Source organism: Lemur catta, chromosome 2 (assembly GCF_020740605.2).
Source record: "Lemur catta isolate mLemCat1 chromosome 2, mLemCat1.pri, whole genome shotgun sequence".
Classification (NCBI taxonomy): domain Eukaryota; kingdom Metazoa; phylum Chordata; class Mammalia; order Primates; family Lemuridae; genus Lemur; species Lemur catta.
The window spans coordinates 102,774,497-102,829,479 of record NC_059129.1 but is presented as its reverse complement, the minus strand read 5'-3'; the positions used below and the strand labels follow the sequence as shown (position 1 = coordinate 102,829,479).

General features: G+C 41.7%; 1 protein-coding gene and 1 non-coding gene across 3 annotated transcripts; both read left to right on the top strand.

Moving 5' to 3' along the window:
- The first annotated feature begins 9,670 nt into the window (after nucleotides 1-9,670).
- Nucleotides 9,671-54,587, top strand: SLC22A16 (solute carrier family 22 member 16). 2 transcript variants are annotated; one of them, XM_045542287.1, is made up of 8 exons: nucleotides 9,671-9,781; nucleotides 28,580-29,059; nucleotides 39,018-39,135; nucleotides 43,308-43,842; nucleotides 46,640-46,767; nucleotides 49,080-49,189; nucleotides 49,860-49,959; nucleotides 54,267-54,587. In XM_045542287.1, exons 1-8 carry the CDS (start codon nucleotides 9,732-9,734, stop codon nucleotides 54,477-54,479), a joined length of 1,734 nt encoding a protein of 577 aa, XP_045398243.1. In that variant the 5' UTR covers nucleotides 9,671-9,731; the 3' UTR covers nucleotides 54,480-54,587. The 2 variants fall into 2 exon arrangements, with proteins under 2 accessions (XP_045398243.1, XP_045398244.1); XM_045542288.1 differs by lacking the exon at nucleotides 49,860-49,959 and having other exon boundaries at nucleotides 54,267-54,349.
- Nucleotides 30,662-30,768, top strand: LOC123633646. Its single transcript, XR_006733674.1, has one exon. It is a non-coding gene; the product is annotated as a U6 spliceosomal RNA (small nuclear RNA).
- Nucleotides 54,588-54,983: the final 396 nt, after the last annotated feature.

The window sequence follows — 54,983 nt, the reverse complement described above, 5'->3', positions numbered from 1 at the left end:
CTCCCCAGGGCCCATTAACTAAAGCTCAGTAGTCTTGGCATATAATTCAAGACTCTATGCATTGTGGCCTCAACTTATCCTTCCTGGCCTATCTTCATAGCATTAGCTTTTTTTTTTTTTTTTAGACAGAGCCTCACTCTGTTGTTCAGGCTAGAGTGCCGTGGCGTCAGCCTAGCTCACGGCAACCTCAAACTCCTGGGCTCAAGCAATCCTTCTGCCTCAGCCTTCCAAGTAGCTGGACTACAGGCATGCGCCACCATGCCCGGCTAATTTTTTATATGTATATATTTTTTTAGTTCTCCAGCTAGTTTCTTTCTATTTTTTAGTAGAGACGGGGTCTCGCTCTTGCTCAGGCTGATCTCGAATTCCTGAGCTTAAACGATCCACCCGCCTCTGCCTCCCAGAGAGCTAGGACCACAGGCATGAGCTACCATGCCCGGCCTAGCATTAGCTTTTATCGAGCATTTATTACAAGCCAGGTACTCTATTAAAAGCTTCTAAATGTAATTTGTGCATCTAGTATCCCTTTCTGGGAAGGCGCTTCCCACCCCCCACTTCCAGTTAGGCTGTTCTTAATGAGAGCTGAACATGTGAGGCAGGCCAGCCAATCAAAGTGTTCCACGCCCCTGGCCATAGGGCAGCCAATCAGAGTATTCCATGCCCCTAGCCAATCAGAGCGTTCTGCTCGCTCCCTCCCCACTCCTACCCTCAGCTTTCGTGACTAAAGAGCGAGTTTCTCTCTTCTTCGGAGTTGGGAATCTACACGGAGAGGCCGAGAGGAGGAGATGGAGAATGAGGGAGAAAGGGAGACCTGATGACATTGTCCCTCTGGATCCCACCGCTCGAGCAGCTAACTCCATGCACCTCAGGGCTTTCCCCACAGTGAGTCAAAAACGTCCATTTCTTACTTCAGCTTGTTTGAGTTAGGTCTTTTGTTTCTTGCAGCTGAAACGATGAAGACTCATACTGTCACCATTTTGATGGGGAAGTGACACCTGAGGGATAAGCGACTTGCCCAAGGTCTCACAGTTTTTAAGTGGTGGTGATAGAATTTTCAGCCGGGCAGCCCAAGCCCCGAGGCTGCGCTCCTCACGGTGCATCCCGAGGCCGCCCAGGAAGACGTACCCGGTGCTTCCTGTGTGCCAGGCACCGGCTGAGCACCACACGCCTTCCCTCGGCTCATCTGCTGCTGCCTCTCACTGGCCCTGGGCTTTCCCACATGTGAATCTCTACCTGGAACACACTCCCTGCCCCACCTCTGTCTGGCAGTATTTACTTATTTCCGAATCTTGGATCAAATGGCAAATCCTTCTGGAAGCCTTCAATACCACATGCAGCAGCAAGTACTTCCTCCCTGGAGTTTTCAGGCCTTTGATGTGAACACCTGGCCAGGTGGCTGTCTTTGAGGGCTCACGGCACAGGCACTAGTAGGCATTTCTTAGGGACGTTGGGGGACTGTTGGTTTGAAGTCACCAGATTTAGCTTCTAGTCATTTCGTTGGCCTATTTGCAAAACACCACACTTTTTGATAACAAATAGTGCCAGTTTCACGGTTCTTAGCAATGGCTTTGAGGTAAGATGGCTGGGTTTGAATCCGGCTCTGCAACACTTGAGCTTGGGCAACATTTGGCAGATTACTCATTCTCTCTGAGTCTCATTTTTCTTGTTTGAATATGAGAATGAGAGCAGTATTGATCTTAGAGAGTTGAGAGAAGTAAATGAGATAATAAATGTTAAGGACTTATCACAGTGTCTGGTACCATATATATTATTATTATTATTATTTTAAGGTAAGGGATTATATCTTAAACTCATTAAATGAAAAACCAAATCTTACAAATATCCACTCCTTTAAACCCTCTTCTAGTGTATAACAACTGACCAATTGCAGTTGATTGAGGAAGCTAAAGAGAATTGGAAGCAGCAGGATGGAAGGGAGGGACAGGGGAGGTGAGAGTCAGAAAATAAACACCCCTTTTAAGAAAGGCTGTCACAAGAGCAGTGCAGGTATTTAGGGGAGCAGAAACCAGGATTAGCTTTGTTCCTTAGATGGCCCACACTTCATACCTTACTTTGTCTTTTGTCAGTGGTTACTAGGTGAGATGGTCAATGACATAGACTGCATTGTTCATTTAGGAATTTTTCAGCATTTCCAGCTCAATTCTCCTCCTATGTGTGGATGTGAGGCCGTGGTGGTGCTGCCATGGTGGTTGTGGCAGCAGTGGCCACTCATTCAATACATATTTATTGATAATAGTGATATCAGACTGCACATGTATGTGTGTGTATATATATATATGTTCAGGGAGAAGAAAAATAAAACAGGCAGCATGGTAAGGGACTAGAGAGTGATAAGGACTGATATTTTAGGAAGAGCAGAGAAATCTCAAAAGAGGCAACATCTGAGTAGTGACCTGACTGAATTGAGGAAAAGAACTGTGTGGCTCTCTGGGGACACATTTTCAGGCAGAGGGAATAGCAAGTGTAAACATCCAGAGACTGGGGTGTATTTGCTGTGTTTGAGGATGAGCAAGGAGGTCAGTGTGGCTAGAATGGAGAAGTAGTGGAGAAAGAGTGCTAGGGGGTGAGTCAGAGGAGCAGCCAGAGCCATAGAAGGATTTTGAATTTTATTCTAAGCATGATAGGAAGCTGCTGAGTAAGGGAGTGACTTGATCTGGATTATATTTCTACAGAGCACTTCCCTGCTGTGTGGGGTGAGGGAGGTAGCAAGGAGAGCACTTAGGAGAGTATTGCTAATCCAGTCAAGAGATGATAGTTGTTTGGGCAAGAAGGTTAGCAACGGAGGTGGGGAGAAGTATGATAGAATCAGGCTCTATTATATAGGAAAAGCAACCAGAATTTTCTGATGGAAAAAAATGTGGAGTGTGAAAGCAAGAGAGGAGTAAAAGAAGATACCAAGAGTTTTAGTGTAAGTGACTGAGTGACAGTGGTGCCATTTACTGAGACAGGAAGTGCTGTAGAGGAGCAGGAGTGAGGATAGCTGTGGTAAGAGATGGCTTTTAGACATATGATGGAGATATGGAGAAGGTGGTAGTATTAATGAGTCTATGGTGCTGGAGTGAGGTCAGGTTGGACATATAAATCTGGGAGTCATCAGGGTATGTTTTGAAAACCTTAAGACTAATCCGTAAAGAACCAGATAGTAAGTGTTTTAGGCTTTGTGGGCCATCCAGTCTGTCACAACTAGTTAACTCTGCCATTGTAGCATAAAAGCAGCCCATGGATAATATACGAACGAATGATCATCACCATATTCTAATAAAACTTTATTTACAAAAGCAGGTAGTGGGTCAAATTTGGCCCATGGGCTGTAGTTTGCCAGATCTTGGACAAGATGATGATTACCTAGGGAGAGTAAAAAGAAAAGAGAACGTAGAGTCCTGGGGCACTCCAACATTTAGAAATTGAGAGGAGGAGAAGGTCTAAGAGACTGAGATATAGCAAGCAGCAAGGGAAGAGGAAAATAAAGAGATTGGGGTGGCATGGAAGCCAAGGAAGATGTTTCAAGAAGGACAAATCAATATTATGGTGCCAGTAAACATTGTGAAAGACTTGGAAATGGACCAAAAAAAAAATTACAGAACATTATCCTTCGGGATTATATTCACCTTTCATTGTCTTTGAGCTACTTTATAACTTTGTAAGTTGTAGAAAACTGATAATAATGCAAATGATTCTCTTATGTATAGAAATGAATTGTGTTCCTTGGAATGCAATTGATTGCATTGGTGGAATTGGTAGGATGCAGTTGCCTTATGGATAAACCAATTTTGCCACTACACTCATGCATTGCTTAATAACGTGGGTATGTTCTGATAGATGCATCATTAGGTGATTTCACTGTTGTGTGGACATCATAGAGTGAATTTACACAAACGTAGACAGTATAGTCTACTACACACCTACGTTATAGTACAGTTTATTGTTCCTAGGCTACAAAGCTGTACAGCATGTTACTGTATGGAATACTTTAGGCAATTGTATCACAATGGTAAGTTTTATGTATCTAAACATATCAAAATATAGAAAAGATACAATGAAAATACAGTATGAAAGATAAAAAATGGTGCACCAAATAGGGCACTTCCCATGAATGGAGCTTATGGGACTCGAAATTGCTCTGGGTGAGTCAGTGAGTGAGGGGTGAGTGAATGTGAAGGCCTAGGACATTACTGTACATTTCTGTAGACTTTATAAACACTGCATACATAGGTTACACTAAATTTATATAAAAAACTTTCTTTCTTCAATAATAAATTAAACTTAGTTTACTGTAACTTTTCTACTTTATAAACTTAACATTTTTAAAAACTTTCTGACCCTTCTAATAGCACTTAGCTTAAACCACACATTGTACAGAATATTTTCTTTCTTTATATCCTTGTTCTGTATCCTTATGGAATATATCTTATTCTGTATCCTTACTCTATAACCTCTTTTCTGTTTTTAAAATTTTTATATATATTTTTTTACTTTTAAAACTTTCTTGTTAAAAACTAAGAAACAAACACACACATTAGCCTAGGCCTACACAGAGTCCAGACCATCAATATCACTGTCTTCCACCTCTGTTTCTTGTCCCACTGGAAGGTCTTTAGGGGCAATAAGAAACATAGAGCTGTCATCTCCTATGATGACAATGCCTTCTTCTGGAATACATTCTGAAAGGCCTGCCTGAGACTGTTTTACGGTTAACTTTTTTTTAATAAGTAGGAGGAATACACTAAAATAATGATAAAAATATAGTATGGTAAATACATAGTCCAGTAAATAGCTGTTTATTATTATTATCAAGTACTGTGCACTGTACATAATTATATGTGTTATCCATTTATATGACTGACAGTGAAGTAGGTTTATTTATACCAGTATTACCACAAACACATGAATAATGCATTGTGCTAGAATGTTAGGATAGCTATGATGTCACTAGGCAATAGGAATTTTTCAGCTCCATTATAATCTTATAAGACCACCATCATTCAGTTCATTGTTAACTAAAACGTCATTATGTGGCACATGACTATATTTGTAAATTTATAGTAGCATTCCTTATTGTTTTTATATGTGAGGTTCATTGGCTTCTTTGAACTAGTTGTAACATCTTACTGGTTCCCTCATTAGTGAGTAAAATAAAATCACTGATGTATTCATTTTATATTTGTATACAAGTCATGATTTTACCTTTTAAAATTATTATTGTTTAACAGTGGAGATTGAGTAAAATGAAGATTAAGAATAGACCATTGAATTTGACAATATGGAGATCATGGTGACTTTGATAAGAACTATTTTGGAGTGGGATGAGTGAAAAATTTATTGGAGAAAATTGTATAAAGCTATAATAATAAAGACACATGGACACAGGGATAAATAAATAGACCAATGGAACAGATTTAGAGAGACTGGAACAAACCCACACATAAATAGAAACTTTATAGATCACAGAGGTGGCAATGCAGGAAAAGGATGGAGTATTCAATAAATGGTGCTGGGAAAATTTATCATCTATATGGAGAAAAACAAAATTGGATCTCTCCTTCAAACACATCAATCTGTTGCAGTGGATTTAAGAAAAGCCAGAGTCCAAAACTTTTAGAAGAAAATATAAGAGAAATTTTGTGGCCTTATGATAAATGAAGAATTTTTAAACAAGACACAAAATCAGAAACCATAAAGGAAAATATTTATGAATTTGACATCATTAAAATTAAAAAAATCACTTCTGATTGTCAAAGGACACCAAGAGAGATTGAAAATATAATTACTCATAACACTGAACTGACGAAGGATAGGTATCCAGATTCTGCAAAGAACACATACAAATCAATGTAAATAAAAAGAGCCTAATAGAGAAGTGTGTAAAAAAGTATGAACAAGAAACTCCCAAAAGAGAAAAATGATCAATGAACATATGAAGCGATGTACTACCTCAGTACTAGTTAGTGAAATGCAAATCAAAATCCTAATGTAATACTCTTTTACATCTCTCAAACTGACTAACTTTAAGAGACTGATAATTCAAGTATTGGCAGAGGTGTGGGGAAATTAGAACTTTTATATCCTCTTGGTTAGAAGGTAAATTGGTATAATGACTTTGGGGAGCAATTTGGCAATATTAAATAAAATTGATGTGCATACCCTACCTACAATGTAGCAACTCTACTCGTAGGTATATGCCTTAGAAAAACTCCCATATATGTGCATAGGGACCGTTTATAGTAGTATTGCTGTAGAAAATTTTGGCTATAATCTACATGTCCATCAATAAGAAAATGGTTAAGTAAATTGTGGTTTATTGGAACAATGGAATACTGTATAGCAATGAAAAAGAATAGATTAGAGCTACACATATCAATATGGATAAATTTCACAAATGTTCAGGGGAAAAAGTAAGTTGTGCAATACATGTATATACCTAGTTTCCAGTGTACAGATCTTGCACATTTTTGTCATATTTATCTTCAAGTATTTACATTTTTAGTGCCATCAAAAATGGTATTTTAAAAAATTTCAATTTCCAATTATTTCTTGCCAGTATATAGAAATACAGTCAACTGTTGTATATTAATCTTGTATCCTTCAGCTTTGCTAAAATCACCTTCTCTGGTAGCTTTTTATTTGTAGACTCCATCAGTTTTCTACATATATGATCATGTCATCTGTGAATGAAGACAGTGCTATTTCTTCCTTTCCAAGCTTGATGTCTTTTTTCCTCAACCTAATGCCCTGGTTAGAACCTGAGGCAAAGCTGAATAGAAGAGTGAGAGCAGACATCCTTGTTTTGTTCCTGATCTTAGGGAGAAAACATAGTCTTTCACATTAAGCATACTGTTAGGTATGGGATTTTTGTAGATGCCCTTTATGAGATTGAGGAAATTCCCTTCTAGTACTAGTTTGTGGAGTGTTTTTATTATAAAAGGGTGTTGGATTTTGTCATGTGCTTTTTCTGCATCTATTGAGATGATCATATGTTTTTTCACGTGTTCTGTTAATATGGTGAATTGTATTGCTTGATTTTCAGATGTTAAATCACTCTTACATTCTTGTGATAAATCTTAATTTAGTCATGATGCATTGTCCTTTTTATATAAAGATGCATCTAATTTGCTAAAATTTTATTAAGAGTTATTGCATCTACATTCATGAGGTATAATGGTCTGTAGTTTTCTTATAATATTTTTGCCTGGTTTTAGTATCAGGGTAGTGTTGATAGAGTGAGTTGGGGGGTATTTCTTCCTCCTCAATTACCTTTAACAGCTTGTGGACAACTGGTATTATTTCTGCTTTAAATGTTTGGCATAGGGTTTTTTTTGTTGGAAGGTTTTAAACTGCACATTCAATTTCTTTAATAGATGGAGGGCTAATTCTGCTTATCTGTAGCCTCAAAGCCCTTCATAGGTCTTCTTGAGTGAGTATTGACAGTTTGTATCTTTCAAGGAATTTGTCCATTTTATCTATGTTGTAGCATTTCTATCTGGTGTAATCAGAATAGCAGATAAAAGTTCAATTTCTCCATATCTTTTCCAGGTAACTCTCCCTTAGGTGCTTTGAAGCAATGTAGAGTCTTGACTGGTTCCCATGGGTCCCACCTTTCCTCCTAGGGTCAGCCCTTGACAAAACTACTCTTCACCACCCCTGTTATGCATGCCCACCACTTGTATCTCCCCAGAATCCCTCACCCAAAGGACTTAGGCTTCCTTAAGTCTCTCTAGTTAGCAGGAATCTACCTAATTAAAAAAATCCACTCCAAAGCCAGGTGCAGTGGCTCATGCCTATAATCCTAGCACTCTGGGAAGTGACAGTGGGAGGATTGCTTGGGCTCAGGAGTTTGAGACCAGCCTGAGCAAGAGTGAGACCTTGTCTCTACTAAAAATAGAAAAAATTAGCCGGGCATGGTGGCGCAAGCCTGTAGTCCCAGCTATTTGGGAGGCTGAGGCAGGAGGATCGCTTGAGCCCAGGAGTTTGAGGATGCTGTGAGCTAGGCTGATGCCACAACACTCGCCCGGGCAACAGAGTGAGACTTTGTTTCAAAAAAAAAAAAAATCCACTCCAAGTCGTTTATTACTTAATGGATTAATCCTTCCAGGAGTATTTGCACTTCAAAAGAAAATGTCTAGAGAGGATTATGCATAATAAAAATAACTAAATCTTCAATGGTGTTGTTTCAGGCTCTGAGACGAGGAGGGGAGGGAAGTACTTTGGGAAATGGGCTTTCCTCTCCTTTTCAAGTCTTATTCAAGTACAAATTTGTTCTTGTCACTCTTCTGCTTAAGACTCTATGCAGGCAGTTCTCTTTGCTTTTTGATTAAAGTAAAATTCTTGACACAGCCTTGCAAGATCCTGCCACTTCTCACAGTCATCAGAATCCACTTTATGCTCTAATTGGATCCCTGTTCTGGCCCTCAAACTGTTGGAATTCTCTGAGAAAGTAGTATTTGTGCTCAGATTTTAAGGATGAGGTGGAGAAGGGCAAAGGGCTTTGAGGCTCCAGAAGTGACCAAGAGAATGCAACCCTGTCCTCTAGGAGCTCGGGGTCTAGTGGCCATATAGTGTGCACACTGACAGTGGGGCCAATGACTTCCAGGCTGACTAGAGCAGCGCTCACCAACCTTTTTTGCACCAGGGACCAACCAGTTTCATGGAAGACAATTTTTCCACGGATGGGGGTGTGTGGGGAGGTGGAGCTCAGGCGGTGATGCGAGCCATGGGGAAAGGCTGTAAATACAAATGAAGCTTCGCTTGCTCACCCGCTGCTCATCTCATGCTGTGCCCCTCCCCCTGCCCCAATTTCCTAGGAAGAAAATTTTTCCACCGATGAGGGGGGTTGCGGAGCGGAGCTCTGCGGCCTGGTCCCTAACAGAGACTGCAGGGGGTTGGGGACCGCAAGACTAGAGGAGGGCACCTCGCAGTGGGCAGAGATGGAGAATGGCTTTTCTGCTTCAGCGTTGGGGACCGGCCATTGGACCTCTCTTCACAAAAGTTCATTCACCTACTTACTGCCTTCCGTCGAAAGGTTAACCCTTGTCTGGGTTGGGTATGTGCCAAACCTTGGACCACTTCAAAGCATGGCTTGGAAAGACTTGGTCTGCTCATTAAAAATCAGATTCCTGGACTCTATTCCAGGCAGGCCGAATCGTTTAAAACCAAGTACTGCAGTAGATTCTTGGGCATGACAATTTGAGAGCCATGGTTGGAAGGTGTGTCATTCTGAAGACTGTATGTTCTTGTGACCCTAAGACCCAGTCAAGCCGCTAACTGTCGCGTGACAACCTTTCCCGAGGCGCTGGGGCTTCCCTCGAGTGTGGCAACCGCGCGGACACCGTGCCCGGGGTCAGACGGGGCAGCAGGGAGGGCGGGGTAAGCGGCGGAGGTGGGGATGAGGGCACGCGTGCGACGGCAGGCTCTGGGGACCACAGCGCGCTAGGGAACCGGCCGCGGCAGCGGGGAGAAGACAAAGATGCCTGGGGAGACAGAGGCACTGAGCATCGGAGGGAGGAGGAACAGATTCTGGCCCCGCGCTCTGCCCGAGCCCTTTGACGCGCGGGGGCGCAGGAAGCCCGGGCGGGCGGGCGGCCACCCCGGGGCGCCGGCCGGGCGGGGGGGTTCGGAGCGGCCCGGCGCCCTCTGCGCGGGGCGGGGCGGGGCGCGGCGCTCTGCCCGCTGCCCCCGGCGCTCGGCGAACTCGGCGCCTAGTGCCCCGCCGCACCATGGCGTACAACTTCGAGCTGATTTTTGACCACGTGGGGCACTTCGGCAGGTAGGGAGCTGGGGGCGGGGAGGGCGAGCAGGAGCCACGCGGATGGAGGCGCCGGTGGGATCTGTTTCTTTCCGTTGCCGTGGGGTTCTCGCGCTGGCCCCGCGATCCTGAAACTCCACTCCCTACTTCCCCAGGGAAGTCGGGAGACCCGTGTCCAGACGCCTAGCCCGGAGCTGGGCTTGTCCTCTCGGACTCTGGCGGCGGGACCTTCCCCATCGCGAGCTGAGAGGCGCTGGGGCTCGCTTGGGGCGCGGTGGGTGCGGGGCCCTCCGGGCGCGCCTGCCGCGGGGCGGGTGGGGGACCTAGGGCGCGCTCTCCCGGGGAGCCCGAATCAGGTGGCTCTGCTGGAGGGGCCCGGCCGGTCACACGAGTGCCTGTTCCTACCCACATGTTTCTCCACAGTCTCCTTTTTCACTTCTCCGCCAACCGTCTCCTCTTTCACGTCCCCGGGCGAGCGCTGCCCCGCCCCGCGATGTAGGGTCTCCTCTGCGTCTGACCGGTATTCCCCGGGACAAGCGTTAGAGTTTGTTCCAGTTTATAGAAACCTAGTATGTGCCTGGTGCACTATGCCGGGTGCTAACGCACAGTTCTTCATTTGATGTCCACAGGACTCCTGCAAAAGAGGTGTTCGAATCCTTATTTTAGTGATTGAGAAACTGCGGCTGGTAGGGCCAAGAACCCACAGCCACTGTATGGTGGAACCTAGGTTTAATCTTTGTACACCCTCTTTTCATTTGTTAAATTGATTTAAAAAATCTTTTGAAAAATTATACATTCATTCATTTAAGACTCAAACACTCCTCAGTTTTGAGAGCAGAGGCAGTTGGGTATGGGGCCATACAATATGATGGCCAGAGATTTGGAGCTACGTCTGAATCCTGGTCTGCCACTTACTTCTGAAGTGATTCTGGGGATGCTTTGTGTCTCAGTTTACTATCCATAAAATGGGAACCATAATAATTCCTGCCTTACCTCCCTCCCTGGCTTAGTGAAGAGGTGATGTGGTGCTGTTCTTAAGGCGGGGGAGAGTGGTGAATGTCGGTTGTGATTCCCAGCGTCTGCAGAAAGGAAGCACTGGGCGGAGGGCGGAGGGCAGGAGTTTCCAGTTCTCCCCTGCTTCCTCCAGCTACCTGCATTATTGAAGGCTGAGTTGTGCCTGGCTCTGTCATAAGCTCTTGGGACGTGTTATCTCCTTTAGTCTTCTCTACAGTGCTATGAGATTGATTGTATCACCCTCATTTTACAGATGAGACCAGGGCTTCTGCCTAAGTCACAAATCTAGTAACAGCAGGGCAGAATTGAATGCCACTGGATGTCCATCATCTCCATAGCCCACACTCTTAACCATGATGCTCTCCTGAGCACAGTTAGGTGACAGCCCCAGGACTTGGCCAGGCCTTTTATGTATTATCTATCTCATTTTATCCTGGAAGCAGAATAGCATGGGGATTAAAAGATCAGCTCGGAGGTTGGATGTCCTATTCTGGCTCTATCACGTATTGAGGTTAACTATATGGTCTTGAGCATTTTGTTTACTACTTTCTCATCTGTAAAATGGGGATAAAAGTTCTACAAATATTTACAAATAATAGTAGCGAAAATGTTTATATGAGGACTCCACATGCAGTTTCTCATCCTCACAGTAACTCTGAGGTAGGAGGTACCTTACCCCTATGTTTTAGAGGTTAACTTAGGTAATTATATTAGTTGGTGTTTGGCTAAGGTGCCATATCAAAGAGATCACTCAATCCAATGTTTGTCCCTCTCCAGTAACTGTCAGGGCAGGATCTGTTCCATGAGGTCATCCAGGGACCCAGGCAGGTGGGGCAGCTCTGCCATCCACAGCCTGAAACTCTGTGTTGTCTGGGGTAGCTGCTAACCCACATGGTCAGACATAGCTTACCATGGTGGAGAAAGGGGTGAATGGATTTTGGGAGACATTTCTTAGCTGGGCACACTAACGTATGCAAAAGTCTTATTATTCAGTAAGTTCTCAATAACTCATGGCTATTAATGTTACCTGAGTCCCACACTGGTGGGCAGGGTTGACTTACGAAAGCAGTCGCAGGAGGGAAAAGGCTAAATAACCAGTGCTTACAACAGAAGTTGAAAACAGTGTGACTGTAACATGGTACCCCCATTTTCGCTCCGATATTTGCTCTAATTGGTCTCTTTATTGTTTGTAAATATAAAAGGAGGTTATTGTATGTGATTATTTAGTCTTCTCTTAAGGAAACAGTGCAAGTGTTAAGTAGAGAACCCCAATTTCTTCTCATGTCTCACTGAGTCATTTTTACAGTAAGGAAGCACTATTCTAATCACTTTAAAAGGAGAAAGCAGGATACCTAAGAAGAATTAAAAAGCCATTCCAGGACTTTATAATCTTTGTAAAGGAGAGAGTGATATGGTAGAATGCTAGGTGCCTAAGGGAATAGGGCTTGGTTTTTTCAAGAGGTTATCCTTGCAACAGGGAAAAGGAAGTTTGAATTGAAGGAGTTCTTAGGACCCTTCTAGCACATAAAAACATATTGAAGTTCCATAGACTTCATAGCTTAAGCCCCATGTGAGAAGAAATTGAGGAAACTGAGATTCAGGCTTCTGTGTTGGGAGAGTATAAGAACCTGGATCTCTGAGTTAATCGTCTTCAGATAAGGGAAGAGACGGTTTAAAATTTTTGGAACGTGGACCCTGTGGCTGACCCACATCTAGTGATGTAGGTAGGTTTTTTTTTTTTCAATGTATAAAGCCTTTTTGGCTCTTCTTTTTTGACTTTAGCTTAGGAACATCATGACAGCTATCACTTATATACACCTATTATGCACCATAGTGCTTTCCATGTATTAACTCACTTCATTCGCACAACAGCCCATTGATCAGATGAGGAAACTGAGGCACAGAAAGAGTAAGGATCTTGCCTATGGTCCCAGGTGGTAAGTGATAGAGCCAAGATCTGGGCCATGGCAGTCTGGCTCCAGAGTTCATGCTCTTAACCACGGTGAGCTCCACTAATTATTCAGCTTTATAGAGGATGATATAAATCTAGGACTGAAGGCAGTCTTCTTAACCTGTCACCCAGACTGCATGGGCCCATTTCCTGGGCGTTCTGGTCATCTTTGCTTTTCTTCACCTCTGGGGTTTTTTTTTTTTGCTATTCTGTCTGTGTGATTCTTTTTCCATTAATGTGGACATAAGAGTGTGCTGTGTCTATAAGTCTGTTGTCCTGGAGGGGCCCTCGTGGGTACAGGGATGATGCCTCTGAGTAACAACAATATTTATAAAGGAGAGAGTGATATGTTAGAATGCTAGGTGCCTAAGGAAATAGGGTTTTGTTTTATCAAGAGGTTATCCTTGCAACAGGGAAGGGGAAGTTTCAACTGAAGGAGTGCTTAGGACGTTTCTAGCACATAGAAAGCATATTTATGTGAATTAGCATGGCTTATTTGGGTGCCACTTAGTGGTTTATTATTTCTGTGGTATAAAGTATGAGGGTGAGAGAGGGGGAGGCAGGAGGTAAGCTTATGATCATCCCGAGTACTTTTGTATGTCATGCTATAGAGTTTGGGCCTTAGGAAGATCACTTTGCAGAGCAGAGGGTGCATTGGAGGGGCAGGAGGTGGGGCAGAAAGCCTATGAAGACCTAGGTAAGAGCTTAGGAGAGAGGTGATGGGGGTCTGGACCAAGGAAGTGGTAGTGTGGGCTGGGAAGACTGGCTAGCATTAACAAGGAGCATTGATGGGACTGCCTGGCCCTAAGGCATGAAGGAGAAGTGAGAGGGGCCACATGCTCCTCCCCCACCCCATGCCGTGTCCCAAGCCCCAGATTCTGGTTTGTGTGGGTGATGGTGTCCTAAACTCAGAAAATTACATTCCAGGTGGGGCAGGCTTGGAGCTTAGATACTGAGTTCAGTTTGAAACTCATTTAACTTGAATTCTTTGTGGGAATTGCAGGTCAAGACATCCGAGAGGTAATTGGATAAATAACTGTTGCTCAGGAAAGGTGCCTCCTTATCAATATGGATCAGTGGCCATCCAGGGCTGAAATCTGACTGGCAGGCACCTTATGGACAGATTTGGCTTGCCTTGGCACCTGTTCCAACCGCGTCTCAGCAGGGACGTTGGTGAATACCTTTCCCTCTCCCTGGGCCTTGCAGATAGAAAGCTTTTAAGTTGATATATTACATATATACAGAGAATTGTGCACCATAACTTGCAAAGTGATGAATCATCATAAAGTGAACACACCCGTGTTACCACCACCTAGATCATCTCTTCTCAAGCCTCTTCCCTTCCCCGCTCCCAAACTCACTACTGTCCTTATATCTAACCACCTGTTAGTTTTGCCTGATTCTAAGCTTTATATAAATGGAGTAAAAAAGCATGTACTCTTTGTCTGGCTTCTTTTGTTTGACATTGTGTTTGTGAGATTCACTCATATTGTATGTCATAGTAATTTGTTGATTTTTTTATTGTGTGGTATATCATGGCATGAATATTCTGCAGTTTATTCATTTACTGTCAACAGACATTTAGACTGCCCCCAGGTTGGGCTTATTATGAATTGTCTTTCTCGCATATGCCTTTTGAGGTACAGTTATGCATTGCTTAATGACAGGGATATTTCTGAGAAATGCTTTTTAGGCAGTTTTGTTGTGTGAACATCATAGAGTATATTTGCACAAACCTAGATGGCATAGCCCACTACACACCTATAGGCTATGTGGTACAGCCTATTGCTCCTGGGCTACAAACCTGTACAGCATGCTACTGTACTCAATACTGTAGACAACAGGAACATAATGATACGTATGTGTATCTAAACATAGAAAATGTGCAGTAAAATACAGTATTACAATTTTTTTTTTTTTTTGAGACAGGATCTTGCTCTGTCACCCAGGCTGGAGTGCAGTGGTATCATCATAGTTCACTGCAGCCCCTAGCCCCTGGATTCAAGTGAGCCTCTTGACTCAGCCTTTCTGAGTGTCTGGGACTACAGGCATGTACTACCACATCCAGCTAATTTTTAAATTTTTTGTAGAGACAGAGTCTCACTATGCTGCTCAGGCTGGTGTGGAACTTATGGCCTCAAGTGATCCTCCCATCTCAGCTTCCCAAAGTGCTAGGATTACAGGTGTGAGCCACCGCACCTGGCCCAGTATTATAATCTTATGGGACCACCATTGTATGTTGGGTCTGCTGTTGCCCTAAATGTCGTTAATGCATTTTATTGGGTATATACCTAGGAGATGTTGTCCCAGGGTGTGCACATGGTCAGCTACCAGGCAGTTTTGCAAAGGAGTTATAACAAGGCCGGGTGCGGTGGCTCACGCCTGTAATCCTAGCACTCTGGGAGGCTGAGGCGGGTGGACTGTTTGAGCTCAGGAGTTGGAGACCAGCCTGAGCAAGAGCAAGACCCCGTCTCTACTAAAAATAGAAAGAAATTATATGGACAACTAAAAATATATATAGAAAAAATTAGCCGGGCATGGTGGCACATGCCTGTAGTCCCAGCTACTCGGGAGGCTGAGGCAGGAGGGTTGCTTGAGCCCAGGGGTTTGAGGTTGCTGTGAGCTAGGCTGACGCCACAGCATCCTAGCCCAAACAACAGAGTGAGACCCTGTCTCAAAAAAAAAAAAAAAAAAAGGAGTTGTAACAAATGACACCCTCACAAGCTGTTAATGAGAGATCCAGTTGCTCCATGACAATTATTAAATATTTTGAATGTCAAAGCTTATATCGGTATATAGTTTAATGAGAGAACTAGATTTCCTGGGGCAATGTTTCCATTCATACCAGGGTCTCCTAGGAAGCTTTTTAGATTTGTAGAGTCTTAGACCCCACTTAGACTTCCTGAATCACAACCACTATGGGTGAGCCAGAAAAGACAAATCCGAGCTTCAGAGGCCTGCCAGGCTGGGTGCTGTGTTGGGGTGTGTGTGTGTCTGTGTGTGTGTGTGCACATGTGAGAGAGAATAGTTCTAGTGATAACTGTGGGGATCAGCTGGCTGGGGAAGGAACTGAGGCCAGGAAGGCAGCAATAAACTAGAGAAGCTAGTAGGATCCAAAGATTGGACACCTGGATGGTGCCGGCAATGGGGTCAGTGGGAAGGATATGGGAAGTAAGAGGGTGGAAGGTCATGGTCGGAATACAGAATGTGAACTTTTCAGTGCTGGGGCTGCTCCAGGTGATGAGAATAGTTAGGCAACAAACTCAAATGCTCCAGGTCAACTTTACACAAGCAAAACACATCTGCTGTTTGCAGGGCCTGTGTGGTAGTTTGCTGAGTTGAACTTTGGGGTTTGGAGTCAAAGAATTATAAATATATGTGTCATATATTTATGTTACCTTTCCAGTCCTATTCATATGGGATTGTTATTACAGAATGCCGCTTAAGCCCCCACACAGGATTTGGTTTCAAGAGGACCTGACACCCAAGGCCTTTATTGCCACAGTGTCTAGTTCACCACAAACCACACTGCAATGATCTGGACAGGGCGATTCTCAATCTGTTTTAGACCACAAGGATTCTCTTTTAGTGAAAAACTCCATGCTGCTCTTTCCCGCAGGCATCTCCTAGGCAGTATTTATACTTTTACCGTAATTTCTTTCACCAATCTCCTGCTGATGGACATTTAAGTTTTTTGTGTTTTGTAGTTATAGACAGTGCTGCAAATTAAATTTATAAATTGACTTTGGGAGAGTTGATATCTTTATGGAGTTGACTACTGGTTACTTTTAGGGAACTCAAGTTTTATTATTATTGAGGGCAGATAGCAATGCTCATTAGTCTAATATCTTACAGCAAAGTATAGACAGGTAGGTGCTTGATTTTACAAAAAATTGGTAAATATGAACAGTTTTCTTAAGGAAGATTAGCTTTCCACTTTACTTATATCAGTGATTTGCTAAGTAAAGATTTTTTTGGTCAGTAAAGTTCAGCTAGCCCACAAACTTTGAAGTATGTTGAATCGATTAAATGGGATAATGAGAGTGAAAGTGTTTTAACTTTAAAGTACGGTCAAACACAAGGTATTAGTATAATAGGAACAGTGACCCAGACAGTACTGAATAAGCTGTTACATACAGCACAGGCAGCAGGTGTAAATGGAGTGGGAAAGGGGAGAAATGACCTCCACTGTATAAGACAAGGCCCATCTAAAGTCTGCAAGATAGAAGCAGAATTGTTTGGATGGAATTGTGGGGTCGAGGAATCTCTATCAGAGATTCTTGCTAGCGATTATTCCTCCAGGCTGGAAAATACTCCTTGAACAAATGCCAGGAAAGGAAGAAACACCTCCTGAATGGGCAAGCCTGTTGCCTGGGGGCAGGTGACCCAACCAGCCATGCCAGGTGCTCACCCCGTGAGACCCCACCAGCACAGAGACCCAGAGCCTCCACAGTGACATGGCAGCTGGTGTGCGTGGCTCTGACCTGCAGGCATGAGGTGTCAGCACCACTCTTTCAACCCCTGGGGTCTTTGAGCCACAGCAACACAGGCCTGCCTTCTCAGTCTGCTGTCCTGCCTAGCCCCTCTGTATGGATGGACTGAGGCTGATTTCTGATCATTTTTCTTCTGGCAGGGGCACCTTTTCTGGAAAAACAGAGCTAGCTGCCATTAGCCCCAAGGACTCAAGCATCAAGGCTCCAAGCTCTTCTCTTGGCTGCTCATCACAAACAGACTCAGAATAGTAATTTGTGTGTTGTCCCTCTTGTAGTGTAGTTAGAAGGAAGCTATTTACTTTCTGCCTGAGCGTTTTTCTTCTCTGGACTAGCAACCAGGGGGAGTGCCAGATATAGAGTTCAACTTTGAAATTATGGCCAACATGAGCAGCCTGCGATGTCCTGATAGACACCACTCTTGAAATTGCTTCCATTTTACTTATTATTTCTCTGTGTGAAGTTCTACAAGAAGTGAGGAATGGTGGCCACATACTAGCCTGGCAGTTATCTGTATGGACCTGGGGAGTTGACTAGGTTGATAACTTTACAGCACCACTTCTGTGACTTTGCCTAGCATTGTCACTTGAGATAATCTCCAAAGTGGGGTGTGTTCCCCCAGTGGAGGGCAAAGATGATCCTTTCGAGTGCCATAAAAAATACCCATTTTAGGCCAGGCGCGGTGGCTCACGCCTGTAATCCTAGCACTCTGGGAGGCCGAGGCGGGTAGATCGCTCGAGGTCAGGAGTTCGAGACCAGCCTGAGCAAGAGCGAGACCCCGTCTCTACTAAAAAATAGAAAGAAATTATCTGGCCAACTAAAAATATATATATAGAAAAAAATTAGCCGGGCATGGTGGCACATGCCTGTAGTCCCAGCTACTCGGGAGGCTGAGGCAGTAGGATCGCTTGAGCCCAGGAGTTTGAGGTTGCTGTGAGCTAGGCTGACACCACGGCACTCTAGCCCGGGCAACAGAGTGAGACTCTGTCTCAAAAAACAGAAACAAAAACAAAAACCACCCATTTTATGTATAAATGCATGTGTAGAAGTAAATATATACATCTAGAAGTTTATATTTCAGTATGCATAATATGTGAATTTAGCATTATGTGCCGTGTGTGTGTGTGTGTGTGTGTGTGTGTATACGTATACACACACGTTCTACATCCGCTGGTGTTGCAGGAGATGCTAACGTGACTGAACCACAGTTGCTACTGTTAGGGCAGGTGTAGGTGGGCAGCATTAACCACAGGAAAAGAGGAGGGGGGCAAAAAGGAGGAGAACAATGAGCATTTAGAACCTAACCCGCAATGGCAGGAATTTGCAGTTAGGGACTTTTCCTGGCCAGCAGCATGCCCAAAACCTAGGAGCTCATGTCCAAAGGTGACCTCTTCCTCATTAACATACATAAACATGGTAAAAATCACACCCGCTAGCACCATGACAGTTTACAATACCATGACAATCCCTGGAAGTTACCCTATAAGGATAAAGTTGGGGAGTGCCCTTAGTTCTAAGAACTCTTCACCCTTTTCCCAGGAAAGTAATGAATATTCCACCCACCATTTAGCATATCATAAAGTGTAGACATAAAAGTAGAAGTGTGTTAAGACCCCAGTATCTTCTCCACTTATGGAGATAGACCCGTTTCCCTCAGGAAACGTATTTTGCTTTCTATTCTATGCTGACAAGCCTGCAATAAAAGCTGCTTGTGTGGAAGTGCTGGTGTCTGTCACCACTCCGTCACACTGGCTGGATTTGTAATTCCTTCAGGCCAGGAGCCAAAGAACTGGGGCAGCATCTTTAAAAAAATCAGCCATGACACTACCTTGATGGGACTTGAAGCCAACGTTTTTGGGAGACTTTTTTGTTATTGTTGGTTTGGTAGAGAAATAGAAAACATTCACCTGGTGTTCTTTTAAAAAAAAAATCAACATAAATAACAGAATGGAACTTCAGTTGCATCTTGTGGTCATAGAGGAGAAGGAAAATGGGGAGAGAAAATGTGTAAATGAGTGAGAATGGGAAAGGGGAAGCAAGTAGAAAAGATGGGACTGAGAGCCGCAGGCCTTGAAGGATAGAGGGGCCGAGAGGAGGCATTTGGTGGAGGGAAAAGGAGTGGAGAGGGAGGAGTAAGGAGCAGGCTGGACGGCAGGTCTCTGGGGTCCGCAAGGCCGAAACTATTTTGCTAGTACTGTCAATACTAAGATATTAGCTGTTTTTTTTTTTACTCTCATTCTCTCATGAAAGGACAGTGGGGTTTCCCGAGGCTAGATAACATGTAGTAATGCATCAGATTGAATATGGACACAGATGTGAGAAACCAGCAGCCTTCTATTAATCCAGACAGTACATGGGAAACAGTGCCATTCTTCTCACTAATTTTGTTTCATTTTGGTTTGAAAACTATAGGTGTATGTTATTTAATGTTAACATGCAGTGGGTTTATTATTGTTGTATTTAAATAGTGGATTTCTCAATATTTTTAACTTTCTCCATTTTAATTTCTAAGATATAAATAGTGACAGATATGACCCACATAAAGAAAGGCCCTTTGGGGTCCTCAAAATTTGCAAGAGACCAAACCGTGTGGGAACCACTGAGCTACAGGGTGGTCAGAGACACCTTCTAGTGAGAGGGAGCATAAGGACCCGGTGGGGGGCCTGTCTGTGAAGCAGGAGGGCAGTGAAGATCTCGTGTCAACAGTGCAATTTGGCTTCAGTTTGATCTGACAGAACCTATTTTCTAATTCCTGTGATAATGGTTTTGTAGTCATGTTGGTCATTCTCTGAACTGATTCTGTTTCCAGTCTAAATAATTAAGTCACTTGCTCAAAGAGCTGCTCTGACTCTTAATTCCAGGGGTCTGAGTTTTGGTGGCATAGTCTATGTTTTATCTGTTCTGCCTGCTGGCTGTCCTGTGGGCACAGTTGTCCTTATGCGTTACTTCAGAAAATATGTCACTGTTTGTTTGAGACCGTAAATGTGGAGACCTTACATTTATTTTTTAGAATTTTAAATAAACTTTTTGGCTTTCGATAATTTTAGATTTACAGAAATGTTATGAAGATAGTACAGAGAGTTCCCAGGTGCCCCTCACCCAGTTTCCCTCATTGTTAACATTGTATTATACATTACTGTGGCATATTCGTCAAAACTAAGAAATTGATATTAGTACATTACTATTAACTAACTAATACTTTGTTTGAATTTCACCAGTTTTTCCAAAAATGTCCTCTTCCTGTTCTAGGATCCAATCCAGGGAACACTTAGTTGTCATGTTACCCCAGTCTCCTCTGGTCCGTGGCAGTTTCTCAGTCATTCCATGTTTTTTATGACCTCGACAGGCTTTAGGTATACTGGCCAGGCAACCTGTAGAATGACTCCCAATCTGTTTTATTTATTTATTTTTTCATAATTAAAGTTGGATTATGGGTTTTGGAAGGAAAACCACAGAGGTGAAGTGCACGTCTCATCATATCATAGGACAGGTACCCATGTCCACGCAGCATCACTGAGGGTGCTCACCTCCATCACTTGGTGAAGTTAGTGTTTGCCAGTTTCCCTACCGTAAGGTTGCCATTTTTCCCCTTTTTCTACTCTATTCATTGGGAACGAGTCACTAAGTCTAGCCCACTCTCAAGGAGTAAATTGTGGAAATTAAACTCTACTTCCAGAGAGGGGGAATATCTGCAGATAGTAATTAGAATTCTAAGGCATCTCCTTAAACCATAATTAATCTCCAAATAAAGACAATATTAATAAAAAAAGTCATGATTCCACCTAACATGATATAACTATCCTGCATACCACCAAAAACACACTAATCCCTTCCCCAGAAAAGGAGGTAAAGTCCTTGAGTGATGTTTACTCTTCTCCTGATATTCATTTAAATATGATGATGTAGAATTATCAATACTTAAATACTGATATAAAGTCATTATATCTTATGTTACATGGTAAGGGAATAGAGAGGAAAGAAAACAAAGATATTTGCTTAATACAGTCATGCATCACTTAACAATGGGGATGCATTCTGAGAAATGCGTCATTAGGCAATTTCATCATTGTGTGAACATCACAGAGTGTACTTACACAATCCTAGATGGTAGAGCCTACTATGCACCTAGGCTATATGCTATAGCCTTTTGCTCCTAGACTACAAACCTGTACAGCATGTTACTGTAGTGAATACTGTAGGCAGTTGTAACACAATGGTAAGTATTTGTATATTTAAACACATCTAAACATAGAAAAGGTATGGTAAAAATATAGCATAAAAGATAAAAATGGTACACTGTCTAGGGCACTTACCATGAACAGAGCAACTTCCAGTCCCACAAGCTCCATTCTGCAAATCCTAGGGTCCTTAAGAATTGTGTTGCCGGGCGCGGTGGCTCACGCCTGTAATCCTAGCTCTGGGAGGCCGAGGCGGGTGGATCGCTCGAGGTCAGGAGTTCGAGACCAGCCTGAGCAAGAGCGAGACCCCGTCTCTACTAAAAATAGAAAGAAATTATCTGGCCAACTAAAAATATATATACAAAAAAAAAAATTAGCCGGGCATGGTGGCTCATGCCTGTAGTCCCAGCTACTCGGGAGGCTGAGGCAGTAGGATCGCTTAAGCCCAGGAGTCTGAGGTTGCTGTGAGCTAGGCTGATGCCACGGCACTCACTCTAGCCCGGGCAACAAAGTGAGACTCTGTCTCAAAAAAAAAAAAAAAAAAAAAAAAAAAAAAAGAATTGTGTTAATCTACACTGCCTGTGTTCTTCTATAAATGAAACAACAAAGCATGGATGGCAGTACATCTGTTGACAGGATAGTTTTGTTGAATATTTTAAGCCTGCTGTTGAGATCTACTGCTCAGAAAAGAGATTCCTTTCAAAAAATTAATGCCCATTAACAATGTATGTGGTCACCCAAGAGCTCTGATGGAGATGTGCAAGGAGATTAATGTTGTTTTTGTGCCAGCTAACACAACATCCATTCTGTAGCCCATGGATAAGGAGTAATTTTGACTTCTAAATCTTATTATTTAAGAAATACATTTTTAAGTCTATAGTGTCTTTAGATAATGACTCCTCTGCTGGATCTGGGCAAAGTCAATTGAAAACCTTCTGGAAAATATTCACCATTTTAGATTCCATTACAAACATTTGTGATTCATGGGAGGAGATCAAAACATCAGCATCAATAGTAATATGGAAGAAATTGATTCCAGCCCTCATGGATGACTTTGAGGGGTTCAAGACTTCAGTGGAAGAAGTAACTGAAGATATGGTGGGAATAGCAAGAGAACTAGAATTAGAAGTAGAGCCTGGGCTGGGCTCAGTGGCTCACGCCTATAATCCTAGCACTCTGGGAGGCTGAGGCGGGTGGATCGCTCGAGGTCAGGAGTTCGAGACCAGCCTCAGCAAGAGCGAGACCCTGTCTCTACTAAAAATAGAACGAAATTATCTGGCCAACTAAAAATATATAGAAAAAATTAGCCGGGCATGGTGGTGCATGCCTGTAGTCCCAGCTACTCAGGAGGCTGAGGCAGTAGGATCGCTTAAGCCCAGGAGTGTGAGGTTGCTGTGAGCTAGGCTGACACCACGGCACTCACTCTAGCCGGGCAACAGAGTGAGACTCTGTCTCAAAAAAAAAAAAAAAAAAAAAGAAGTAGAGCCTGAAAATATGATGGAATTACCGCAATCTCACAATAAAACTTTAATGGGACAGAATTGCTTCTTTGGGATGAGCAAAGAAAGTGATTTCTTGAGATGGAATCTACTCCTGGTGAAGATATTGTGAACATTGTTGAAATGAAACAAAGAATTTAGAATATTACATAAACTGAGTTCACAAAGCAGTGGCAGAGTTTGAGAGGGTTAACTCTAATTTTGAAAGAAGTTCTACTGTGGGTTAAATGCTATCAAATAGCATCGCATGCTCCAGAGGCATCTTTGGTGAAAGGAAGAGTCAATCAATGTGGCATACTTCATTATTGTCTTTTTTGTTTTTTGTCTTTTTTTTTTGAGACAGAATCTCGCTCTGTTGCCTGGGCTAGAGTGAGTGCTGTGGTGTCAGCCTAGCTCACAGCAACCTCAAAGTCCTGGGCTTAAGTGATCCTACTCCCTCAGCCTCCCGGGTAGCTGGGACTACAGGCATGCGCCACCATGCCCGGCTAATTTTTTTGTATATATATTTTTAGTTGGCCAGATAATTTCTTTCTATTTTTAGTAAAGACGGGGGTCTCACTCTTGCTCAGGCTGGTCTCGAACTCCTGACCTCGAGCAATCCACCCGCCTTGGCCTCCCAGAGTGTTAGGATTACAGGTGTGAGCCACCACGCCCGGCCCATTATTGTCTTATTTTAAGAAATTTCCACCCCATCCTTCAGCAACCACCACCTTAATCAGTCCGCAGCCGTCAATATCGAGGCAAAACCCTCTACCAGCAAAAAGATTACTACTCACTGAAGGTTCAGATGATTCGTATTTTTTTTAGCAATAAAATATTTTAAAATTAAGGCATATACATTTTTTAGACATAATGCTAATGCACACTTCGTGGACCGCAGTATAGTGTAAATATAATTTTTATACGCACTGGAAAACCAAAAAAATTATGTGACTTGCTTTATTATGATATTCTGTTTATTGTGGTAGTCCGCTACTGAACCCTCAAAAATCTGAGGTATGCTTGTACTAGTTAGGTGATTGTTGGCAACTTTCTTAACATCACTCAGTCTCTGTCTCTTTATCTGTAAAATAGTACTGAGAATAGTGCAAATCTCATAGTTGTGAGAATTAAATATAATATATGTAAAGTATTTAAAACAGTGCCTGATACACACACACACACACATACATATATACAGTATATGTATATGTACACATAATCATATTCATAACAAAATAATTTGTTTTTCCCTGGGTAGTCTGGATCAGTTGCCCCAACTGACATTATAACTCTTTGCCTTCAGAGGCATGAGGAGCCCAAAGTGGCCTAGTGGTGGTCTTAACTTCCAGTTCACAGGGGTGGTTGGGGAAGAGGCTGACTGGTAACCACAGAAAGGGTCATCTTATACACTTGATTAGTAAAATCCTCATCTGCTGAGGTCACCCTTTGATGCACATTCACATGGAATACAAATATCTTAATTTTTGCCTATTCAGAGAGTTCTATCCATATACCTTTTCCTCAAATTTCTGTCTTCAGTTTTCTAATCATGTTCCTTCCAAGTCTTTGGTTATTCAGCCAAAGGACTGGCCATAGCCCATGAATTGGTATATGAGGGGACTTCAAAAAGTTCCTGGAAAAATTGGATTAAAAGATAAAAATAAAAAATATAAACACTAGTCCTCATTATAAGCTCCATCAAGGTCAAGAACCAACCATTTAGTCCATCCCTAAAGAACTGAGGGTCCTGGGAATTTAACCATGTCAATGTAGTCTTTTTACATTATTTACTGAAGAAAAATGGGTGCTTTTTACAGATTTTTTTGTTGCCACCACAATTAATTTATCTAGTTCATAACTAAAGATAGAACACTATAGTAGTACTGGAAATGCAAAGATGTCCCTGTCCTTAGGGTCTTATAATCTTTTAAAAATTATTATTATTTTAGAGACAGGGTCTTGCTCTGTTACCTAGGCTGGAATACAGTGGCAGGATCATATCTCATTGCAGCTTGGACTCACGGGCTCAAGCGATCCTCCTGCCTCAGCCTCCCTAGTAGCTGGTACTACAGGCACAGGCCACCATTCCTGGATAATTTTTTAACTTTTTGTAGAGATGGGGGTCTCATTCATTGCCCAGGCTGGTCTCAAACTCTTGGCCTCAAGCAATCCTCCCAACTCAGCCTCCCAACGTGCTGGGATTACAGGCATCATCCATTGCACCTGGCCTGCTTACAATCTTATTAGGGAAATATAACAGGCACATAAGAAGTTGGACTACAAGGAAGCATATTAGGAAGAAAAAGAAGTCAGAAGGAGCCAAATCAGGACTGTAAGGTGAATGCCAAATGATTTCCCATCGAAACTCTTGCAAAATTGCCCTTGTTTGATGAGAGGAATGAGCTGGAGTGTTTTCATGGTGGAGAAGAACTCTTTAGTGAAGCTTTCCTTGGGGTTTTTCTGCTAAAGCTTTGGATAACTTTCTCAAAATATTCTTTTAAGCAGATATTATCATTCTTTGGCCCTGCACAAAGTCAACAAGCAAAATGCCTTGAGCATCCCCCAAAATTGTTGCCATGACCTTTGCTCTTGACCAGTGCACTTTGGCTTTGCCTGGACCACTTCCACCTCTTGGTGGCCATTGCTTTAACTGTGCCTGGTCTTCAGGATCTCACTGGTAAAACCATGTTCCATCTCCTGTTACAATTCTTCACAGAAATGCTTCAGGATCTTAATCCCACTTATTTAAAATTCCCCTTGAAAGCTCTGCTCTTGTCTGCAGCTGATTTGGGTGTGATGGTTTTGGCACCCATCAAGTGGAAAGTTTGCTCAACTTTAATTTTTCAGTCAGAATTGTGTAAGCTGGACCAATTGAGATACCTGTGGTGCTGGCTGCTGTTTCTGCTGTTAATTGTCCTCTTCAGTTAGGATACAAACAGATGAAGTTTTTCCCCTCATAAATTGATGTGGATAGTGTGCTGTTACAGGCTTCATCTTCAACATCATCTCTTCCCATGTTAAAACAATTTATCCATTTGTAAATTGCTGATTTCTTTGTGGCACTACCCCAATAAACTTTTCATGAAACATCAATGATTTCACCATTCTTCCACCCAAGTTTCACCGTGAATATGATGTTTTGTTCTTGCTTCAATTTTAGTAGCATTCATATAGCTCTGAAAGGGGCTCTTTTCAAACTGATATCTTATCATTCTTAGAGCCTCAAACTAGATCCTGTTCAGATTTGTTATAACAAGTTAGTGTGAATTTATTTTGATGTCAAAAAATTTGAAATCTATGCATTTTTTATAATATGCATTTCTCACAAACTTTTGAAGTCCCCTTGAATAATTGCGCATCTGGCCATTTCTCCTTCCAAGCAACATGAACAATCAGGTGTACTGCTTGAAGTTCTGCCTACTGGGAAGATTTCTCTTCACCACTGTTCTTTAGGGATGTCCCAGAGAAGGGCTGTAGTGCATGGCTACCCACTTTTGGATGGTGCCTGAGTATTATACAGAAGCATCTATAAGCCAGGCCCAAGTCTTTTCTTCTGTATGATCTTTGGGGACTCCTCGTGAGGCCGTAGAGGAGAGAGGCCATAGGAGAGGCTGAGAGAGAAAAGGCAGTGGGGCAGGACTGGGGACCATAGGCATTTGAGCCACTTCTTATAACTTACTTGTGTCTTCAGAGACTGCTTGGGCCTGATCACATATATAACACTTTGCATTTGATGATGGAATGTTGCTGTGCATGCCCCAGCTTTATGGCTTGGTGGGTCAGATAACACCCAGTTCATGATGGGCATCTCAGGTTGCATGATAACTTGGTAGCCCATGGTCAAGTGTTTAATCTCCACTAACACCCACTAGCAGGCAAAGAGCTGTGTCTCAAAAGGAGAGTAGTTATCTGAGGATGATAGCCAGGCCTTGCTCCAAAATCCTAAAGTCTTGTGCTGTGATTCACCTATAAGTGCCTGCCAAAGGCTCCAAACAGTATCCCTGTCTGCCTCTGACATCACAAGCACCATTAGATCTGCTGGATCATATGGCTTAAGTGTGTTTGCACAGCAGCTTGAATCTGTTGCAAAGCCTTTTCTTGCTCTGGGCCTCACTTAAAACTAGCAGCTTTTTGGGCTGCTCAGTAAATGGGCCAGAGTAACACACCCAAATGAAGAATATATTACCTTTAAAACTCAAAGAGGCCCACTGGATATTGTAATTCATTCAATTGCAGGATGAGGTTCTGTGTTGAATTTTCAGCAATTTCAGCCCTGTGGCTATAGTAGATAAAGCTCTCCTTCAGGGCATACCAGAACCTCTTAGGTCATTTATGCAGCTCTTATTTTACAACTTTGTCCAGGAATGTTGTGAGCAACCAACTAACATCATTATATTCCTTGATTTTCAAAAAATGTTCAAAAGTGTTATATATAGTCACTTATCTGTTTGCTTCTTCTAAGTGGTTGATTAGAAGCATCCAATGCAGATATTTTGCATATCTCTATAAACAGTTCATGCCATGGACTGTCAGTCCTCTATTTGCTACTGGAAACAGAGTCATTAGCATCTTTAAATCTAATCAAATTAGAGTGCCAGTTCTAGAAACCCTAGAACCAATTGAGAAAACTTATCTTTAAAATGCTCCTCCTCTATAACCACTCTTGGTACCAAAATCTGTATTCATTAGGGTTCTTCAAAGAAACAGACCCAATGATTTATTATAGGATTTGGCTCACATGGTTCTGGAGGCTGAGAAGTCCCATGATCTGCTATCTGCAAGCTAGAGAACCAGGAAAACCATTGGTGTAATTCATTCCCAGTCCAAAGTGCTGAGAATCAGGGGACTGTGGTGTGACTCTCAGTCTAAATCTGAAAACCCAGGACCTCCAATGTGTGAGAGCAGGAAAGATGGGTGTCCCAGCTCAAGCAGAGAGAGAATTTTCCCTTCCTCCATCTTTTTGATCTACTCAGGCCCTCAGTGGCTTGGATGATGCCTGCTCCCATTGCGGGGGTAGGGGGTGATCTTCTTTACTCTGTCTACTAATTTATATGCTAATCTCTTCCACAGACATTTTACAGACACATCCAGAAATAATGTTTACCAGCTATCTGAGCCTCCCCTAATCCAGTCAAATTTGACACATAAAATTAACCATCACAGTATGGATTAATGTATATTTATTTTATACTGTGGGACATACTATGCTACTTATTTTGTTGCTCAGATTGTTTCAGCTTTGGCTGTTGGGAGCTCTTTCAGATTGGTTCTTGGGTCCCTTTGACATGCCCTTATCCTTTTATTTTTTGAGCACTTCCTTACTTTGTGATACTACAAGATATTCTAGGCTTATCTTGTATCTTCCCTCTCCTGGTCTTAGAATCAGCCATTTTTCCTGGCTCCTTTTATTGGAGAATGGTATTTAGAAAGCAAAATCTGGGCAGAGGGTGTGCTTGTTGCTATTGGGATGTGATTGCTTCTAGGTCTTCTCAGTAGACAGAGCTAGGTTTCATACACATACACACACACACACACACACACACACAGAAACACAAATTCATAGATATAAACATATCTATAGTTATTTCTGTATTTATCTATGGTATATATGTTAAGGTAAACATGATGGAGACCCTTCATATTTGCTTATGCTCTTTTTCAGCCTATAGGCCAGATATAATAACTAGCTTTTCTTCTCTTTGCAGATTCCAGATATTCCTCTATTTCATATGTGCCTTCCAGAACATCGCTTGTGGTATCCACTACTTGGCTTCTGTGTTCTTGGTACTCACCCCAGAGCATACCTGCAAGCCCCCAGGCAATGTGAGTCAGGTTCTTTTCCACAATTTCTCTCATTGGAGGTTGGAAGACACCTGGTCACTGGTGTCTCTAGGCCGGAAAGATCACATTATAGTGCAACTGCAAAATGGTGAGATCTGGGAGCTCTCAAGGTGTAGCAGGATCAAGAGGGAGAACATGTCGACTTTGAATTATGAATACACTGGCAGTAAGACAAAGTTTCCTTGTGTGGATGGCTACATATATGACCGGAGAAAGTGGAAAAGCACTGTGGTGACCCAGTGGAATCTGGTCTGTGAGCGAAAATGGTTTGCAGCACTGATCCAGCCCCTGTTTATGTTTGGAGTCCTGGTGGGAGCAGCAGTTTTTGGCTACATTTCTGACAGGTAAAATGAAATATTTAGGATTGTTGCATCAGTGCAGGGTTCATTTTCCTAACTGGTTTTCTTAGGGGACAGGGAATTATGTCTAAAACTTCAGTCATTTTCATACCTCCTATCTAAATATCTATCTTTTTGCTGATCCATCATTTAGGGATGCAAAATAATATTATGATAAGAGGATGGGTTCTGAAGACAGTCTGTCTGGGTTCAAATCCTAAATGTACCACTTATTAGCTGTAGACCTTGGACAAATTACCTAACTTCTCTGTGTCTCAGAATCTTTGTTTATAAGCTGGTGATGAAAATAATAGCACACATCTCAAAGGGTTATTGCAAAATTAGTACAGAAAAAAGTACTGTGGACGTATAAATACTTAAGAGATGCTGGTTATTACTTTGAATATTTTCTTTTCTTTAACTAGGTTTGCTTTTTAAGAGTGGTAGCCTGGTTCTAAGCAGTTCTATCTATGAAATTGTGGGCTTGATATAATAGCCTGTCTTAGTCTCTCTGTGCTGCAATAATAAAATACCACAGACTGGGTAATTTATAAACAATAGAAATTTATTTCTTGTCATTTTGAAGGCTGGGAAGTCCAAGATCAAGGTGCTGTCAGGATTGGTGTCTGGTGAGGGCTGCTGTCAGTTTCCAAGGTGGCTCATTGTTGCTGTATCCTCTGGAGGGGATGAATGCAGTGTCCTCACTTGGCAGAAGGCATGGAAGGGCATGAGAGCACTTCTTTCAACCTTGACCCCTTTTGTAAGGGGGCTAAGGGCTCTGCTTTTAAATGACTTAATCACCTCTCAAAGGCCGCACCTCTTAATACTGTTTCACCGAGATTAAGGTTCAGCATGAATTTTGGAGAGGATGTTACCATTCAAACCATAGCACAGCCATATTTTTTAAAATTTACATTAAAGTGGATATATAATTCTTAAAATAAAGTTCACTTTAAGTACTTTCAGTACACTTTAAGTACCTATGCTCAAGCACAGAGATGAACTTATTTGACTTCCATAGTTGTGAACTTTACAGGCATGTGCTGGGCACTGGGGACCCAAAGATAATAGCTTAGGTCAGAAATCGCTGTCCTCTGTGTATACCAGTCTAATAGGGCTGACAAACATGGCCAAAGAAAAATCACAGGGCTTTGTTGTGGCTAGGGCCATACTTATAGTACATTCATAGATGCTAGGCATGACCATTTTCATTCAGCAAGCTGTTACACAAATTGTCACTTGGGCTTTATCTGTTGAAATGTGTTCATGCTTGACAATTGAAACTAAAAATATATACAACTACATGTACTAAATACATATAGAAATACATTTTCTATATGACAAAAGTGGGATATAAAAAATGCTTAAAAAAAGAAATCAGAGTACAAAATACGTTAACTGAAGGAAAGTTTAGTTCTTTCATGTTTAAACCTAGTGCACTTATATTAAACACTTACTGTGTACCAGCCACTTTGCTAGATGCAGGGGTTTATATTTTTAAAAGTCCTTGAGAAGCTGTAACCACAAGCCAGTACTCAGTTGGATGTATAGCTCAATTTAACATCACTTGGGAGCTCCAAAAAAACCTCACACTAAGAAATTAGTTTAGTGCTCACTTCGGCAGCACATATACTAAAATTGGAACGATACAGAGAAGATTAGCATGGCCCCTGCGCAAGGATGACACGCAAATTCATGAAGCGTTCATAAAAAAAAAAAAAAAAAAAAAAAAAAAAGAGGGCCGGGCGCGGTGGCTCATGCCTGTAATCCTAGCACTCTGGGAGGCCGAGGCGGGTGGATCGCTCGAGGTCAGGAGTTCGAGACCAGCCTGGGCAAGAGCGAGACCCCGTCTCTACTAAAAATAGAAAGAAATTATCTGGCCAACTAAAATATATATATATATAGAAAAAATTAGCTGGGCATGGTGGCACATGCCTATAGTCCCAGCTACTGGGGAGGCTGAGGCAGGAGGATCGCTTAAGCCCAGGAGTTTGAGGTTGCTGTGAGCTAGGCTGACGCCACGGCACTCACTCTAGCCTGGGCAACAGAGTGAGACTGTGTCTCAAAAAAAAAAAAAAGAAAAAAGAAAAGAAAAGAAATTAGTTTAACATGGTTCCAGACTGGTAGTGTCTTTAAACCCTTGGAAGAAGGAAATTAATATTCTCTCAGAGGAACTTGTCGAGAGAGACAGTCCTCTTTGGATCTCTTGTACTCTTCTACACGTTACCGGGTGTGCCAAGACTGCAAGTCCTTGACCCCTCTTTTATATGGGCCATTTCTCAGAGTTGTTTATGTAGCCAATATGAGTGCTATGGTTTGGATATGGTTTGCTTGTCCCCACCAAAGCTCATGGTGAAATTTGCCCCCTAATGTGGCAGTGTTGGGAGGTGGGGCCTAGTGGGAGGTATTTTGGGTATGGGAGCAGATCCCTCATGAGTTGTTTGTTGCTGTTCTCATGGTAGTGAGTTCTTGCTCTCACAAGACTGGATTAGCTCTCACAAGAATAGATTAGTTCCCCTGAGAGTGGATTGTTATAAACCAGGATGCCCCTCAGGTTTCTCTTTCTTTGCATGTATCTGTTTCCTCTTTGACCTTCTTCACCACGTTGTGCTACAGCATGAAAGCCTTCACCAGAAGCCAAGGCCATGCCCTTGAACTTCTCAGCCTGCAGAACTGTAAGCTAAGTAAACCTCTTTGCTTTATAAATTACCCAGTCTCAGATATTCCTTTATAGGAACACAGAATGAACTAATATGGTGAGGTAATGTCCTTTCTCTGCCACAAAGAGCAGGCTTGCTAACTGCTGGCTATAAAAGTGGAGGATTCACCAAGTCCGGTGTTCCTCTTCTCTAATGCAACCCGTTACATGTGAGGTGTCATCTGGGCCCATTGTGGGGCTTGGGGATAAGCGGAACTAACACAAAGATGTGGATGCTCTACTGCTTGCTAATGAAGTAAGTAATGGAGTTTTTTGTCTCTGACCCAGGAGGCTTGTATTTTCTGCCAGCATCAATTAAACATCAACAGATTAACTTATTAACTTAAAAGTACAGTAAAATCAAATTTAACACTCTTCGTTTAGCATCATCCTAGCCCCGAGAGGATTCTCATAAATTATTTTTCAAGGTGAACAAGTAGCTTAATCAAAACCAAAACACATGATTAAAAGGCACCATGAGTGAGAATCCACAGAAGCGACAGGGAGCAGGAGCAGACTTCTGTACAAAGACTTCAAATACTGGAATTATCAGGCACAAATAATCAAATAACTATGTTTACAAGTCATTGTTTATAGTCATTACAATTATGTATGAAAAAAGTCCTGAAGATTAGAATTAGTGAACATTTAATAATGTTACTGGATGTATTATCAATATATCAAAATTAATCATATTTATATATGCCAGTAGCAAATATAAAATTTTTAAAATGCTATTGCAGAAGCCTAAAAATATGAAATATATATGAATAAATCTAACAAAAAGTAAGTAAGCCCTCTATGGAGAAAATCATAAACTTTACAAGTCAAATCATTAAAGTAAAGGGGCATATTGTTAGACAAACAGATTGATGGTCCCTTAGAGCAGTGGTCACCAACCTTTTTGGCTCCAGAGACTAGTTTTATGGAAGACAATTTTTCCACATACTGAGGTGGGGGTGGGGGGATGACGACCAATTGGGAGTGGCTGTAAATACAGATGAAGCTTTGCTCACCTCCAGCTGTGCAGCCTGAATCCTAACAGGCCATGGACTGGGACTGGTCTGTGGTTTGGGCATTGGGGACTGCAGCCTTAGAGGATCCAGAAATAGACTTGTGCATTCGTAAGCCTAAGTACAGAACAAATAAGGCATTGTACATTAGTGGGATGAGGATCAATACATGGTACTAAGACAGATGTCTAGCCATATAGAAGAAAATATAATGGAATTTCCTTCCTCACAGCTTACAGTACAAAATCTGTTCCAGAAGGATTAAAGGTACATATGTGAAAGGCAAAACTATGCAACTTTAGGAAGATAATACAGGAGAATATTTTCAGAATTTAATGGAAGAGAATGGAGGACATTTTTTAAAAGACACAAAAGCACTAACCATGAAGGGAAAGATGGATAAATTTGACTTCATTAGAAAAATGTATTTCCATCAAAAGACACCATTACAAGAGGAAAGACAGAGAGAGAGAGAGAGAGAGAGAGAGAGAGAAAGAATATTTGCTTCAAGTATAATTAAAGGATTAGTGTCCAGAATAGTCAAAGGATTCTTAAATCAATAGGAAACAGACAAGTCAATAGAAAAAATAGGAAAAAGATTTGAAGTCACTTCATAGAAGAGAAAATCCAAATGGCTAATAAAAAGATGAAAAGAGTGTCAACGATATGTAATCACATCATTTATTTTTGACCAGTTGTCAAAAATAAAAAGTCTTGTAATAAGTGTTGGTAAGGATATGGAGTAATAGGATCTCTCATCCTGCTGGTGTGAAGGCAAATTGGGAAAACCTTGAAGAGCAATTTGGTATTATATAGAGAAATTGGTGATTTGCACATCCCACATGCTCTAGGGGATATACCCCGGACTTGTGCTTGCATTGGTCTACATGGGCACATGCATAAGAATGTTCCTACTGTACTGGTCCTAACAGTGCTGCACTGCGAACAACCCAAATGTCCTTTAACCATATCAAGGACACATGTACTGTAGTATATTCTTGCAGTAGGGTACGTGCCATGAAAAGAATGAACCACACCTACATGAAACAACATAGTTGAATCTCCTAAACATAATATTTGGTGAAAGAAGCAAGTCATGAAATAGTACACATGATATTATTCCAGTATAGCAAAACTAACCTATATTGTTTAGGGTTGCTTATATAATGAAAGTGGTAAAATGGAATGGAAAGCAAGGGATTGATTATCACCAAAATTAGGATAATGGTTCTTCCTAGAAGGGGGTAAGGGGTTTGTAATCATAAAGAGAGGCATGAGATGAGAAACTGTTGGGAGGCTGGCAATGATCTCTTTCTTGCCTTGGGTTGTGATTTCTATGTGTTTCATTCTTTATTATTCTTTAAACTACATATATTTTATACATTCTTATGTATATATGATATATTATTTTAAAAAAGAAATAAGATCTGATCCCATCCTTAATGAGCTAACAGTGGAGAAAATAAACTTTTAAACAGATAATTTCAATGAGGCTGGGCACAGTGGCTCACGCCTGTAACCCCAGTACTTTGGGAAGCCAAGATGGGAGGATCACTTGAGGCTAGGAGTTCAAAACCGGCCTGGGAACATAGCCAGACCTAGCCTCTACAAAAAATAAAAAAAATTAGCTGGCCATGTTGGCATGTACCTGTAGTCCTAGCTACTCAGGCAATTGAGGTAGGAGGATCCCTTATGCCCAGGAGTTCGAGGTTACAGTGAACTATGATTCTGCCCCACTGCACTCCAGTCTGGGCAAAAGAAAGAGACTTTGTCTCTAAAAAAAAATAGTGATAAATGCTTTTAAAATAATAACTCACATTTATGGACAATTTACTATGCAATATTCTACATGTCTTGTGTGTATTATTAATATACCATTTAATTATTTAAAGAAGCTTGTGAGGTAGGCACTACTGGTCCTATTTTTACCAATGAGGAAAAGGAAGCATGGAAAGTTCACTTGGAAAATAAAGAATGGAGCTGGGCTTTGAGCCCAGGCCAGTGTGCCTGAAACTATGTCACACTGTCTCTTAATTTCTGCCATGAGACCCCAGAGGATGATCAGGAAAGACTTCGCATTTGACATGGATTTTAAGAGCTTAATAGAAGTTGCCAGATATAGTTGGGTTTTCAAAGGGAAGGAATAGCTTTGTGTCATGAAAGAGCCTGGCATGTTCAAGGAATTCTGGGAAGGTCAATGTGGCAGATGTGTAGGATAGATAAAGGAAACAACAAGAGCCAAAACCATGATTGGGATTGTTTTGTTTCTAGGAAGTGTGGGAGGTGTACTGGTATGAGGTTAGGAAGACCAGTTGGGAGGCTGTTGGGATGAACATCAGGTGTAAGAAATGGTGAAGCCTTGAGTGAAAGGCAGAAAAGTGGGGAAGGAAATGATGAAGACGTACTTGGGAGGCATTTTTAAATGACGTAATTTGGTGATCAGTATGCAGGAGGGAAGGGTGTTGGGAGAGGATTGTATTAAGGTTCAGCTGATGTTGCTAGCCAATCAGGAAATACTAGGGAGAGAGCAGCTTTCGAAGAGAGGGAAACAGGTTTGGACATTTTCCAGTGAGCTTGTACTATCCCTGGACTAAGGGAAAAAAAGGGAAAATGTATTCAAAATTAGTACCTGTTACAACAGCAATGAAAGATTGCAGCTCTTCAGGACATTAGAGTGGAGAAGAGCAACTAGGGCTAGAGGGTGAAAGAGGAGTTAATAGCACGTACTTAGGAATCAGAGCCAGGGGAGTAGATGAAATCACCATGGCAGGGTGTGCAACAGAGGACTTTAGGAAATGCCAGCAGTGAGGCACGTGGGCCAGCAGGGAGGTGCAAGCAGAACCAGCAGAGAGTGATGTTCTGCAAGCCAAGGGACAGCAGGGTCCTGATGAGTAGGCATGGTCAATGGCACTAGAGAGGACAGGCAGAAAAGGAGCAAGAGAGGCAATTTGCAGATCTCTGGTGACTGCAAAGTGATCTCAGAAAAGTTGGTGTACCTAGTCATCGTTGGCTGAGGAAATGCATAGGAGTTCAGGAAATAGATATTCCCTTCTTGTAAGTCTGCCAGGGGAGGAAATGCAGGGTGGCTAAAGAAGAGATGGGGTCAAGAGAAGTTTCTTGTCCTTGGTTGGAGGAGAGTTAAACTGAAAGAAGGAAGTCAAAGGAGGAGGAGAGATAGAGGAAAGAGAAGTGATGGGTAGAGTAAGGTCTCAGAGGAGTGAGGAAGAGGCATGATCCAATACAAAGGTTGCACAGTGGTATTTGAAGAGAAAGAAGCATGTGTCTCCAGAGAGATGGGAAGAAGAGAAGGCTGAATGCAGATGCAGGTTGTGTGGGTAAGTGGGCAGAGCAGGAAGTCATAGGACTTCCTCTTTTATGGTCTCTGCATCTCTGCAGGAGATGGCCACTCATCTGCCAAAGTGAAGACTTTGGAGGTGGGAGAGAGGGTCAAATAGCAATAGGTAAAAATAGTGTTGAGTGGCATTAGGGCTAAGATGAGATTGGGGAACATCCTTGCATAGGGCCAACAATCCCTACTAATGTATGTAGGAGCAGAGAAGTCTGAGGGTGTGAAGAAGATGACAGTTTCTTATTTCTCTGAATATTCTCTGCTGTACCAAGCAAACCTGTTGGTCGGAATCTCCAGAGAGTACTCTTTTGCTTTAAAACTATTTGTCAAGAAAAAAAAAAAACAAACCAGCTACTTGTCAGGGACATCCTATAGGGAGAAAATATCTGCAAATCATATATCTGATGAGGGCTCAGTATCCATAATATATAAAGAACTCTGACAACTCAACATTAAAAAACAAATAGACTAATTCAAAAATGGGCAAAGGATTTGGATAGATATTTCTCCAAAGAATACATGCAAATGGCTAATAAGCACTTGAAAAGATGTTCAATGTCATTAATCGTTAGGGAAATATAAATCAAAACCACAATGAGATACTACTTCACACCCACTAGGATGGCTATAATCAAAAAAACAGACAATAACAAATGTTGGAAAGAAGGTGGAGAAATTGGAACCCTTATACGTTGCTGGTGGGAATGAAAAAATGGGGTTTGGCAGGTCTTCAAAAAGTTAAACATAGTTACCATATGACCCAGGAATTCCACTAGTAGGTATTAATGCAAGAGAATTGAAAACATAAGTTCACATGAAACCTTGTTCATGAATGTTCAGAGCAGCATTATTTATAATAGCCAAAAAGTGGAAACAACACAGGATGTGCATCACTTGATGGACAGATAAACAAAATGTGGGAAATCTGTATAATGGAATGCTACCCAGACAGAAAATGGAATGAAATACTGATACATGTTACAACACAGATGAACCTTGAAAACATAATGCTAAAGTAAAAGGCCACATCTTGTTTTATTCCATTCATGTGAAATGTCCAGAACAGGCAAATCTATAGAGACAGAAAGTAGACTAGTGGTTGTCAGGGGCTGGAGGGAGCCGGGAATGGGGAGTGATGGCTCCTGAATACAGAGTTTATTTTCGGGGTGATGACTATGTCCTGGAATTAGACAGCGATGATCCTTGCACAACCTTGTGAATATCCTAAAAGTATATTATATATTTTAAAGGGTTGAGTTTTATGGCATTTGAATTATATCACAATTTTAAAAGTATGTCAGTAATATTTGTTTTTTAGACAAAGAAATGCCTCTCTCCGCATCCACGCCAACATGTGTTGTTTTGGGATTTTTTGATAAAGGCCATTCTCACCAGAGTTAAGTGGTATCTCATTGTGGTTTTGATTTGCATTTCCCTGATGATTAGGGATGTTGAGCATTTTTTCATATGTTTGTTAGCCATTCTTATGTCTTCTTTTGAAAAATTTCTATTCATGTCATTTGCCCACTTTTTGATAGGATTGTTTGATTTTTTCTTGCTGATTTTCCTGAGTTCTAAATAGATTCTTGTTATCAGTCTTTTATCTGATGTGTAGTATGTGAAAATTTTTTCCCATTCTGTAGGCTGTCTGTTTATTTTCGTGACTGTTTCTTTGGCTGCGCACTCATACACTGCTGGTGGGAATGCAAACTAGTGCAACCCCTGTGGAAAGCATTATGGAGATACCTTAAACAGATTCAAGTAGACCTACCATTCGATCCAGCAATCCCATTATTGGGCATATACCCAGAAGAACAAAAGTCATTCCATAACAAAGACACCTGTACCCGAATGTTTATAGCAGCACAATTCACAATTGCAAAGATGTGGAAACAACCCAAGTGCCCATCAATCCATGAATGGATTAGTAAACTGTGGTATATGTATACCATGGAGTATTACTCAGCTATAAGAAATAACGATGATACAACATCTCTTTGGTTCTCCTGGAGAGAGTTGGAACCCATTATATTAAGTGAAGTATCTCAAGAATGGAAAAGCAAGCATCACATGTACTCACCAGAAAATTGGTTTCCCTGATCATCACCTAAATGCACATCGGGGAAGGATACCAACTGGATATCAGACTGAGACGGGGGGTGGGGGGAGGGGATGGATATATATGGATGTATGCCTGCATGATGAGTGCATTGCACAGCGTCTGGGGAATGGTCATGCTTGAAGGTGCTGACTTGGGGAGGTGGGGCGGGGAGGGGATGGAGGTATGACTGCATGGTGTATGCCAGGTGCACTGTCTGGAGAGTGGACACACCTGGGGCTCTGACTCAGGGGGATTGGTGGGACACGGACAATGTATGTAACCTGAGGTTTTGTACCCCCATGAAGAGCTGAAATAAAAAAAAAAAAAAAAAGAAATGCCTCTCTCAGTTACAAAAATGTAGGACAAATAAGCACCTCCTCTAGAAGCAGAAGGTAGCAAGACCTCTGTTTTTAGAGAGGCTTAGCAAGAGCTGTCTCAACCTTGCTGGACAGAGCCAGCTTGGCAGGGAAGATGATCCAATAAAGAGCCAAAGTCTCTAGAGGGAAAGGACAAATTCTTCCTCCTCTTCTCCCCAGTCCCAGGTTAGGGGCCCGGTGGGGCTGACTCAGAGGGATCATGCATGCATATTAGCAGCTTAGGTAGAGGTCTCTCCACTGAAAGGCTGGTCTCGTAAAGAAATCATGCCACTCATGATTTACCCAACATAAATAAATGAATAACAACAATCGAATACATAAGCTATTAAAAATACAGGTAACACTTATCTTTCATGAACTGGAGTAGATGTTTAAACTGTTACAACTACCCCTTGCTTCTTCCACTGTGTGATTCTTATTTTTCAGGCTAGGACGACGCGTGGTCCTGTGGTCCACAAGCACTGGCATCTATTTGTTTGGAATAGCAGCGGCGTTTGCAGTTGATTATTACAGCTTCATGACTGCGCGCTTTTTTCTTGCCATGGTGAGTTGTGGTTTGTTTTACCTCTTTAGTTCTGCTGCAGTATTTCCATGTTAAGCCTTAACTCTCTTAGTTTTGCTCATTTAGGATCCAGTGAGCGAGATCAGGGACTAATCTCTGTTCACTGCAGAAGTGGAATATTAATGCCTTATGTTTAGAATGGAACTCTTTAAAATGAAAAATTGTTGCTTACTAGGCCGAAACTTTTTGCTGGACTCTATGCCTGGCACATGGCCCACATCTCACAATTACTAAGGCATTATTTTATTTCTGAGCAATTATATTGGTCTAGTCAGGGCCTGTACACATGAACCAAACAGACAGTTAAGGTGTATTGTTAAAGTTGTTTGTATGATGTGCAGTAAGAATGAAAACAAGAAGGCATTAGGCCTTTGCGCTGTGAGGAACAGAGGAGTGTAGTGGAAAGGGCATGAGTTTGATACTAGCTTTGTCGTATAGTGGCTTGTTAGCTGTGTGACTTTAAGCAAACGTGTAATCCTCTTTGAACCTTAGTTTCTCATCTATAAACTGTAAAAAATAATCCCTGTTTCATTGGGTTGTTATCAGGATTCAGTGAGATTAAATGTAAACATCTGCGGTATAGCACCTGGCGCGGCGCAGGCAGGCCTCACGATGGTAACTGTCATTGGAAGTGGACAAGCAAGGAAGGAGGCTGTTCAGTGAAGCTTCCAGACAAGTTCCCAAACTGTCAAACAACAGCAGGGGGGATTTTTGATTGGAGATCACTGATCAAGGATAATGGAGGGAAGTTTTCATATGCGGGGAAGAGCTTGTGATCTTGCTAACTGCAGAGCAGCAGGATGGGTGATCAGAGAGCAGCCAAGGACTTCTATTTCAGAAGAGGTTGCTGCTCTCCCTTAAAGAACAAGGTGGTTTGTTCACTTTTGGAGTCTTTGTTGATGGATACAAAGGTTTCCTGGGGAGCCACACAGATGGCCAAGGATAGGGAGGATGCATAAAAATAAATTAAGGAGAATTGAAGGTGTTGTACTTAAAAAAAAAAAAAAGTAAATACATATATTTAGGAATGTAAAGAGTTTTAAATACAAAAGATAGCAACTAGTAGTTCTGTTTCCACTGAGGACACGGCTCGGTAACTCCAGAGTAAGATTTGATGAGAGAGACCTTCTGGTGGGCCTGGCGTTTCCACAGAGGCACAGGTGCCAAGAGAGTATGAAGGTCTTCTTTTGGAAGATTTAAGAGGACATTTCTGAAAAATGTCTGTTTCAGTCTCGCCAAATACCATGCGTGGTATCTAGGACCAAGAAAATGAGGCTGCACTAGAATACATCTGTGAAATGTGGCCTTAATTTTCTATGACTATTTTCTTTGATTTTCATGGGAAATGAATTTTTGGTAGAATTCTGAGTATGGGAGATGTAGGCAGATTCATTTACTCAACATATTTACTGATCTGCCTACAGCAAGCAGTGCTACATAAACCAGACCCAGCTGTTTCCCACCATCTAGTGGGAAAGGCAAGATGGGGATTAGTCATCTTCAAAACTAAATATAATGCCGACAATGGGGGCATAGCAGTGGGGGGTTCCACTGGGGCATGGAGGGTGAGAGGCTTTTTAATTCTGAGGGTGGGTGAGAGAAGAGCATTCCAGCAAAGGTAGCAGCAGGTGGGAGGGCCCTGAGATGAGAAAGAATTAAGAGAAAGAATTAAAGGCTGGAAAGTCTGGAGAAAGGGAAGGAGGTGCAGTACACTGATGAGGCTGAAGCGGGTGGGGGCCATTAGGCAGGATCTCGTAGGATGATCAAGATTCTGCTCTGTCTCCCAAAGGTGATGGAAATCCACCAAAGGGGTTCAAGTCGGGGGAAGTCGTCATTTGGGCCACTCTGTGGGGGTGAAGTTGAAGAAGATGTGAGGAATAGAGTGTTATCGGTGGAGGGGATGGGTATGAATGAATTCTAGGAGCCTTTTGGAATTACTTGGCCAGTTGTGTATGGATTGTCCGAATCCAGTGACAGAGGTAACCAGTAGGAAGTGGGAGTAGACTCATGAGAAATAATTAGCATTGAAAAACCTGACAGGGACTGATGTTACCACTTGATTTAACTGGGCCATTTGTAGTATTTGAAGGTTGTCACAATCTTTGTTTGCTGTAACAGCAGCAAACAGAAAAATAACAAACTGACCACGAATACAGTAGTCCTCATCGAGCTCGTCCCTGCTTCCTGCTGGTGTGAGTCCTCTCATTGCAGGAATGTCCTGGAGGGCCAGCCTCTTTGTGACTCTCTGATGAAGATGAAATTGCAGATCCTACGAAGGAGGTGTGATTATAAAAAAGTCTTTAAAAGCAATGGGGGAAGACTGCTGAAATCCTACCCAAAACCCTTGACCAATGGGATCTGGCAGAGACAGACCAGTTAACTTCTGAAGAAATTAACATCTGCAAGGATAATGACATGATAAACCTTCAAAGGAGTGTGATTCGAATATCAAAGGATTAAGAGAGGCCTTTGGAGAAATCAATGGTGCTCCAAAATAATTTTGCAAAAATTAACTTTATGATTTATGTTGTAAAACTCAAATGCAAAATAATTTTATAGGAAGAATTATAAGCCCTTCAAGCCCCCTCCTCCCCAAAAAACCTGTCATCTGAGTCATTCTTTGTTTATTTCAACAATGATCACATATTGTTACTATTATCTAAATTTTTTTAAATTGAAGATAGGCATATTTTCAAAATGAGGTTTTCTTTGATTTTTTTTATTGTGGTAAAAATACACATAACATAAAATTTACCATCTTAGCCATTTTTAAGTGTACAGTTCAGTGATATTAAGTACATTTATATTGTGCAATTATCACCACCATGCATCTCCAGAACTTTTATCTTGCAAAACTGAAACTCTGTGTTCATTAAGCAACACCGCCTCATTCCTTCTCTCCTCAGCCCCTGATAACCACTCCATTTCCTGTCTCTATAATTTTGACTACTCTAGGTACCTCATTTAAATGGAAGCACACTGTGACCAGCTTATCTCACTTAGCATGATATCTGCAAGATTCATCCATGTTGTAGCATATATCAGAATTTCCTTTCTTTTTAAGGCTGAATAATATTCCACTGTATGTATATACTATGCTTTTCTTATCCATTCATCTGTTGATAGACACTTAGGTTGCTTCCGTGTTTTAGCTATTGTGACTAATGCTGGTATGAGCAGGGGGTTACAAATATCTCTTTGAGATCCTGCTTTCAATTTCTTTGGGTATATGCCAAGAAGTGGAATTGCTGATCATATGGTAATTCTATTTTTATTTTTCTTCGGAATTGCCATATTGTTTTCCATTGAGACTACCATTTCACATTCCTACCAACAGTGCACAAGGGTTCCAGTTTCTCCACATTCTCACCAACACTTATTATTTTCTGTTGTTGTTGTATTTTGTTTTGTTTTGTTTAATAGTAGCTATCCTAGTGAGTATGAGGTGGTATCTTATTGAAGTTTTGATTTGCGTTTCCCTGATGATTAGTGAACATTTGTATTTCTTCTTTGGGGAAATGTCTACTTAAGGCATTTGCCCATTTTCGAATTGGATTATTTGTAATTTTTGTTGTTGAGTTTTAGGAGTTCTCTATATAATGCCTTAATAGATATATGATTTGAAAATATTTTCTCCAATTCTATAGATTACCTTTTCACTTTGTCGATAGTGTCCTTTGATGCACAGTAGTTTTAATTTTCATGAAGTCTAATTTGTCTCTTGTTTTTCTTGTTGCTTGTCAAAATAAAGTTTTAATCAAATTTCTTTCCACTAGTTAGCATACATTTTTGGTCTACATTTAACAATTAGGATTTAACAATAAGGACCTCTTGTGTACAGATAAATTGATATGTGCACTTACAAGGAACTGAAAAATAAATCCATGGTATAATGGAACATTTAAATGAAACAAAAGGCAGTGTCTAACAGTTATAATAATTTCTCAAGTTTGCCATTTGGGTTGTGGAGGGTGGGGAAAAATGAAATGACCCATTTAAGGAAGAAAGATGGATCAGATTGAATGCCATTTTATGAATGTGATGTGAGTTTCAGAAAGCAATTCTTTGTCATTTTCTTTTGTGCCTACACGGAATTTGCAGAGAGATCAGAGCCTCAGTAGTTTTAAATGTGATCCCACTTCTTTGTTTTTCAGGCTGCAAGTGGCTATATTGTGGTGGTGTTTGTCTATGTCATGGAATTTATCGGAATGAAGTTTCGGATGTGGGCCTCTATCCAGTTGCATTCTTTTTTTGCGATTGGAACAATGGTGGTGGCTTTCACAGGCTACTCGGTCAGGATTTGGTGGCTTTATCAGATGGTCCTCTCCACAGTGACTGTCCCCTTCATCCTGTGTTGTTGGATGCTCCCAGAGACGCCTTTTTGGCTTCTCTCTGAGGGAAGATACAAAGAAGCACAACGAATAGTTGATATGATGGCTGCGTGGAATGGGACGAAGTCCTGTAAACTGTCAGAACTTTTATCACTGGATCTAACAGAGCCTGTTGATGGTAGTAGTCCCTCTGGAATTAAGACGAACAACGTCTATTATCTGTTTTACGACTGTGCTGTTTCAACAAGGACACTTACCGTATGGATGATTTGGTTCACAGGGAGTTTGGGATTCTACTCCCTGTCCTTGAATTCTCTTAATTTAGGAGGCAATGAATACTTAAACCTCTTCCTCCTGGGTAAGTAGTTAAAATATATTTAAATGTGGCAATTAAGTGAGATATCTACCACGTTTTTAGTTTGTTTTTAATAGTCTTTTTCTATCAGAAACAATATTGCCAACCATATTATTATGATATCTTTTAGTGTTATTATACTATAACACTTGTACATATGAGGGGACTTCAAAAAGTTCATGGAAAAATGGAATTAGAGATAAAAATAAAAACTATAAACATTATTCTCAACATAAGCTCCATTAAATTCAAGGCACTTTTGTAAGTGATGATATCAACCATTTAATCCATCCCTAAAGAACTGAGGGTCTTGGGAATTTAACCATGTCAATGCAGTCTTTTTCACTTTATTAACTCAAGAAAAATAGGTGCCCTTTACAAATTTTGTTTGATTAAGAAATAGCAGGAGCCAAATAAGGACTATAAGGTGGATGCCTAATGACTTCCCACCAAAACCGCTTTCAAAATTGCTCTTGTTTGCTGAGAAGAATGAGCAAGAGCATTGTCATGGTGGAGAAGGGCTCTCTGGTGAAGCTTTCCCAGGTGTTTTTCTGCTAAAGCTTTGGCTAACTCTCTCAAAACACTCTCATGATAAGCAGCTATTATTGTTCTTTGGCCCTGTAGAAAGTCAACAAGCAAAATGCCTTGAACATCCCCAAAAATTGTTGCCATGACTTTTGCTTTTGACCAGTCCACTTTGGGTTTGCCTGGACCACTTCCACCTCTTGGTGGCCATTGCTTTGACTGTGCCTTGTCTTCAGGATCTCACTGGTAAAACCATGTTCCATCTCCTGTTACAATTCTTCACAGAAATGCCTCAGGTTCTTGATCCCACTTGTTTAAAATTTCCATTAAAAGCTCTGCTTTTGACTGCAGCTGATCTGGGTGTGATGGTTTTGGCACCCATCAAGTGGAAAGTTTGCTCAACTTTAATTTTTCAGTCAGAATTGTGTAAGCTGGACCAATTGAGATGCCCGTGGTGTTGGCTATTGTTCTTGCTGTTAATTTTCCTCTTCAGTTAGGATACAAACAAGATGAAGTTTTCCCTCATAAATTGATGAGGATGGTCTGCTGTTACAGGCTTCATCTTCGACATCATCTCTTCCTGTCTTAAAATGAGCTATCCATTTGTAAATTGCTGATTTCTTTGGGGGATTATCCCCAGAAACTTTTCATAAAGCATCAGTGATTTCACCAATTTCACCATTCTTCCACCCCAGCTTCACCATAAATTTGATGTTTATTCTTGCTTCAATTTTAGCCAAATTCATGTACCTCTGATAGGGGCTCTTTTCAAATTGATGTCTTATCATACTTAGTGCCTTAAACTAGATCCTGTTCAGACTTGTTATAACAAGTTAGTATGAATTCATTTTGGTGCAAAACATTTTTGAAATCTATGCATAGTTTTTTCATAATACCCACTTCCCATGGTCTTTTTGAGAAAATGCAGTCAGAAGAATTTAGTTTCCTCCCTTCTGCCACCTCTCCTTGCTTCCTTCCTTCCCCTCCCCCCCACCCCCATCCTAGAACTCTTCCCAGAGGTAACTTGTATAATGTTTGGCTTGTACCCTTTCACATCTCTTTCTATACATTTCCATATATTTGTGTGTATAAATGCTTTATGTTTTAACATAAGTGAGGTCATTCACTACATGCTGTTATTTGTAACTTCCTTTTCTTTTAAAATTTAATATGTTTTGGAGATCTGGTATCTTTGGTGTCTTTCTACTTTCAAGTGTCCTTAATTTAGAGATTTTAGTTGGTAAAATAACTTTTAAATACATGCAACTATAGTTTATGTTGTCATGCTTCTTTCATTTAAATAGCAGGTTACAATGGCTTTGGGTAGCTTGAGACGTGACTTCGAGCATAAACCAAATTTGAACTCAACATGAGAGAAATATTAGGAATAAGTATTTATCCATTTAGTCTCAACTCCTGGTTATTTCTGTGTAGGCTGCCTGTATTTTATATCATCCCCAGAACATCTTGCTTTTAAGGATTCTCATTAAAGTTTTCTGATGATACATCTGTGTTTGTTGTAGCTCAGCAGGAATTACAAGAGAAGTCATTTTAAGAAAAAAAATTTCACTCTGTTTTTGGGCAGACTAACAAGTTTGTCAAAAGAGCCCATCTTGACTGCAAACCCATTCTCCATGTCAATGTGAGAAATGATGTAGTGTTCCTAGAATAGAGCAGCTAGCGGTAGGAGGGTCAGGTGGGGTGGCGTGCGCACGGGGAAGCTTAAGAAAGCTGGAGTTTTAGATCTTCATGATATAGTTTCTTAATTTTCCTGGAGCTATAAATTCTCAAGAAACTGGGCAATCTCATACATATAGAAATGTCTGAGAGAAAGACAAACATATAGAAACATATAGAAAAGACAAACATACATGGTTTTATATTATCTACTGTTGTGGATTTTTCATGTCATTACTCTTCCTTCCTATTAGTTCTCTTACTGACAGATGCAAGGAGACAGCAGGTCAGTAGTTCTCTGGTGTGAAATTTGTGAACAAGTTTTCATCTCCTGAGATGGTTTGGGGCTGGTGGGAATTTTAGCTCTGGTTTTGCAGGTGCGAGACAGATTATGGGCATTAGAGCATCTCACAGGAAATGCTCGTCCTTGCCCCAGTGAGTGGTAGGGTTTGCTGCCTCTCGGGCAGTGCTCAGATAGTTTCCAAAGGCACCTGTAAGTGAGAGAGCTGGCCGTTCCTTCCAGGTGGTGAGTTAGAAGGTGGGGTTCCTTGTGCTGTTGGGCACGCAGCCTTATAGAGGGCCTTTTGTTCAATGACAGGTGCAGTGGAAATTCCTGCCTATTTCTTTGTGTGCGTCGGGATGGACAGGCTGGGAAGAAAACCAGTTCTGGCCTTCTCCCTTTTCTTCAGCGCACTGTCCTGTGCTGTGATTATGGTGATCCCCCAGGTGAGTTATTTCATGTTTTATTTAGGGAACAGTTAGTTATACGATGACAGTTTGATGGGAATATTTTTAGCTTATTATAATTAAGTATGACAATCAATTCAGACACATGGACAGAGTATATATTAATACATAATATTTTAAAATGTTTAAAAAAACATCCTTTCTCTGTTATATAAATAATATGATTTTGTTGTAGAAAATTTAAGGAGAAAAGGAAATGTTTTAAAAAGCACATAATCCCACTTCCCAGAGATGCTCAGTGTTGTATTTTGTAAACACAATAATCTTGTGTGAGGAAAGTTGATCACAGCTTCCGGTGATTATCCTCATATTAATATCCACTTATTCATTTATTCATTCATCAAAGATGTATCCAGCATCTGTTCTGTGCCGGGTGCTGGGGACACGCAGTGAGTCAAGTTTCTGTAAGTGTAATGAAGAAAAACAAAACAGGAAGAAGGATAGAGAATGACTTTGTGTGTGTGTGTAAATTAGAGAGGAAGAGAGGGCATGCATGGGTCCTATTTTGTCTGGAGTGGTTGAGGATTATGTGCCTGTCAGAGAAAGTAACGTGAATAGAAACTGAATGAGGGAGGAAGCCATGGAGACAGCTGAAGGCTGTAATGAGCCAAATATTCAGGGTTGTTCCAATTTAAATACTCTTGTTTTTCATTGCAGTAGATTAGTAGTTCCCAATTTTTAGTATGCATGATCCCCCAAGGAGCTTGTTTTTAAAAACGCAGTTTCCTAGTGAGAAACACTGCCATAAGCTACCGAAATGACTTTCACATTCCCGTATCTTGGCAAACTATGTCCCTAGAATACCCCTTGGATCCAGCAGTGCTTCCCCTCTTCCCCCAAAAGATGTTATCAGAACCTGTGTTTAAATTCTTGATTTGGAAAATACCACTATAACAATATGTTAAAATATTCTATATAATTTTCTCCAGTGATTATATAATTATTAAGCAATAGTATATCAACATTTAGAGCAAAGCATTTTAAGTTTTGCATATTGCTTGAAATTTAATTTAAGCTGATGATTGACTTCCTTTATAGTCTTTAGTTAATTATCAGAGTTGGTGAGCCAAATGTTTTAGGTAACTGAAATTTCCAGGTGATTGATATACAACTAATTGAGCACAATAAAACTACTCAAGACGAGGAGGTCTCTGCTAATTTGAGGGAATTTTATCCACACCTTTTAAAAAGTATTACTAGTTTACAGGTATACTAGTTGAGTTGATGGCAACTGCCTTTGAGCTGGTGAAGATTTAGGGGAACCCTAGAACCTTTCAGTTCTACAGTAATGGGGAAGACAGGAAAGTGGCTGATGGAGATTTCTAGAAATAGAGCACTAACCCACAACCACAAATGATTCTCCTCTAATAAAATTTTCCCCTAAACGGTAATGTCAACACAATACAATTTTTTTAAAAAATCATGCTAATTTATTTAACAAATATTGTGTACAATATAATTAAGGTGACACTAGCTGCTATAATAGAGGCATCCCAAAATCTCTGTGGCTTAACATAATAGACATTCATTTCTTGTTCATAGAAAGTTCAGCGTGGGTGTACCTGGTTGGCTACAGTGCTCGTGGTGGGGGCTGTTTGGCTGGCTCCATGGAGTCATTTGGGGATGCAGGCTAAAACAGCATTGCCATACTTAACACATGAACCCCAGGGTCACCCTGACAGATAGGAGAGGAGAACAAAGATTTGGAATATGGGAAGACTTTGTTAGCCACTGCTGGAAGTGGAACACATTAGGAATAGCAGAAACCCAGGAGAAGATACTGACAGGTTTTGCTGTTGAGGAATGTATCTGCCAAAAGAAAGAGAGAATTTGTACTAATAGTTCAGTTATCACTTTCAAATTATTTTCTGAAGATCATTTATAAATCAGGGATTACTGCCACAAAGGGCACAGTTTTTATGGCTCATTGAGTCACTCTGCTGGGTTAATTCCAGAAGGAGTGGGTCCTGTATTGGTGCAACCAGCACTGTCCGGGCATGTCTCATTCCAAAGCAGTCTCCCCAACTGGCTTTTTTTCACAGTTCAAACCCTCCAAAGTTGGGGTGGGGGCTGAGGCAAAATAAAACTTTCTTCTAAATTTCATAAAGATGGAAAGCTTTTGCAGATCATGAGTAGAGTTTACAAAATAGATTCAAACAGAAAAGGAAAGTTCTTCATTGTTCTAAAAAATATTGAGGGAATTAGAAATTTTTAAGTGATAATTTTAAAGATTTTATATCTTCCTTTTAAAAATGTAACTTATGATATCTACTTCGCTAAATATTTTTCAGAATTATCATGTTTGGCGTGTGGTGGCAACTATGGCTGCAAAATTTGCCATAGGGGCAGTGTTTGGCCTTATTTATCTTTATACAGCTGAGCTGTATCCAACCGTTGTAAGGTAAGGATTACTTATGTTTTCTGTTGTTTTCCTGTTATCTTTCACTTGTGTGTCATTTCCTTATATTTGGCCTTCAAATATAAATGCTTGCTTTTCACAGAAGTTACCTGGAACTCTGAGATACGGGAATATTACATTTTCTAAAATTCTGAATCTGAGGCTTTGTCTATCACCTTATTAGAGAAATTATATTGAAATAACACTATTACCCTAAAACAATTTTAAATTTCAAATCAAATTAGTATGGCTCATAGCTCATTTCACCAATTTGGAAGCTAAAATTTAAGAGAAAAATTTATAATTCACTTAAAATGTTCAAGAGGCTATTAAGTAGATACAGTCATGTCGCTTAGTGACAGGGATATGCTCTAAGAAATGTATCCTTAGGCGATGTCGTCATTGTGCGAACATCCTAGAATGTACTTGCACAAACGCAGGTGTAGCCTACCACACACCTAAGCTATAGGATCTGGCGGCCTGTTGCCCCGGGCTGCAGACCTGCACGGCAGTTTAACACGATGGCGAGTGTCTGTGTATCCAAACATATCTCAGCATGGAAAAGGTACAGTACAAATAGTGTTCCAATCTTACGCGACCACCGTCCTGTGTGGGTCGGCGTGCCTGGCTTGTCTGGGCTCCTGCTGCCGTCCTAACCCCCTCGTGTTTCCAGGTCGCTGGCCGTGGGGAGTGGCAGCATGGTGTGCCGCCTGGCGAGCATCTTGGCCCCGTTCTTCGTCTACTTCAGCAGCGAGTGGATCTTCCTACCACAGGTGTGCCTCAGTTTACAGGCCCTTGCTGAGACAGCAGAGGGGCGCAGTGGCCAGCTGCCTTCTCCATGTTTATTTATTGGCAGCCAGTCTATAATTTCATAATGGGGGTGGGTGTAGCGACGCGATTAACAGCTCGCCTGCCAGTAAGTAGGGGGGTGGTTGCTGTTTTATTGTCCGTTGATTGCCTTCCACCCCCGCCCAGCTGTTCAGTCCAACCCTGACTGCCAGGGAAGGGCCCGTCCTCACCCTTGTCAAGAATCCACGAGCGCAGAAGGCAGAGCTCTGGTCTCTGTCTCTCTCAGAGCCTTCGCCCCCGCTCTCTGCGTTCCCACTGTGTGCCTGCCAGGCCAGGAGGATTCTGGAGGCTCCCTGCTCCCTGCAAGGTTCCGTGGTGCCTGATCTGTGGTTCTCAGCACACCTGAGCCTGGAGGGGCCCCCTGTGGGCGGGGCTTCCCTTCTGGGGCCTCTGGCTCCCGAAGTGTGGGCCGCTGGCCTGGTGCTGAAGAGTGACAGCAGTGGTTGGTGCTCAGCTTGCAAGTATCCCCCTTCCCAGGCCACCCAGATCCAATGACCCCACCAGTCCACAGCACGGTCTGGCTTTATCATGTGCATGTGTGTCTTTGTCTCCCGGGTTAGGGTGTTGAGCTCTTGCAGAGCAGGGCATTTTGCATCCCCACAACTGGGTCCAGCAAAGCATTTTCCTCACTTTGTGTGCCACCCATGCTGTAATTCGCTTAATGTTTTAAATCAGATAGATTGGCTTTTTGAAATTGGCTTTGTCCTAAACAATAGTATCAGTGAAATCATGGGTGTTAGGCTAGTTACTTGTTTTTCTAAAATACACTAACACTAACATAATCTGACAAGTAATAAAACAAAGTGTTTGGTACCAGCTAGAGTCACCCTGTGCACACAAGGGGTGTGCACGTTGCTGTTTGGGAATCCTCGGCTTGGCATGAGTGTCTCCCACGTCCCAGTAGCAGGGGCTCAGTAAAGTTTACTTCACTGGGGTGTTAGGATCCCAGCCTCTTTAGGCTGACTCTGAGGTTGAAAAATAACATAGGCTGTCTGGCCTGCATAGGGAGGTGTTTTGGGAGAGTCTACCACCCTATTTAGGGCATGGATTTTTTCTAGAAGCATCTTCTTTGTGCTAGCATTTTGTGTTCCTCATTTAAAAAAAAAGATAAAAATGGAAAGCTGTTTTTTAGAACAATAAGTTAAACACATATAAAGAAAATAGATATGTCTGTAAAAGCAAACTTCTTTAAATTGACTAAAACCAAATGAAATTTTTTTTTAAAAGGATCAATTAAAGGCTATGAAGTTAAGAGGGATCTTTATTTTGATTAACAGCTCCTTAACAGGCTCTATTTTAAGTGCTATACAAAAATTAGTCTTCATTTAATGCAGATACCATTGTCATCCCCATCTTATCGCTCACACCCAGGTGGCTTGTGGGGAGTCAGGAGATACATCTGCAAAGAGAGGCAAAGATCTTAAAGGAAGTCAGGACAGAAGAACATTCAAGCTAAAGGCAGGTTGGAGAGGACGGAATGGAAAAGTCATAGTGACAGGACCTGGTGACCAGATAGACGGCTGTGGTGGAGAAGGGGGAGTCGTTCTGGAGGTTGGAGGGATCCCAGAAGGGCGAACATGCCTGCAGTGGGGTAGGGCAGCACACTAACTGTCGCGTGTGATGCATGCGAGGTGCCTGCAGGACGGCCGGGAGGTGTGTCCAGCAAGTTGTGATGGGGGCTTCACAGGCCTGGAGCTCAGGGGACAGCCCAAGGCTGGAGCTTGAAGGTTTGAAGAGAAACCCTGGGAGCATTTAAGGTGTAGTGGAAGGAGGGGTCCATGGCGGACAGAGGAGCAGCCATGGTGGGGGGTAACCTGGACTCCAAAGGAGCAGAGAGGGGAGGGAGGCAGGAAAGGACAGTGGCCCAGTAAGAGCAGGACACGAAAAGGTCCCCTGAGTTGGGCAGTGAGGGACCTGTGGCTTAGGCAGAGAAGTTTAGGGTGGGGTGGGTCAGGCTGCAAAGGGGCAGGCGCAGGGAAGCAGGAGAGCTGGGGAGAGGATGGGTCAGAAGGCGGGAGCAGGTGTAGCCTGAGGTATGCATCTTGTTAAAAGCTGTAACAGCAATAATGATGGAGCATTAAAACAAAAATCTCATTTTTCAAAACATAATAGCAGCAATGATAGCTAACATTTACTGGCTGCTTCCCATGGACAAGGCACTGTTCTAAGTGCCTTAAATGTATTATTTAATCTCATCCTCTTGACAGTCCTTTGAGGCAGGTACTATTCTTATATCCATTTTACTTACAGATAAGGAAACTGAGGAGCAGAGAGGTTAAGTAGTTTGTCCAAGATCACACAGCTAGCAAGTGGCAAGTACCCAGGCACAGTGGGTATGGAGATTATAAAAGGCTCTAGAACTTTCCTTTTTCGTCAGGGAAAATACCTAGCGGAAAGGAAAAGATCAAAAGTATGTGCCGGGCGTGGTGGCTCACGCCTGTAATCCTAGCACTCTGGGAGGCCGAGGCAGATGGATCACTTGAGGTCAGGAGTTCGAGACCAGCCTGAGCAAGAGCGAGACCCTGTGTCTACTAAAAATAGAAAGAAATTATCTGGCCAACTAAAATTTATAGAGAAAAAATTAGCTGGGCATGGTGGTACATGCCTGTAGTCCCAGCTACTCAGGAGGCTGAGGCAGGAGGATTGCTTGAGCCCAGGAGTTTGAGGTTGCTGTGAGCTAGGCTGACGCCATGGCACTCACTCTAGCCCGGGCAACAAAGCGAGACTCTGTCTCAAAAAAAAAAAGTATGTGAGGAGGGAGGACTATTGCTGGAGACCTCTAAGGAGGAGGTGAGGGGTGAGGGGGTCTGGAGAGTGTGAGGGGAGCCCCCTGGCCAGGAGGAGGAGAGGTGGGGGCTCCTTGGGATGTTTGGTTTGGGCTTTGTGGGGATGGGGGGAATTGGCCAGGGCGGCAGCAGTAAGGAGGAGACAGGGAGTTTGTTTTACTATTCTTACTCCCAAGCTGAGAAGAAAAATTCGGTCCTCTCTTGGATCTTCCATTTGATTCTATTTTATTTTTAGACTTATCCAGTGTTTTTCAGACCCTGACACAGGGCTCTTCTGGGGTTTCTAGATTAGTGGATCTACCTGCTATGTCTTGAGACACCAGAAAACACCTTTAAAAATCCTTTGGAATGTCACTTTAAATTCTGCTACCACTTCTAGGTTAAGCTTACTGATATATTTCTAAGAATTAGGTTATCAGTGCTCTGCAAAACAAAATAAAAAACTGCCTTATCAGGTCTCATCTGTTATGGATGTGGTCTCGCTTCACTTCACAACTGCACTATGTTTTTTATGATTCTCATTCTCAGAGGCTGTAAATGTACAAAGTATGTGGATTTATCGAAAAACCATGCCTTAATTTATTTTTATGGGGTCTTTCCAGCAAGTATTTTTTTGCTAAAGGAGTTTAAATTATGGAAGGATCGATTGTATGTTGACAGATTGTCTAGAGATTTAGTTCTAAAAATCGCCCAACATCTTCATAATGATCAACAGAGAATAGCTATGCAGACTTTAATTTTTAATGTGACTTGCATTTTTGAAAGCGAACACCTTGGTGCTAGTCTTAAAGTTTGCCTTTTTTGTGTCAAAATCTGGAAAGAAAAGAAGCCATACAGAACTTTGTAGGAAATCAGATAGACTTTCCCTCAGTCCCCGAAGTACCAATTAGTTTTCATGCCTTTGTTTTGTTTCTCCCTAAATTCTGTAATTTCTGGTTTATCAAAGCATGTATTCATTTATTCATTCATTCATTCTCTGTCATTTACTGCAAGCGGTTAGTGAACCGATTATGGGGCAGGCAGGGTTGACTGAGACAGCCCCTGATTGGGAAGTACCAACGCAGGCCTCAGTCACTTGACTCTTCCAGGAGACTCTGGGGTCTGGAAAGTGGGTCAGGCTCTTTTTTCTCTGTGACCACCGCTCCTAGGACAGTGCCTGCAGGAATAACAATGCAGGCAGAAGCTCGCAATGGAGGAGGCGCTCCACTGTGGTTCATGAATGAGTGAATTAATGAATGATCAGATTAAGCCTAGCTGATGAGTTAAGTAATTCCTAGTCCAGCATAAGTAACCAAAGGTCTCACCGAGGAATAACAACTGTTAGGTCAAATTCAATTCTATTACCCTCTGAAAAAGGTTGAGAAATTATTATTGTCTGAAGGGTACATTTCTTTCCTGATGTGTCACTTATCATTATCATTCTTATTATTTTTAATTCCTTCTAGTTACTAGTTGGGACTACATCCTTCATGAGTGGAGTGCTAACACTAAGTCTTCCAGAAACTCGTGGAAAGCCGCTGGCAATGACTTGGGAGGAGGCTGCAAAACTGGAGTCAGAAAATGATAGAAGTTCAAGTAAATTACCTACCACAACTAGGAATATTGAGTTGGAAAAAACAGAAGAGATTAATCCCAGGGATTCTAGTCCTGGTGAATAAATGTGCCATATGTGCTGTCTAGCACCCGAAATGCTGTTTATGTTCATGCCTTTGTATTACAGGAATATTATTCTCATCTCCTGCATGTTGTTTATATGTCTTTTTAAAAAATTTTGTAAGAAAGTTTTGAAACAATTGTTTTGTAAAAGTAAAAGAAATTAAAAAACCAAGATGAGAATTCTCATTTTTTAAAAACTGCTTTCCTATCACTGTAAAATATTTTGTCAACATTTGTTTTTCTATGTCATTGATTCTCAACCTTCTCCCCGCTCCAATGCCACCATGCAGGCCTGAGGGATGACACGTGTTCCCATCGGTACCAACGCTGCCCCTCCCCGTTTCTCCCGGAGCTGTCACCTGGGAAGGGGCCGCGTGAGAGTGGGTTTCTTTTTGACAAAGCTCCTCGAAGATTCCATATTTCTGATATTCTTTCCCCTCTTCTGAGAATCGTAGCTCTAAATACAAGTCTTACTCAGAAATGCTCTGTCAAAAATGTTTGTCTTC

Bases quoted from the DNA above. Each gene is read 5' to 3' on its own strand.
- SLC22A16 (XM_045542287.1), top strand. From the start codon at position 9,732: ATGGCGTACAACTTCGAGCTGATTTTTGACCACGTGGGGCACTTCGGC. The intron at 29,060-39,017 runs GTAAAATGAAAT...CTTATTTTTCAG, and splicing joins TTTGGCTACATTTCTGACAG to GCTAGGACGACGCGTGGTCC. The intron at 46,768-49,079 runs GTGAGTTATTTC...AATATTTTTCAG, and splicing joins TGATTATGGTGATCCCCCAG to AATTATCATGTTTGGCGTGT.